The sequence below is a fragment of the Chiloscyllium punctatum genome, chromosome 4, assembly GCF_047496795.1.
Source record: "Chiloscyllium punctatum isolate Juve2018m chromosome 4, sChiPun1.3, whole genome shotgun sequence".
Lineage (NCBI taxonomy): Eukaryota > Metazoa > Chordata > Chondrichthyes > Orectolobiformes > Hemiscylliidae > Chiloscyllium > Chiloscyllium punctatum.
This window is the reverse complement of record NC_092742.1, coordinates 2,806,639-2,878,727: the sequence shown is the minus strand read 5'-3', so window position 1 is coordinate 2,878,727 and position 72,089 is coordinate 2,806,639. Positions and strand designations below refer to the sequence as shown.

At 47.6% G+C, this 72,089-nt stretch overlaps 2 protein-coding genes across 2 annotated transcripts in view; one reads left to right on the top strand and one right to left on the bottom strand.

Annotated features, from left to right (window-relative positions):
- Nucleotides 1-12,126: 12,126 nt before the first annotated feature.
- LOC140476035 (uncharacterized) lies at nucleotides 12,127-46,354 on the top strand. The gene is made up of 3 exons (XM_072567965.1): nucleotides 12,127-12,311; nucleotides 35,030-37,001; nucleotides 45,998-46,354. Exons 2-3 carry the CDS (start codon nucleotides 35,040-35,042, stop codon nucleotides 46,232-46,234), a joined length of 2,199 nt encoding a protein of 732 aa, XP_072424066.1. The 5' UTR covers nucleotides 12,127-12,311; nucleotides 35,030-35,039; the 3' UTR covers nucleotides 46,235-46,354.
- Nucleotides 46,355-55,602: 9,248 nt separating this feature from the next.
- The window catches only part of nek9 (NIMA related kinase 9), an 80,576-nt gene continuing 64,089 nt past the window's right edge, over nucleotides 55,603-72,089 (bottom strand). The window contains 7 exon segments of the mRNA XM_072567964.1: nucleotides 55,603-59,481; nucleotides 59,665-59,718; nucleotides 62,542-62,739; nucleotides 65,183-65,344; nucleotides 66,279-66,445; nucleotides 70,681-70,740; nucleotides 71,618-71,788. Of these exon segments, the coding sequence (XP_072424065.1) occupies nucleotides 59,233-59,481; nucleotides 59,665-59,718; nucleotides 62,542-62,739; nucleotides 65,183-65,344; nucleotides 66,279-66,445; nucleotides 70,681-70,740; nucleotides 71,618-71,788 (1,061 nt within the window). The 3' untranslated portion in view covers nucleotides 55,603-59,232.

The following is a 72,089-nucleotide window of genomic DNA, read 5'->3' as shown; positions in this document are numbered from 1 at the left end:
GGTTAGAGTGACAGTGAGTGGACATTGCCTGGTTGAGAGTGACAGAGAGTGGTCATGGCCTGGGTGAGAGTGACAGAGAGTGGACATTGCCTGAGTAGAGTGACCGACAGTGGACGATGCCCTGTGCTGGATATACAGAGGGTGGACATTGCCTGGGTTAGAGTGACAGAGAGTGGACATTCCCTGGGTGAGAGTGACAGTGAGTTGTCATTGCCAGGGTTAGAGTGACAGTAAGTGGACATTGCCAGGGTAGAGTGACCAAGAGTGGACATGGCCTGGGTGAAAGTGACAGAGAGTGGACATTGCCTGAGTAGAGTGACCGAGAGTGGACGTTGCCTGTGCTGGATATACAGAGGGTGGACATTGCCTGGGTTAGAGTGACAGTGAGTGGACATTGCCTGGGTTAGAGTGACAGAGAGTGGACATTGCCTGGGTTAGAGTGACAGTGAGTGGACATTGCCTGGGTTAGAGTAACAGAGACGGGATATTGTCTGGGTTGGAGTGACAGAGAGTGGACATGGCCTGGGTGAGAGTGACAGCGAGTGGACATTGCCTGGGTGAGAGTGACAGAGAGCGGACATTGCCTGGGGTAGAGTGACAGAATTTGGATATTGCCTGGGTTAGAGTGACAGAGAGTGGACATTGCCTGGGTGAGAGTGACAGTGAGTGGACATTGCCTGGGGTAGAGTGACAGAATCTGGATATTGCCTGGGTTAGAGTGACAGAGAGTGGACATTGCCTGGGTGAGAGTGACAGTGAGTGGACATTGCCTGGGTTAGAGTGACAGAGAGTGGACATTGCCTGGGTGAGAGTGACAGTGAGTGGACATTGCCTGGGTTATAACATAGAACATAGAAGAATACAGTGCAGTACAGGCCCTTTGGCGCTCGATGTTGCGCCGATCCAAGCCCACCAAACCTACACTCGCCCACTATCCTCCATATGCCTATCCAATGCCCGTTTAAATGCCCCGAAAGAGGGAGAGTCCACCATTGCTACTGGCAGGGCATTCCATGAACTTACGACTCGCTGAGTAAAGAATCTACCCCTAACATCAGTCCTATATCTACCACCCCTTAATTTAAAGCTATGTCCCCTCGTAATAGCTGACTCCATACGTGGAAATAGGTTCTCATGGTCAACCCTATCTAACCCCCTAATCATCTTGTACACCTCTATCAAGTCACCCCTAAACCTTCTTTTCTCCAATGAAAACAGTCCCAAGTGCCTCAGCCTTTCCTCATACGATCTCCCTACCATACCAGGCAACATCCTGGTAAACTTCCTCTGCACCCGTTCCAGTGCCTCCACATCCTTCCTATAGTATGGAGACCAAAACTGCACACAATACTCCAGATGCGGCCGCACCAGAGTCTTATACAACTGCAGCATGACCTCAGGACTCCGGAACTCAATTCCTCTACCAATAAAAGCCAGTACATCATATACCTTCTTCACTGCACTATTTACCTGGGTTAGAGTGACAGTGTGTGGACATGGCCTGGGTGAGAGTGACAGAGAGTGGACATTGCCAGAGTAGAGAGACCAAGAGTGGACGTTGCCTGTGCTGGATATAGAGTGGACATTGCCAGGGTGAGAGTGACAGAGAGTGGACATTGCCAGCGTTAGAGTGACAGAGAGTGGACATTGCCAGGGTAGAGTGACAGAGAGTGGACATTGTCTGGGTTAGAGTGCCAGAGAGTGGACATTACCAGGGTAGAGTGACTGAGAGTGAACATTGCCAGCATTAGAGTGACAGAGAGTGAACATTGCCAGGGTAGAGTGACAGAGAGTGGACATTGCCAGGGTCAGAGTGACAGAGAGTGAACATTGCCAGGGTAGAATGACAGTGAGTGGACATTGCCTGGGTAGAGTGACTGAGAGTGAACATTGCCAGCGTTAGAGTGACAGAGAGTGAACATTGCCAGGGTAGAATGACAGTGAGTGGACATTGCCTCGGTTAGAGTAACAGAGACTGGGCATTGCCTGGGTGAGAGTGACAGAGAATGGACATTGCGTGGGTAGAGTGACCAAGAGTGGACATTGCCTGGGTTAGAGTGACCGAGAGTGGACATTGCCAGGGTTAGAGTGACAGTGAGTGGACATTGCCTGGGTAGAGTGACCGAGAGTGGACATTGTCTGGGTTAGAGTGACAGTGAGTGGACATTGCCTGGGTGAGAGTGACAGAGAGTGGACATTACCAGAGTTAGAGTGACAGAGAGTGGACATTGCCAGGGTAGAGTGACTGAGAGTGGACATTGCCTGGGTTAGAGTGACCGAGAATGGGCATTGTCTGGGTTAGAGTGACCGAGAGTGGACATTGCCTCGGTTAGAGTGACAGTGAGTGGACATTGCCTGGGTAGAGTGACCGAGAGTGGACATTGTCTGGGTTAGAGTGACAGTGAGTGAACATTGCCAGTATATGGAGGTTGGTGGTGTGGTCCGTGTTGATTCTGTCGCCCGAGATAGAACCCTCCTTCGACTGACTGAACTGGTCCTCACCCTGAACAACTTCTCTTTCCAATCCTGCCACTTCCTCCAAACCAAAGGAGTAGCCATGGGCACCCGCATGGGCCCCAGCAATGCCTGCCTCTTCGTAGGATATGTGGAACAGCCCATCTTCCGCAGCTACACTGGCACCATCCCCACATCGATGACTGTATCGGCGTTGCCTCGTGTTCCCACGAGGAGATTGAACAGTTCATCCACTTTACCAACACCTTCCACCCCGACCTTAAATTCACCTGGACCGTCTCAGACTCCTCCCTCCCCTTCCTAGACCTTCCCATTTCTATCTCGGGCGACCGAATCAACACGGACATTTACTATAAACCGACAGACTCCCACAGCTACCTAGACTACACCTCCTCCCACCCTGCCCCCTGTAAAAACGCCATCCCATATTCCCAATTCCTTCGTCTCCACCGCATTTGCTCCCAGGAGGACCAGTTCCAATACCGAACAACCCAGATGGCTTCCTTCTTCAAAGACCGCAATTTTCCCCCAGACGTGATCGACGATGCCCTCCACCGCATCTCCTCTACTTCCCGTTCCTCCGCCCTTGAGCCCCGCCCCTCCAATTGCCACCAGGACAGAACCCCACAGGTCCTTACCTACCACCCCACCAACCTCCATATACATCGTATCATGCGCCACCTCCAAACGGACCCCACCACCAGGGATATATTTCCCTCCCTTCCCCTATCAGCGTTCCGAAAAGACCACTCCCTCTGTGACTCCCTCGTCAGGTCTACACCCCCCACCAACCCAACCTCCACTCGCAGCACCTTCCCCTGAAACTGCAAGAAATGCAAAACTTGCACCCACACCTCCCCCCCTTACTTCCCTCCAAGGCCCCAAGGGATCCTTCCATATCCACCACAAATTCACCTGCACCTCCACACACATCATTTACTGAATCCGCTGCACCCGATTTGGCCTCCTCTATATTGGGGAGACAGGCAGCCTACTTGCGGAACGTTTCAGAGAACACCTCTGGAACACCAGGACCAACCAAGCCAACCACCCCGTAGCCCAACACTTCAACTCCCCCTCCCACTCCACCAAGGACATGCAGGTCCTTGGACTCCTCCATCGCCAGACCATAGCAATACGACGGTTGGAGGATGAGCGCCTCATCTTCCGCCTAGGAACCCTCCAACCACAAGGGATGAACTCAGATTTCTCCAGTTTCCTCATTTCCCCTCCCCCCACCTTGTCTCAGTCAAATCCCTCAAACTCAGCACCGCCTTCCTAACCTGCAATCTTCTTCCTGACCTCTCCGCCCCAACCCCCACTCCGGCCTTTCACCCTCACCTTAACCTCCTTCCACCTATCGCATTTCCAACGCCCCTCCCCCACGTCCCTCCTCCCTACCTTTTATCTTAGCCTGTTTGGCACACCTTCCACATTCCTGAAGAAGGGCTCATGCCCGAAACGTTGATTCTCCTGCTTCTTGGATGCTGCCTGACTTGCTGCACTTTTCCAGCAACAGATTTTCAGCTCTATTCATATACCCATTCTTGTACCCATACATATACCCATCCATAGACCCATTCATATACTCATCCATATACCCATCCTAATACCTATCCATATTCCCATCCATATAGCTATCCATATACTCATCTATATACCTATCCATATACCCACCCATATACCCGTTCATATATCCATCCATATACCTATCCATACCCCAATCATATATCCATCCATACACCTATCCATACCCCAATCATATATCCATCCATACACCTATCCATACCCCAATCATATATCCATCCATACACCTAGCCACATTCCCATCCATATACCTATCCATATACCCATCCATATACCTATCCATATTCCCATCCATATACCTATCCATATACCCATCCATATACCCATCTATATACCTATCCATATACCCATCTATATACCTATCCATATACCCATCCATATACCTATCCATATACCCATCCATATACCTATCCATATACCCATCCATATACCCATCCATATACCTATCCATATACCTATCCATATTCCCATCCATTTACTTATCCATATACCCATCCATATACCTATCCATATACCCATCCATATACCTATCCATATACCCATCCATATACCCATCCATATACCTATCCATATACCCATCCATATACCTATCCATATACCCATCCATATACCCATCCATATACCCATCTATATACCTATCCATATACCCATCCATATACCTATCCATATTCCCATCCATATACTTATCCATATACCCATCCATATACCTATCCCTATACCCATCCATATACCTATCCATATACCCATCTATATAGCTATCCATATTCCCATCCATATACCTATCCATATTCCCATCCATATACCTATCCATATACCATCTATATAGCTATCCATATACCCATCCATATACCTATCCATATACCCATCTATATAGCTATCCATATTCCCATCCATATACCTATCCATATACTTATCCATATACCTATCCATATACCCATCCATATACCTATCCATATACCTATCCATATTCCCATCCATATTCCCATCCATATACTTATCCATACACCTATCCATATACCCATCCATATACCTATCCATATACCCATCCATATACCTATCCATATACCCATCTATATAGCTATCCATATTCCCATCCATATACCTATCCATATACCCATCCATATACCTATCCATATACCCATCCATATACCTATCCATATACCCATCTATATAGCTATCCATATTCCCATCCATATACCTATCCATATACCCATCCATATACCTATCCATATACCCATCCATATACCTATCCATATACCCATCCATATACCTATCCATATACCTATCCATATACTTATCACTGGGGTACAGGGTCTCCCTCCCTCTCCTGAAGGGGCTGACTCTCACTGGGGTACAGGGTCCCCCTCCCTCTCCTGAAGGGGCTGACTCTCTCTGGGGTACGGGGTCCCCCTCCCTCTCCTGAAGGGGCTGACCCTCACTGGGGTACGGGGTCTCCCTCCCTCTCCTGAAGGGGCTGACCCTCACTGGGGTACGGGGTCTCCCTCCCTCTCCTGAAGGGGCTGGCTCTCATTGGGGTACGGGGTCTCCCTCCCTCTCCTGAAGGGGCTGACCCTCACTGGGGTATGGGGTCTCCCTCCCTCTCCTGAAGGGGCTGCTCTCACTGGGGTACGGGGTCTCCCTCCCTCTCCTGAAGGGGCTGACTCTCTCTGGGGTATGGGGTCTCCCTCCCTCTCCTGAAGGGGCTGCTCTCTCTGGGGTACGGGGTCCCCCTCCCTCTCCTGAAGGGGCTGCTCTCACTGGGGTCCGGGGTCTCCCTCCCTCTCCTGAAGGGGCTGCTCTCACTGGGGTCCGGGGTCTCCCTCCCTCTCCTGAAGGGGCTGCTCTCTCTGGGGTCCGGGGTCTCCCTCCCTCTCCTGAAGGGGCTGCTCTCTCTGGGGTACGGGGTCTCCCTCCCTCTCCTGAAGGGGCTGCTCTCACTGGGGTACGGGGTCTCCCTCCCTCTCCTGAAGGGGCTGCTCTCACTGGGGTACGGGGTCTCCCTCCCTCTCCTGAAGGGGCTGCTCTCACTGGGGTCCGGGGTCTCCCTCCCTCTCCTGAAGGGACTGACTCTCACTGGGGTACGGGGTCTCCCTCCCTCTCCTGAAGGGGCTGACTCTCTCTGGGGTACGGGGTCTCCCTCCCTCTCCTGCAGGGGCTGCTCTCTCTGGGGTCCGGGGTCTCCCTCCCTCTCCTGAAGGGGCTGCTCTCTCTGGGGTCCGGGGTCTCCCTCCCTCTCCTGAAGGGGCTGCTCTCACTGGGGTACGGGGTCCCCCTCCCTCTCCTGAAGGGGCTGCTCTCTCTGGGGTACGGGGTCTCCCTCCCTCCCCTGAAGGGGCTGCTCTCTCTGGGGTCCGGGGTCCCCCTCCCTCTCCTGAAGGGGCTGCTCTCTCTGGGGTCCGGGGTCTCCCTCCCTCTCCTGAAGGGGCTGCTCTCACTGGGGTACGGGGTCCCCCTCCCTCTCCTGAAGGGGCTGACCCTCACTGGGGTATGGGGTCCCCCTCCCTCCCCTGAAGGGGCTGCTCTCACTGGGGTACAGGGTCTCCCTCCCCTTCTGAAGGGGCTGACTCTCACTGGGGTACGGGGTCCCCCTCCCTCCCCTGAAGGGGCTGCTCTCACTAGGGTACGGGGTCTCCCTCCCTCTCCTGAAGGGGCTGCTCTCACTGGGGTCCGGGGTCTCCCTCCCTCCCCTGAAGGGGCTGCTCTCTCTGGGGTACGGGGTCTCCCTCCCTCTCCTGAAGGGGCTGACTCTCACTGGGGTCCGGGGTCTCCCTCCCTCCCCTGAAGGGGCTGCTCTCACTGGGGTACGGGGTCTCCCTCCCTCTCCTGAAGGGGCTGCTCTCACTGGGGTCCGGGGTCTCCCTCCCTCTCCTGAAGGGGCTGCTCTCACTGGGGTCCGGGGTCCCCCTCCCTCTCCTGAAGGGGCTGACCCTCACTGGGGTACAGGGTCTCCCTCCCTCTCCTGAAGGGGCTGACTCTCTCTGGGGTACGGGGTCCCCCTCCCTCTCCTGAAGGGGCTGCTCTCTCTGGGGTACGGGGTCTCCCTCCCTCCCCTGAAGGGGCTGCTCTCACTGGGGTCCGGGGTCTCCCTCCCTCTCCTGAAGGGGCTGACCCTCACTGGGGTACGGGGTCCCCCTCCCTCTCCTGAAGGGGCTGACCTTCACTGGGGTACGGGGTCCCCCTCCCTCTCCTGAAGGGGCTGACCCTCACTGGGGTACGGGGTCCCCCTCCCTCTCCTGAAGGGGCTGCTCTCACTGGGGTACGGGGTCTCCCTCCCTCCCCTGAAGGGGCTGCTCTCACTGGGGTACGGGGTCACCCTCCCTCTCCTGAAGGGGCTGCTCTCACTGGGGTACGGGGTCTCCCTCCCTCCCCTGAAGGGGCTGCTCTCACTGGGGTACGGGGTCTCCCTCCCTCCCCTGAAGGGGCTGCTCTCACTGGGGTACGGGGTCTCCCTCCCTCTCCTGAAGGGGCTGACCCTCACTGGGGTACGGGGTCTCCCTCCCTCTCCTGAAGGGGCTGCTCTCTCTGGGGTCCGGGGTCTCCCTCCCTCCCCTGAAGGGGCTGCTCTCTCTGGGGTCTGGGGTCTCCCTCCCTCCCCTGAAGGGGCTGACTCTCACTGGGGTACGGGGTCTCCCTCCCTCTCCTGAAGGGGCTGCTCTCTCTGGGGTCCGGGGTCTCCCTCCCCCTCCTGAAGGGGCTGCTCTCTCTGGGGTCCGGGGTCTCCCTCCCTCTCCTGAAGGGGCTGCTCTCTCTGGGGTACGGGGTCTCCCTCCCTCTCCTGAAGGGGCTGACTCTCACTGGGGTACGGGGTCTCCCTCCCTCTCCTGAAGGGGCTGCTCTCTCTGGGGTCCGGGGTCTCCCTCCCCCTCCTGAAGGGGCTGCTCTCTCTGGGGTCCGGGGTCTCCCTCCCCCTCCTGAAGGGGCTGCTCTCTCTGGGGTCCGGGGTCTCCCTCCCCCTCCTGAAGGGGCTGACCCTCACTGGGGTACGGGGTCTCCCTCCCTCCCCTGAAGGGGCTGCTCTCTCTGGGGTCCGGGGTCTCCCTCCCTCTCCTGAAGGGGCTGCTCTCTCTGGGGTCCGGGGTCTCCCTCCCTCTCCTGAAGGGGCTGCTCTCTCTGGGGTCCGGGGTCTCCCTCCCTCTCCTGAAGGGGCTGCTCTCTCTGGGGTCCGGGGTCTCCCTCCCTCTCCTGAAGGGGCTGCTCTCTCTGGGGTACGGGGTCTCCCTCCCTCCCCTGAAGGGGCTGCTCTCTCTGGGGTACGGGGTCTCCCTCCCTCCCCTGAAGGGGCTGCTCTCTCTGGGGTCCGGGGTCTCCCTCCCCCTCCTGAAGGGGCTGCTCTCACTGGGGTACGGGGTCCCCCTCCCTCTCCTGAAGGGGCTGACCCTCACTGGGGTATGGGGTCCCCCTCCCTCCCCTGAAGGGGCTGCTCTCTCTGGGGTCCGGGGTCTCCCTCCCCCTCCTGAAGGGGCTGCTCTCACTGGGGTACGGGGTCCCCCTCCCTCTCCTGAAGGGGCTGACCCTCACTGGGGTATGGGGTCCCCCTCCCTCCCCTGAAGGGGCTGACCCTCACTGGGGTACGGGGTCTCCCTCCCTCTCCTGCAGGGGCTGACTCTCTCTGGGGTCCGGGGTCTCCCTCCCTCTCCTGCAGGGGCTGCTCTCTCTGGGGTACGGGGTCTCCCTCCCTCTCCTGCAGGGGCTGCTCTCTCTGGGGTCCGGGGTCTCCCTCCCTCTCCTGCAGGGGCTGCTCTCTCTGGGGTACGGGGTCTCCCTCCCTCTCCTGCAGGGGCTGCTCTCTCTGGGGTCCGGGGTCTCCCTCCCTCTCCTGCAGGGGCTGCTCTCTCTGGGGTACGGGGTCTCCCTCCCTCTCCTGCAGGGGCTGCTCTCTCTGGGGTACGGGGTCTCCCTCCCTCTCCTGAAGAGGCTGCTCTCTCTGGGGTACGGGGTCTCCCTCCCTCTCCTGCAGGGGCTGCTCTCTCTGGGGTACGGGGTCTCCCTCCCTCTCCTGCAGGGGCTGCTCTCTCTGGGGTCCGGGGTCTCCCTCCCTCTCCTGCAGGGGCTGCTCTCTCTGGGGTACGGGGTCTCCCTCCCTCTCCTGCAGGGGCTGCTCTCTCTGGGGTACGGGGTCTCCCTCCCTCTCCTGCAGGGGCTGCTCTCTCTGGGGTCCGGGGTCTCCCTCCCTCCCCTGAAGGGGCTGCTCTCTCTGGGGTATGGGGTCTCCCTCCCTCTCCTGCAGGGGCTGCTCTCTCTGGGGTACGGGGTCTCCCTCCCTCTCCTGAAGGGGCTGCTCTCACTGGGGTACGGGGTCTCCCTCCCTCTCCTGAAGGGGCTGGCTCTCACTGGGGTACGGGGTCTCCCTCCCTCCCCTGAAGGGGCTGACTCTCTCTGGGGTACGGGGTCTCCCTCCCTCTCCTGAAGGGGCTGCTCTCACTGGGGTCCGGGGTCTCCCTCCCTCTCCTGAAGGGGCTGCTCTCTCTGGGGTCCGGGGTCTCCCTCCCTCCCCTGAAGGGGCTGCTCTCTCTGGGGTCCGGGGTCTCCCTCCCTCTCCTGAAGGGGCTGCTCTCTCTGGGGTCCGGGGTCTCCCTCCCTCCCCTGAAGGGGCTGCTCTCTCTGGGGTCCGGGGTCTCCCTCCCTCTCCTGAAGGGGCTGCTCTCACTGGGGTCCGGGGTGTCTCTCGTTGGGACCTTTTCTGTTGTTTGAGAAATTGCAAACTTTTCTGTGACGTGGAAATGTCGCCTAGCAACAGAAATAAACAACAGAAACTGGACCGAAAAAGGAACAGCAACCGGCAAAGAAACCAGAGAGAGGGCAGGAGAGATTGAGGGAGAGAGAGATAGAGGGCAGGAGAGATTGAGAGATAGAGAGAGTGATAGAGAGGGCAGGAGGGATTGAGGGAGAGAGAGAGATAGAGAGGGCAGGAGAGATTGAGGGAGAGAGAGATAGAGAGGGCAGGAGGGATTGAGGGAGAGAGAGATAGAGAGGGCAGGAGGGATTGAGGGAGAGAGAGATAGAGAGGGCAGGAGGGATTGAGGGAGAGAGAGATAGAGAGGGCAGGAGGGATTGAGGGAGAGAGAGATAGAGAGGGCAGGAGAGATTGAGGGAGAGAGAGATAGAGAGGGCAGGAGAGATTGAGGGAGATAGAGATAGAGAGGGCAGGAGGGATTGAGGGAGATAGAGAGATAGAGAGGGCAGGAGGGATTGAGGGAGAGAGAGATAGAGAGGGCAGGAGGGATTGAGGGAGAGAGAGATAGAGAGGGCAGGAGGGATTGAGGGAGAGAGAGATAGAGAGGGCAGGAGGGATTGAGGGAGAGAGAGATAGAGAGGGCAGGAGGGATTGAGGGAGAGAGAGATAGAGAGGGCAGGAGGGATTGAGGGAGAGAGAGATAGAGAGGGCAGGAGGGATTGAGGGAGAGAGAGATAGAGAGGGCAGGAGAGATTGAGGGAGAGAGAGATAGAGAGGGCAGGAGAGATTGAGGGAGATAGAGATAGAGAGGGCAGGAGGGATTGAGGGAGATAGAGAGATAGAGAGGGCAGGAGGGATTGAGGGAGAGAGAGATAGAGAGGGCAGGAGGGATTGAGGGAGAGAGAGATAGAGAGGGCAGGAGAGATTGAGGGAGATAGAGATAGAGAGGGCAGGAGGGATTGAGGGAGAGAGAGAGATAGAGAGGGCAGGAGGGATTGAGGGAGAGAGAGATAGAGAAGGCAAGAGAGATTGAGGGAGAGAGAGATAGAGAGGGCAGGAGAGATTGAGGGAGATAGAGATAGAGAGGGCAGGAGGGATTGAGGGAGAGAGAGAGATAGAGAGGGCAGGAGGGATTGAGGGAGAGAGAGATAGAGAAGGCAAGAGAGATTGAGGGAGAGAGAGATAGAGAGGGCAGGAGAGATTGAGGGAGAGAGATATATAGAGGGCAGGAGAGATTGAGGTAGAGAGAGATAGAGAGGGCAGGTGGGATTGAGGGAGACAGAGATAGAGAGGGCAGGAGAGATTGAGGGAGATAGAGATAGAGAGGGCAGGAGGGATTGAGGGAGAGAGAGAGATAGAGAGGGCAGGAGGGATTGAGGGAGAGAGAGATAGAGAAGGCAAGAGAGATTGAGGGAGAGAGAGATAGAGAGGGCAGGAGGGATTGAGGGAGAGAGATATATAGAGGGCAGGAGGGATTGAGGGAGAGTGAGATAGAGAGGGCAGGAGGGATTGAGGGAGAGAGATATATAGAGGGCAGGAGAGATTGAGGGAGAGTGAGATAGAGAGGGCAGCAGAGATTGAGGGAGAGAGAGATATAGAGGGCAGGAGAGATTGAGGGAGAGAGAGATAGAGAGGGCAGGAGAGATTGAGGGAGAGAGATAGAGAGGGCAGGAGGGATTGAGGGAGAGAGAGATAGAGAGGGCAGGAGGGATTGAGGGAGAGAAAGAGGGCAGGAGGAATTGAGGGAGAGAGATAGAGAGGGCAGGAGAGATTGAGGGAGAGAGAGATAGAAGGGCAGGAGGGATTGAGGGAGAGAGAGATAGAGAGGGCAGGAGAGATTGAGAGAGAGAGAGGGCAGGAGGGATTGAGAGATAGAGAGAGTGATAGAGAGGGCAGGAGAGATTGAGGTAGAGAGAAAGGGCAGGAGGGATTGAGGGAGTGAGAAAGAGCAGGAGGGATTGAGGGAGTGAGAGAGATAGAGAGGGCAGGAGGGATTGAGAGATAGAGAGAGTGATAGAGAGGGCAGGAGGGATTGAGGGAGAGAGAGGGCAGGAGGGATTGAGGGAGAGAGAAAGGGCAGGAGGGATTGAGGGAGAGAGAAAGGGCAGGAGGGATTGAGGGAGTGAGAGAGATAGAGAGGGCATGAGGGATTGAGGGAAAGAGAGAATGATAGAGAGGGCAGGAGGGATTGAGAGAGAGAGAGAGGGCAGGAGGGATTGAGGGAGAGAGATAGAGAGAGGGCAGGAGTGATTGAGGGAGAGAGAGGGGGAGATAGAGTGAGTGAGGGAGTCAGAGAGGGATAAGTGGGAGGGAGAGAAGGAGACAGAGAGGGATAGAGGGAGACAGAGGGATAAAGAGAGAGATAGGGATAGAGACAGAGGGATAGAGAGAGTGGGTAAAGGACAGAGAGTGTGAAGGAGAGATCTGGAGGAGAGAGGGGAGTGAGTGAGGGGAGTGCAGGCAGGGAGAGGGGGAACGGGACAGAGTGAGATCGGAGCGGAGCTGCTGTTGGAGGAAAGGAGCCGGAGATCTGCGGGTCCGGATGAAGTGTCCGGAGCAGCCGCAGGTGCAGCCGGTAAGAGAGCTCTGCCAGGCGCTATCTAAATGCAGTCCTCTGCCGGGTGAACTGAGGATGGAGGAGGTGGTAATCATTGCCCATTGATTGGATCTCCTGCTGCCCCTCGGCCCAGGCCAATGAGCACACTGTAATCATTGATAGCCTGGCTCATCCTCCTGAGCACATTAACCGCAGTGTCACCCCTTTGTGAACTGATTCTGGAAAAACACATCAAAAGGGTTTACGTCGGACAGACCATGGCTGGGATTTTTAAAAAGTACTAGTCTATAACAGCAATGATGATTCTTCACTAACTCCTGAGATCATCAAATAAGTTAAATATTGAATAAACTTACTCAAAAGTTCCCCAATTCCACTGCTTAATGGACTCAGTTTAACAAGCAACACTAACTAGGTCTCTACACTTTACCAGAAACCACTATTTATTCCAAAGCTTCTAATCAGAGAGAAACAAAATAACCTTCTGCAAGTTTAAACCAACAGTGTCACCCACAGGCTGCCAGGCAGATACTAACAACTTCACATTGATACTGGGCACGGGGCATTGGAGGGGGGGGGAGGTGGTGGGGCGTAAGGAGAAACCCCCTTCAACACCAGTCGGTCAATGAATTCCTTCCTGCTTCTCAGAGTCTTCTCTCTCTCCCTCAATCCCTCCTGCCCTCTCTATCACTCTCTCTATCTCTCAATCCCTCCTGCCCTCTCTCTCTCTCCCTCAATCTCTCCTGCCCTCTCTATCTCTCTCTCCCTCAATCCCTCCTGCCCTCTCTCTCTCTCCCTCAATCTCTCCTGCCCTCTCTATCTCTCTCTCCCTCAATCCCTCCTGCCCATCTATCTCTCTCTCCCAATCCCTTCTGACCTTCAATTTTCTTATTTGCAGGCCCTTACACTACGTACACAGGACACCTTACAAACTACTAGGTCCAACTTTCAGCCACTGCTTGGGAATGTAGTAACAGGAGTAGCCCATTGCAGGCTCCCTACCATTCAACAGTCACGGCTGATCTAACACTTCAATATCATTTACTCTTCATTTCTTACTTGTAACCCTGTATGTCACAGGAAATCAGAAATCTATCAATCTCGACCTGCAACACACTCAGGCACTGAGTTCCCACAGTCTGCTGAGTAAAATAAACTCCCCTCATCTTACACCTACATTGTTTCCCCTTTAGTTTTAAATTGGAACACCTGATTCTAGACCTCCCAATGAAGGGGAAACATTTTACCTACATCTAACCCATCTGTCCATTTAAGCATTTTGTAAATTCAATGAGATCATTTATAGAGTCATAGAAACGTACAGCATGGAAACAGACCCTTCGGTCAAACCCGTCCATGCCGAACACATATCCCAACCCAATCCAGTCCCACCTGCCAGCACCCGGCCCATATCCCTCCAAACCCTTCCTATTCATATACCCATCCAAATGCCTTTTAAATGTTGCAATTGTACCAGCCTCCACCACATCCTCTGGCAGCTCATTCCACACACGTACCACCCTCTGCGTGAACAAGTTTCCCCTTAAGTCTTTTAGATCTTTCCCCCCTCACCTTAAACCCTCTTGTCTCCCCCACACCAGGGAAAAGACTTTGTCTATTTATCCTATACATGCCCCGCATGACTTTATAAACCTTTATAAGGTCACCCCTCAGCCTCCGACGCTCCAGGGAAAACAGCCCCAGCCTGTTCAGCCTCTCCCTGTTGCTCAAATCCTCCAACCCTGGCAACATCCTTGTAAATCTTTTCTGAACCCTTTCAAGTTTCACAACATCTTTCCGATAGGAAGGAGACCAGAATTGCACGCAATATTCCAACAGTGGCCTAACCAATGTCCTGTACAGCCGCAACATGACCTCCCAACTCCTGTACTCAATACTCTGACCAATAAAGGAAAGCATACCAAACGCCTTCTTCACTATCCTATCTAGCTGCCCGAAACGTCGACTGTCCTGCTCCTCAGATGCTGCCTGACCCTGCCATGCTTTTCCAGTGCTACCCAATTCATCTGTTCACTACTTTTTCCAAGGACATAAAGAATACCTCGCCATGCTTTTGCTGAAATGTAGGTAGGGTCTGTACAGAGTTAAACATTTCCTTCCCGGACTTTACATCATGGTTAGGTTTCTCCTCTGCAGTGTACATTAGTACATGGCTGTTCCTTCAAAAAGAATTGATGAGGATGGCTGCATCATTTCAGGGCAATTAATTTGATACTTATTGTGAACTGTTTTGGTGACTGTGGTTCCTGCAATGTACAGATGATCAGGAAGTTTTTATACCTGGATCTAATTGTTCTCAGAGAACTGAACAGGTTGGAACTGGAAACAAGTTACAAAGGCACAGAGAGAGAGAGAGAGAGGCCAGAGATTATGGTGTTGATCTCTCCAGCAGGAGCTGACCTTTCTATTAAGTAACAAAATCCTCAATTTAAACTTGAAGAACAAGTTCCCCTTCCTGCTGCAGTTGCTGTGATGATAAATCAGGGACATTCTCCAAGTGAGTCAGTCACTGTCTATGTCTTACAAACCACGGAAGCCTCCAGAGAAAGACAACTGAACAGCAAGGGCTTGATCAGCTGATGGAGGATTATCACAACATCAATATCACAAAGGAATACATGAGGACTGCAGATGCTGGAGATCAGAGTCGAGAGTGTGGTGCTGGAAAAGCTCAGCAGGTCAGGCAGCATCCTAATCCAAATTGTGACGGTCTGAATGTAGTCCAGAACTCATGCAGGATCAGTTGGATCTGTAGGAGGTACTGAGGAACGAGATGAGGCTGTGGTAGCGAGATTGCTTCAGGACATGGCTGAAGAGCTTCAGAGCAGAGGAGATGACCTGGGGGGGTGGGGGGTACAGTGAGAGAGGGACTCACTGAGATCCTTGTAGAGAGAGGAGAACGTCTTCAGGGTAGGCATCCTTGGAAGAGGATTCACAGTCGGGTTGAAATCAATTTGGAGAAAGTGAGGACTGCAGATGCTGGAGATCAGAGTCGAGAGTGTGATGCTGGAAAAGCACAGCAGGTCAGGCAGCATCCGAGGATCAATATCAGGAAACAAAGATCACAGATCTGACTTTCCAGTTTTTCTACTTCCACCAGTAATGTATTTTCCTTATTCGTCTGTCTAAGTCTGTGTGTGTGTGTGTGTGTGTGTGTGTGCGCAACGCGCATGTGTGTGTGTGCAGGTGTGTGCCTGGGGAAGTTTATCAGGAGGTTAGAGTTTTAGTTAGGAGTGTTATATGCCAATAGTTCATCTGTTCACCTATTGATATAGACTAATACTTGTAAGAAATAGTATTGCTTGGTTAGTAAAGAAACGTGGTTCGTGCTTTCTACCCACCAAGTTCTTTGAGTCAGGTAAATTAAGAAACTGTGGGTACCTTAACAAACTTCAAAATTTGGTAAGATTCTAGAACAGTGCGGTTTGATTTATGGTGGGTACTCCCAATGAGTCATAACATCTAGAAAAGTGCCAATGTAACACCTTTAGAACACAGAACATTACAGTGCAGTACAGGCCCTTCGGCCTTCGATGTTGCACCAACCTGTAGAACCAATCTGAAGTCCATCTAACCCACACTATTCCATTCTCCTCCATATGTTGATGCAATGACCATTTAAATGCCCTTCAAAGTTGGCGAATCTACTACTGTTGCATGCAGTGCATTCTGTACCCCGCTACTCTCTGAGTAAAGAAACTACCTCTGACATCTGTCCTATATCTATTACCCCTCAATCTAAAGCTATGCCCCTCGTGCTCACTGTCACCATACTTAGAAAAAAGCTCTCCCTGTCCACCCTATCTAACCCTCTGATTATTTTATATGTCTCCATTAAGTCACCTCTCAACCTTCTTCTCTCCAACGAAAACAGCCTCAAGTCCCTCAGCCTTTCCTTGTAAGACCTTCCTTCCATACCAGGCAACATCCTAGTAAATCTCCTCAAACCCCTTCCAAAGCTTCCACATCCTTCCTATAATGTGGTGACCAGAACCGTACACAATACTTCAAGTGTGGCTGCTTTATTCGAAAGGGGAGGAAGACAAAAAAAAGCTAACTATTAGCCAGTTAGCTTAACATCTGATTACTGTGGAAATGTTAGGAAATGTTAAAAGATTTAATAACAGGGCATTCATAAATACATAATATGATCAAGCAGAGTCAGCATGGCTTCATGGTGGGAGTTCATACCTGACACATTTAATACAGTTCTTTGAGGAGGATAGATAAAGGGGATCCAATAGATTTTATATATTTGGATTTGTGAAAGGCATTGGATAAGGTACCACACAATAGACTCCTTAATAAGAAACAAAGACATGGTGTCGGAAGGAGTACATTAGCATGGATAAAGAATTGGCTAGTAGAAAGGGAGTTGATGACCTCACAGTTTTATCGCTAGACTATTAATCCAGAGACCCAGGTGATATTCTAGGGACTTGAGTCCCCACCATGGCAGATGATGGAATTTGAATTCATTGAAAATCTGCATTAAGGGTCTAATGATGACCGTGAAATCATTGCTGATTGCCAGGAAAAAGCCACTAACATCCTTCAGGGAGGGACAGCGTCTTACTCAGTCTGGCCTACATGTGACCCCAGACTAATAGTAATGCTGTTGTTGCTTAAATGCCCTGGGCAGTAAATACTAGCTTCACCAGCAACATCCATGTCCCATGGATTCATGAAGGCTAGGTCATGCCTGACAAACCTCATAACTTTTTGGACAGAGGTAAGTTGTTGAATGTTGTTTATATTGACGTTTAGAAGGCTTTTGATAAAGTCCCATACAAGAGACTGTGAGCTAAGGTGAAGCCATGGACTTGAGGACAATTTACTGACATGGATAGGAAATTGGTTATGTAGTAGAAAACACAGACTTGGAATAATGGGAATGTATTCAAATTGGCAGCAAGTGATTAGTGGTATCCCACAGGGATCTGTGTTGGGGCCTCAATTATTCACAATATTCATTAAACGCTTGAATGATCGCATTAACAGTCAAATATCCAAATTTGTTGACAACACAAAATTGGGCAGTGTTGATGACAGCAGAAAATTTCACCAGGTTATTGATCAATTAGGTGAATGGGCAAAGCTGTGGCAGATGGATTGTAATAGAAGCCAGTGTGAGGTTATCAGTTTTGGAGTGAAAGGGTAGATATGGGCATTTTTTAATAGGCACAAAGTTAAATATAGTGGATGTTCAATGAGATTTGGGTATTTGGCGCATAGCTCTTTATAATGCCACAAACAGGTGCAGTAAACAGACTAGTGGAATGTTGGCTTTTGTATCTAAAGGGCTGGAGTATAAGGATGACGACTTCATCCTGCAGTTATACAAAACCCCAGTTAGACCCCAGTCCGAGTACTGTGAGCAGACCTGGGCACCACACCTCAGGAAGGGCGTTTTGACTCTGAGGGAAGTTCAATACAGGTTTACAGGAATAATACCTGGGGTCCATAATTATTTTCAACATATTAATGACTTGGATGAGGAAAGTGAAGGTACTGTCACCAGGTTTGTGGGTGACGTAAAAGTAGGTGGAAGGCAAGTGGTGAAGATGATAAAAAGAATTTTCAGAATAATATAGACAGGTTAAACCAGTCAGCGTGAACTTGTCAGAAGGAATAAAATGTGGGAATATGTGAGGGAGGGGAGATAACCAGAGCTGAAATCCCAGTGAGTCAGTAACAAGAGTCTGGAATTAAGAATCTAACCATGACCATTAAACTTTTCAATTGTTGCAAAATCCCAAGTGGTTCTCTAATGTCCTTCAGGGAGGGAATCTGCCATCCTTACCCAGTCTGACGTACACATGATTCTAGACCCACAGCAATATGGTTGCCCTCTGGGAAATAAATGAATTTTTTTTAAAAATCAAGGTTGGTGTAGACAGATTTTTAATCAGGAAGGGAGTCAGGAGTCTAGATGGGCTGAATAGGAGAAAGTGAGGAACACCCCAGATGCTGGATATCAGAGTCGAAGAGCGTGGCGCTGGAAAAGCACAGCCGGTCAAGCAGTGGGCTTATGCCTGAAACATCGATTCACCTGCTCCTTAGATGCTGCCTGTTGGACTGAATGACCTACTTCTGGTCTGATGTTGTATGGTCTTACTTACCCAGAGTATCAAGTTTCTCTTGTATTTCTACCAAACCCAAATACTGTACAAGTCCTTTAATAGTTTCTATTTTCTTAGCTTAGTTTATACTGGTTCAGTAGTTAGCACTGTTGCCTCACAGCGACAGGAACTCTCAGGCACCTACAGTACAGTTTGCACATTCTGCCCATGTCTGTGTGGGTTTCCTCTGGGTGTTCCAGTTTCCTCCCACAGCCCAACAATGTGTAGGGCAGATGGAGTAGCCATGGGAAATGTAGGGTTACGACGAGAGTCATAGAGATGTACAGCATGGAAACAGACCTTCAGTTCAATCCGACCAGACATCCTAAATTAATCTAGTCCCATTTATCAGCATTTGACCCATATCCCTCCAAACCCTTCCCATTCATATACCCATCCAGATGTCTTATAAATGCTTTAATTGTACCAGCCTCCACCACTTCCTCTGGCAGCTCATTCCATACATGTTCCACCCTCTGCGTGAAAAAGTTGCCCCTTAGGTCCCTTTTAAATCTTTCCCCTCTAACCCTCTAGTTCTGGACTCCCCCACCCCGGGGAAAAGACCTTGTCTATTTACCCTATCCATGCCCCTCCTGATTTTATAAACCTCTAAATGGTCACCCCTCAGCCTCCAACACTCCAGGGAACCTTCTAAACCTGGCAACATCTTTGCCAATATTTTCTGAATCCTTTTAAGTTTCACAACATCCTTCCTAAAGCAGGAAATCCAGAATTGCCAGGGTTAATGGTAGGGTTCTTAGTCAGGTGGAGGAACAGAGGGATCTTGGGGTCTATGTTCATAGATCTTTGAAAGTTGCCACTCAGGTGGATAGAGTTTGTAAGAAGGCCTATGGTGTATTATCGTTCATTAGCAGAGGGATTGAATTCAAGAGTCGCGAGGTGATGTTGCAGCTGTACAGGACTTTGGTTAGGCCACAGTTGGAGTACTGTGTGCAGTTCTGGTCGCCTCACTTTAGGAAAGATGTGGAAGCTTTGGAGAGGGTGCAGAGAAGATTTACCAGGATGTTGCCTGGAATGGAGAATAGGTCGTATGAGGACAGGTTGAGAGTTCTCGGCCTTTTCTCGTTGGAACGGCGAAGGATGAGGGGTGACTTGATAGAGGTTTATAAGATGATCAGAGGAATAGATAGAGTAGACAGTCAGAAACTTTTTCCCCAGGTACAACAGAGTATTACAAGGGGACATAAATTTAAGGTGAAGGGTGGAAGGTATAGGGGAGATGTCAGGGGTGGGTTCTTTACCCAGAGAGTGGTGGGGGCATGGAATGCGCTGCCCGTGGGAGTGGTAGAGTCAGAATCATTGGCGACCCTTAAGCGGCATTTGGATAGGTACATGGATGGGTGCTTAATCTAGGATAGAAGTTCAGCACAACATCGTGGGCCGAAGGGCCTGTTCTGTGCTGTATTGTTCTATGTTCTATTCCAGAATTGGCCTAACCAATACCCTGTACAGGCACAACATGACCTCCCAACTCCGATACTCAATGCACTGACCAATAAATACCAAATGCTTTCACTATTCTATCTACCTGCAACTCTATTTTAGACCATAGAACAATACAGCGCAGAACAGGCCCTTCGGCCATCGATGTTGCACTGACCTGTGAACTATTCTCAGCTCGTCCCCCTACACTATCCCAAAATCATCCATGTGCTTATCTAAGGATTGTTTAAATCTCCCTAATGTGGCTGAGTTAACTACATTAGCAGGTAGGGCATTCCACGCCCTTGCCACTCTCTGTATAAAGAGCCTGCCTCTGACATCTGCCTTAAATCTCTCACCCCTCAATTTGTAGTTATTTCCCCTCGTACACGCTGACATCATCATCCTAGGAATAAGTCTTTCACTGTCTACCCTATCTAATCCTCTGACCATCTTGTATGTCTCTATCAAATCCCCTCTTAGCTTTCTTCTTTCCAATGAGGACAGACCCAAGTCTCTCAGCCTTTCCTCATAAGACCTTCCCTCCAGACCAGGCAACATCCTGGTCAATCTTCTCTGCACCTTTTCTAATGCTTCCACATCCTTCCTGTAATGGGGCGACCAGAACTGTACACAATATTCCAAACGCAGCTGCACTAGTGTTTTGTATAGTTGCAGCACGATATTGCGGCTCCGGAACTCAATCCCTCTACCAATAAAACCTAACACACCGTATGCCTTCTTAACAGCACTATCCACCTGGGTGGGAACTTTCAGGGATCTATGTACATGGACTCCAAGATCCCTCTGTACATCCACACTACCAAGAATCTTTCCATTGACCCAGTACTTTGCCTGCCTGTTATTCTTCCCAAAGTGCATCACCTCACATTTAGCTGCATTTAACTCCATTTGCCAACCCTCAGCCCAAGTTCCCAGTTTATCAAAGTTCCCCTGCAACCTGTTATTTTCAAATAACTATGCACCTCCACTCCAAGGTCTCTTTGTTCAGCAACACTCCCCAGGTCCTCAGTGTATAAGCCCTTGAGATAAAAAGTCAGCCGTGATCATACTGAATGGCAGCAGATTTGTCGGGCTGAATGGCCTGGGTAGGATGGTTCTGGGTGGGGTGCTCTTCAGAGGGTTGGTGTGGACTCAGTGGGCTGAATGGCCTGTTTCCACACTGTAGGAATTCTATGAAAAACTCTGACTTTACTTGTCGATTTAAACAACTTGGCTTTTGTAATTTCTTGCAAGTTGATTGGTACAACTCTGCCACCTGCAGGTAATCTCTAGCAGTTACCACTGCCATTTCTCAGTTACAGTACAGAACTTTTAGTTTTTACTTTAATTAGAGTCCTGCAGTCATAGGGATGTACAGCATGAAACAGACCCTTCGGTCCAACTCATCTTTGCCAACCAGATATCCTAAATTAATCTAGTCCCATTTGCCAGGATTTAGATTTTTAAATTAGATTAGCTTCCCTACAGTGTGGAAACAGGCCCTTCGGCCCAACAAGTCCACACCGACCTTCCAAGGAGTAACCCACCCAAGTCTTGTTTCCTTTTGACTAATGCACCTAACACTATGGGCAAGTTAGCATGGCCAATTCACCCTCACCTGCACACCTTTAGATTGTGGGAGAAAGGCAGAGGAAACCCACTCAGACACGAGGAGAATGTGTAAACTCCACATAGACAGTCACCTGAGGGTGGAATTGAACCTGGGACCCTAGGGCTGTGAGGCAGCAGTGCTAACCACTGAGCCACCATGCCGCCCAGTTGGCCCATAGCCCTCTAAATGCTTCTTATTCATATCCCCATCCAGATGCCTTTTAAATGTTGTAATTGTATCAGCCTCCACCACTTCCACTGGCAGCTCATTCCATACACGTACCACCTCCTGCGTGAAAATGTTGTCCCTTGAGTCCCTTTTAAATCTTTCCCTTCTCACATTAAACCTATGCCCTGTAGACATAGACTCCCCCACCCCATGGTATTAGACCATAAGACAGGGGTGGGGAACCTGCAGCCGTAAGGTCTTTTGACTGAATCCAAATTTTGCAGAACAAATCTTTTATTTTTTATTAATATGCTTTTTTTTGTCCTTTATTATTTTTATTTTAATCTTAAAATGATTGTATTTAAAATACCAGTGAAAGAAAATTCAATGAAATAATCCTTGCAGACTGACCGCCACAATTAAAAAATTGGTAAGTAATAAGGGCTATTTTGGTACCTGCTATCCTCATGATTTAGTTATAATGAGACTCTAGAATGTACGTTATCTTCCCCCCCCGACTGGCGCCACTACCGCCCAAGGCTGGTTGGCGAGAGCCTGTGGGTCTCCAGTACGCCAGTGTTTATCAACTTATGACAACAGTGCACGTGGCTTTCCAATAGAATACACATGCCTTCGGCAACATGCACAAAAAATGCTTTCTTGCTTTTCAACCACTTATTGCTGCGAATCTACATCCTCCTACTTAACCAAAATCAAGACGTCCTTAAGGTCACAAATGACGGATACCCATCTAGAGGATCAGCTAAACCTGCAGACCTCCACGCGGCAACCAAATATTCAAATACTTTCCTACAAAAAACAGTCACAACAAAGTCATTAAAAGGTTAATTAATTTTAGAGTTAACTTTTTTTTTCTTTTTAGTTAGTACATAGTAGTTAGATTTTTTACAAAATAATGTGAATTTTGAAGAATATATAATTGAAATTTCTTGGATGTGGCCTTATTAGATTACAACTAACATAATGCGGCCTTCTGATATGAAAAGGTACCCCACCTCTGCCATTAGATATAGGAGCAGAAATTAGGCAATTCAGCCCATCAACTCTGCTCCGCCATTCAATCATGGCTGATACGTTTATCCACCCTATTCTCCCGCTTTCTCCCCATAATCCTTGAACCCCTTGACAATCAAAATCTATCTGTCTCAGTCTTAAAATTTACTCAATGACCTGCCCTCCACAGACTTCTGTGGCAATGAATTCCATGGATTCACTACTCTCTGGCTGAAGATATTTCTCCTTACCTCAATTCTACAAGGTCTTCCCTTTATTCTCAGCTGTGCCCTCAGGTCCTCGTCTCTCCTACCAATGGAAACATCTTCCCAATATCCAGTCTGTTCAGGCCATTCAGTGATCTGTATGTTTCAATGAGATCCCCCCAATCCTTCTAAATTCTATCGAGTGTAGATCCAGAGTCCTCAAATGTTTCTCATGTGTTAAGCTTTTCATTCCTGGGACCATTCTCGTGAACCTCCTCTGAACATGCTCGAGGGCCAGTACATCCTTCCTGAGATATGGGGCCCAAAACTCCACACAATACTTCAAATGTGGCCTGACCAGAGTCTTAAAGAGCCTCAGTAGTACATCTCTGCTTTATATTCAAGTCCTGTCAAAATAAATGCCATCATTGCATTTGCTTTCCTAACTACTGACTCAACCTGCAAGTCTACCTTGAGAGAATCCTGGACTAGAAGACCTTGTGTATTTACCTTATCTATGCCCCTCATGATTTTATAAACCTCTGTGAGGCCACCCATCAGCCTCTGATGCTCCCTGGAGCAGAGAAACTACACCATGTTCTTTGCAGCCTTCGACATGTCATCGATGACGATGAAGATCTCGCTAAGATCATACGTCTCCAATTCAAGCAGACCATCGTTCACTGCCTTCAGTACAGTATTGACCACAGCCCTACATAACCTTGCCATGCCAACCTCAGCAAGACATGTCAGATCATTGACATGGATACAACCATACACGTGGGCACACTACCCACCACAATCACTGTAGATACTCATGTGACTTGGCCAACGCTGTCTACCTCATACACTGCAGGCAAGGATGCCCCGAGGCATGGTATATTGGTGAGACTGAGCAGACGCCATGACAATAGTTGAATGGACACAGCACAACAATCACCAGACAGGAATGTTCCCTCCCAGTTCGGGAACATTTCAGTGATCAAGGATATTCAGCCTCTGATCTTCGGGTAAGCGTTCTCCAAGGCAGCCTTCGAGATACACAACAACACAGAAGGGCTGAGCAGAAACTGAGAGCCAAGTTCCATACCCCTGAATGTGGCCTTAACTGCGATCTTGGGTTCATGTCATGTATATGTGACCCCCACCCCCCGTACTGTACTGTATCTGTAACATCTTCCTCACTGTCCTGTTTTAACACCATCACCTTGATAAATTGTTATGATCTCTCTACCTTAACTAGTTGTACACTTTGGATTACTTGTTATTTTGGTTAGACTCTCGGCATGCGACCTTTATACCTAACATGTTATTCCAGCCCTTTGGTTTGTTTCCAGTACCACTTAATTGTTAATTTTTTTGTAATTATCTCTTTGCCTCAATCGGATTATAGATCATCCCTTCACTTGTTATTCAGCTGCTGACACTTTACTCACACCATCTGGCACTTTTGATCACCTGCGGAGACTTATTATTCGGCCTGTTGTCACCTCACTCATACCATTTGTACTATCTTTCGATCTCTCTGCCTATACATTCTGTGTCTGTGTGCTTCCCTTCACTTCTCCTGACAAAGGGGCAGCGCTCCGAAAGCTTGAGATTCCAAATAAACCTGGTGGACTATAACCTGGTGTTGTCTGACTTCTGACCTTGCCTATCCCAGTCCAACATCAGCACTTCCACATCCTGACTGCCAGAACAAGGTTAAAGAAACACTGACCGGGTTTTTACACTTAACAAAAAAACTACTAATTAGAGGTATATCAGTCCAAACCACAGAAAAATAAAATTTGAATCACCGGTTTTATATCTCTGCTAGTTTAAGCTCTATCCCCTTCCTAATCCCCTGCATATATACCTGTAGACAGCTATTATGTTATGGGAGACAAAATACAGGGAAAACAGTTCAGCCAGAGCAGTCTATAGGATTAAATCAAGTTCCCTTTTGCTTCTTCCAAGTTCTTCCGATCTCCTTATCATCAGATCCATTCAGTACCACCCGCTGACACAAGCGGACACACAGTCAGACACACACAGACACACTAACACAGACAGAAATGTAGATCCTTTTTCTCTCTCAAGGAAAATATAGTTTAAAATAGTGAACTTTTACAAACTTTTATAAAGACATGAACTGTTTTGAAGTCCTGTGACTGGCTGGTCTTGAACACTGATCGTGTAGATGTGACAAAGTGGGATGTTTCAGTGAGTGAAAACTGGGTGCAGGTTTGCTCGCTCAACTGGAAGGTTTGTTTTCAGACATTTCGTCACCATACTAAGTGACATCGTCAGTGAGCCTCCGAATGAAGCACGGTGGTGTGACCCGCTTTCTATTTATGTGTAGGTTTCCTTGGGACGGTGACATCATTTCCTGTGGTGGTGTCATTTCTTGTGGTGACATCATTTCCTGTTCTTTTTCTCGGGGGTGGTAAAGGGATCCAAGTCAATGTGTTTGTTGATAGAGTTCCGGTTGGAATGCCATGCTTCTAAGAATTATCATGCGTGTCTCTGTTTGGATTGTCCAAGGGTGGATTTGTTGTCCCAGTCGAAGTGGTGTCCTTCCTCATCTGTATGTGAGGATACTAGTGAGAGTGAATGAAAATGCTGCAGTTTTATAATGGAGTCTCCAAGAGAGGAACTGACTGCAGCTCGTGAAGTTAGTGATCTGTTATTGGGAGATTGCTGGGATTCTATTGTTCAGTTTGAAAAGGAACAGAGTTGGGCATCTTAGGATGGCAGTGTCTCTTGAACTTCGTGTTGAAATTCCCTGCTCTTTTTGTTGGTGTTGAGTTTCTTTGTAGACATCACTTTGAGAAAAGATAAGGAGACCAATATTCCACTTTACCCTGTGGTTTCTCAGAGACTCTTTTCTGAAGGTGGAATTGGGCAGAGAGTAATCTGGACAGGCATTCTCCCTGGGGGTTCAGACAATCTCCACCACTATTTCGGAATCACCCATTCAGGAATACAATTTGGATGGTCTCGGGATCTTGGTATTAACACTTCTTCATCTGGGATTATCTTTTTAAGACAGTGTCACAGTTTCTGTATACACAGTTCAACATCATTTTAAGAAGTCAGTTCTAGGAGATTCCACACTGGACACAGACCATGTTTCAATGTTCTGAATATGACATTTGCTGGATATAGCATCAAGTAACCTTCTAATCAATGCCCTCCAACCCTGAACCTTTACTAATGATACAAATTAAGTCCAGCACAGATCCTTCACTCATCACAGCTTGCCAATGAGAAAATGTCTTAGTTATCCCTACTCTTTGCTTCCTGTATGTTAACTAACCCTCTATCCATGTTAGTAAACCATCCCCAACTCCATCAATCTTTCTCTTGCCCATCAGTCTATTGTCTGGCACCTTCACAAATACCTTTTTGAAATCCAAGTATACCACATCTACTGGTTGCCTTTTATCCACCACAGTAATTACATCCTCATGAAACTAACAGATTTGGTGAATTTGATTTCACTTTGTCAAACGTACTTGACTTTTCTAAGCTCATTGTTATGACTTCCTTATCACAACCAAGCCACTTGGTAATACAGTATAGAACTTGCTGGAAAACAGACATATTTTTGTCAAAGCCCTTCATCTGACACATCAGGACATTTCACAGGAATACTAACTCAAGAACAAAGTCAACATGCATACTGTAAGACAGGAGGGTACTGATTGTTAGAGTCATCACCATGGAGAATTAATAGGGAAATTAATGAGAGTAGGGAAGCAGAGACAGTCAGAAGCTATTAAAGTTAAGCTTAAGAAAGATTACTGACCATTATCCAATTTGAATTGAAACAGTACATTTCTTACAATCTGTGTTTATTTCATTTTGCAAAATATTTCTGCCAAGAATGTACAGTGCTGCTCATACACAACACAGTCTTTTCATTTGAATATGCTGTTACAGGTGGCAGGACAAGTTGAGACAGTGCTTAATAAAACATGCAATATCTTGGGCTTCATTAATAGAAGCATAAAGTACAAAAGAAATAAGCTATGCTGACCTTGTATAAGTCACTTTTTAGAATTCAGCTGGGGCGTTGTGTGTAGTTCTGGCACCACATTTCTGAAAGGATGTTAAAGTAGTGGAGAGAGTGGAAAGGTGATTTACAAAAATGGTTCCGGGAATGAGAAATGTTACAAATATGTAATGATATTTATGGACTGTGTGGAAAACTTGGAAGATATGGAACAGTTTGGTGATTTCTGTTTTGGAAAGGGTTTCATTGAGGAGAGTTGTGTGCTGTCAGCCACCTCCTGTTTGCAGAAACATCATGTGACTTCGTAGAAAACAGCTCTGCAAAGCTTGCAAAGAGATGAGATAGGGTTTATTGCCTTTCATAATGGAAAACCTCACTTTAAAAAGATCAGAGAGGCCATTATGTGAACTTACCTAGTGACAACTTCTACATTTGGAATTTTGTTTTACAAATCCAGGTAGAGACAGTAGACACCTCAGAAGCTGGAAGTCTCTCTCCTAGCATTATTTACTCAGTAGAAGTTCATTGAGTCATGCAGGACAGGTTCTTTGGCCCACCATGTCTATGCTGACCTACAAACATCAACCCATTTACCTGTAACTACTCATCCAGATGCTTAAATGTTGCAAGGGTCCCTGCCATCCCTATGCCCTCCTACACCCTTTGGGTGATGAATACTTTCATGTTCACTAAAACATCTAATATCTCCTCATTAATCCGAACATGCTCTAGAATTGCACCACCCCAACTGAAATCTGCACTGACAATGTCCTTCTTCACTATGAAGACAGATGAGAAGTATTCATTTAAGACTCACCCATGTCCACAGGCTCCATGTGCACAAGTTACCCCTTTGGTCTCTAATAGGTCCCATTCTTTTCCTGGTAATCCTCTTGTGCTTAATATACTTAGAGAACGTCTTGGGTTTTTCCTTAATCCCATTGGCCAAATATATTTCACGGCCCTTTTATGCTCTCTTCATTTCCACTTTAAGTAACTTCCTACACTATCACATTAGAACATTATTTCAATGAGCCAAAACATACTGCAGCACAGAGGAAGTAGGCACAGCAGAGGAAAATCACCTATACCGTGTATTCAAAAAGAATGGGTACCCAATGAACACAGTCCACCGATTTCTCAGCAACAAACCCAAACAAGCAGACAAAACACGCCCAGAAACCCTAGCCACTCTCCCCTACATCAAAGACACCTCAGAAATGACTGCCAGACTACTCAGACCTCTTGGCATCATGGTAGACCACAAACCCACCAACACACTAAAACAGCTAATGCACTTAAAAGATCCGATACGGACAACGAGCAAACCTATATTGGACAAACAGAAAGAAAACTAGCCACCAGGATACATGAATACCAACGAGCCACAAGACATGACCCAATCTCACTAATACCCTTACATACGGATGAGGAAGGACACCACTTCGACTGGGACAACACATCCATCCTAGGACAAATCAAACTGAGACATGCACAAGAATGCCTCGAAGCATGGCATTCCAACCGGAACTCTATCAACAAATACACTGACTTAGATCCCATTTACCATCCCCTGAGGAAAGGAACAGGAAATGACATCACCACAGGAAATGACATTACCAACTCAAGGAAACCTAAACACATAAATAGAAAGCAGGCCATACCACCAGTGCTTCACTGGAGGCTCACTGATGATGTTACCCAGCGTAGTGACGTGTCTGAAAATGAACCTACCACTCAGTGAGCAAACTTACATCCAGAACCTTATCCTGAGCTACAAATCTTCTCAAAACTAAGTTCCTACACTCTCTGGATTTTTGAAGGCCTCCCTTGTTTTTAATGTGTTGAAACTAACACATGCTTCTTTCTTTTTCTTTATCTTGCTCTCAAATGTTTCATTTATCAAACTCTCAAAATTTACTCAAACTCTCTTCCTGGGAACCTTATAAAAATTTCCAAATACCATTATTTCTGAAGACATTGTAAAACGTTAAGAGATCAACTGTGACCAATTTCCAAAAACTTGAACCCAAAGGTTGCTTGCCATCAGAAGTGAAGTTCCACCATCAGTCTACAGCTGTCCAGACTTCAACATTGTTGACAGGAAATCCAGTGGATGTCAGAAGTCACCACCCTCTATCCTTTGTTCCCAGACCCTTGGTTCACAGGGGGCCTTTTCCTCTTTTTGCTTTTTGTTTTATAAAACTGAGGTAAAAACAAGGACTGCAGATGCTGGAAGTCAGAGTCTAGACCAGAGTGGTCAGGAAAATCAATGTTTCGGGCAAAAGCCCTTCATCAGGAATCTGATTCCTGATGAAAGGCTTTTGCCTGAAAGGTCGATTTTCCTGCTCCTCGGATGCTGCCTAACCTGCTGTGCTTTTCCAGCACCACTCTGATCTAGACACTTGTCTTTTTGAGCTGTGTGACTGTGTTTGTGTGTGAGATTGGGGGAATATATATAGCTCATGAGTTAACCAGAGAATGAAGTCTGGTCAAAATAAACAGATTATTTTGAGTTCATTAAAGAAGCCTCCTGGATATACCTTCTTAAAAATATTTCCTCATCAACCTGTTCAGAGAACTATTACAGAGATGTATTACAGATCTCTGGAGCAAGGGACCAACTTGAACCCAAGTGTTCTTGCTCAGAGGAAGGATACTACCACTGTACCACAGGAACCCTTTGTGTGACCAGTGAGGTAGTGGAGCTTGATTGCACCTCCTGTACCAGCTGGAACATCATTTGGAAGCTCAGCGTGGGATCTTAGATGCAAACAACACAAAATTGAACATGGAGTAATAGAAATTGGTAAAGGATAAAAAGAGAGGCACCAGATTTCTCAGCAAATCAAAACAATATTGGAAATGGCTAGAACATTCTGACAGGTGCAGGAACTACCTGTGACTGCTTTACAATATTTAATGAAAGCTGGGCTGGTGAAATTGACAAAGCTGTGAAAGGTAGAGTTGCCTGCAAAGGTTAAGTAAGCTGAGACAGCTGAGGGTAACAATCAGGAGTAATAGAAATGTAAGGGACCAGTTGTTTCAGGAACCAAGTTATTGCAGTTAGTTGTGTCTGAGTTATCATTAAAGCAGATTCAACATGAAAAACTGAAGCATTTTGAAACAGAAAAGGAATTAGAAATGAAGAAACTTGGAAGTGAAGAAAAGAAGCAAGAAAGAGCATTTATAAATATGGGAGTAGAATTGCAAAAGAGAGAAAAACTGAAACTACTTCTGACATCTGTCCTATATCTATCACCCCTCAATTTTATAGCTTTAAATTGAAAAGGGATAGATATAGGACAGATGTCAGAAGTAGTTTCCTTACTCAGAGGGTAATAGCAGTGTAGAACGGCCTGCCTGCAACAGCAGTAGATTCACCAACTTTAAGGGCATTTCAATGGTCATTGGGTAAACATATGGATGATAATGGAATAGTGTAGGTTAGATAGGCTTCAGATTGGTTTTCACAGGGCAGTGCAACATCGAAGGCCAAAGGGCCTGTACTGCGCTGTAATGTTCTATGTTTCTATGTTCTGTGTGCTATGTTTCTATGTATATATGTTCAATGTTTCTATGTTGTATGTCCTATGTTTCTATGTTCCTATTTTCTGTTTCTATGTTCCATGTTTATATGTTCTATGTTTCTATGCTCTATGTTTCTATGTTCTATGCTTCTACACTCTATGTGTCTATGTTGTATGTCCTATGTTTCTATGTTCCTATTTTCTGTTTCTGTGTTACATGTTTCTATGTTCCATGTTTATATGTTCTATGTTTCTATGTTCTATGCTTCTACACTCTATGTGTCTATGTTGTATGTCCTATGTTTCTATGTTCCTATTTTCTGTTTCTGTGTTACATGTTTCTATGTTCCATGTTTATATGTTCTATGTTTCTATGTTCTATGCTTCTACACTCTATGTTTCTATGTTGTATATCCTATGTTTCTATGTTCTATGCTTCTACACTCTATGTTTCTATGTTGTATATCCTATGTTTCTATGTTCTATGCTTCTACACTCTATGTTTCTATGTTGTATGTCCTATGTTTCTATGTTCTATGCTTCTACACTCTATGTGTCTATGTTGTATGTCCTATGTTTCTATGTTCCTATTTTCTGTTTCTGTGTTACATGTTTCTATGTTCCATGTTTATATGTTCTATGTTTCTATGTTCTATGCTTCTACACTCTATGTTTCTATGTTGTATGTCCTATGTTTCTATGTGCTATGCTTCTACACTCTATGTGTCTATGTTGTATGTCCTATGTTTCTATGTTCTATGCTTCTACACTCTATGTTTCTATGTTGTATGTCCTATGTTTCTATGTTCTATGCTTCTACACTCTATGTGTCTATGTTGTATGTCCTATGTTTCTATGTTCTATGCTTCTACACTCTATGTTTCTATGTTGTATGTCCTATGTTTCTATGTTCTATGCTTCTACACTCTATGTTTCTATGTTGTATGTCCTATGTTTCTATGTGCTATGCTTCTATGTTCTGTTTCTATGAAAAACATACCAGCTTGAATGAGATGCCAGGTGCAGACGAATGTTCTGATGATGAGAAACCAAGCCATAAGCAAAAGTCCAAAAGCCTTGCTCAGGGCTGTGGATTAGATTACTTACAGTGTGGAAACAGGCCCTTCAGCCCAACAAGTCCACACCGACCCGCCGAAGCGCAACCCACCCATACCCCTAACCTAACACTACGGGCAATTTAGCATGGCCAATTCACCTGACCTGCACATCTTTGGATGTGGGAGGAAACCGGAGCACCCGGAGGAAACCCACACAGACACGGGGAGAACGTGCAAACTCCACACAGTCAGTCGCCTGAGGCGGGAATTGAACCCAGGTCTCTGGCGCTGTGAGGCAGCAGTGCTAACCACTGTGCCACCGTGCCATTTGGTTTGATAATGTAGCAAAGTAAAAAGGGTCATAGAGGCACAGGGATGTTCAGCATGAAAGCAAACGGGGCGACACAGTAACTCAGTGGTTAGCACTGCTGCCCCACAGCACCAGGGACACGGGTTCAATTCCTGACTCAGGTGACTGACTGTGTGGAGTTTGCACATTCTCCCCGTGTCTGTGTGGGTTTCCTCCGGGTGCTCTGGTTTTCTCCCACAGTCCAAGGATGTGCAAGTTAGGTGAATTGGCCATGCTAAATTACCCATTGTGTTCAGGGATGTGCAGGTTAGGTGCTTAATCAGGGGTAAATGTAGAGTAATAGGGTAGGGGAATGGGTCAAGGTGGGATACTCTTCAGAGGGTCAATGCGGACTTGGGCTGAACAGCCTGTTTCTACCCCGCAAGGTTTCTATGATTCTTCTATGAGAACCTTTGTTCCAACTCGTCCATACCCACCAGATATCCTAACCTAATCTAGTCCCATTTGCTAGCACTTGGCCCATATCCCTCCAAACCCTTCCTATTCATATACCCATCCAGATGCCTGTTAAATGTTGCAATTGTACCAGCCTCCACCACTTCCTCTAGCAGCTCATTCCATACACGTACCACCCTCTGCGTGAAAAAGTTGCCCCTTAGGCCCCTTTTATATCTTTCCCCTCTCGCCCTAAACCCTATGTCCTCTAATTCTGGCTCCGCTACCCCAGGGAAAAGAATTTGTCTATTTACCCTATCCATGCCCCTCATGATTTTATAAACCTCTATAAGGTCACCCCTCAGCCTCCAACGCTCCAGGGAAAACAGCTCCAGCCTGTTCAGTCTCTCCCTGTAGCTCAAATCCTCCAACCCTGGCAACATCCTTGTAAATCTTTTCTAAGCCCTTTCAAATTTCACAACATCCTTCCTAAATGAAGTGATTGAAGGTACCAGCAAAGTAGGTTGACATGAAGAGCTTGTGATATTCATGCATCACAATCTGAGGTTTATATGGGTTATGTCACTATTTTAAAAAGGTTATTCTGTGAGTTAATTGCTGATGCACACAGGCAAACATTTTGAAGCATGAGGATATAGCCTGGACACAACCACATTGAATTGGAAATGATAACGCAAACACCTTTAACCATTGGATATGGGTTTTGAGAGTGCATACCATGGATGTATTTCATGGGAATATTTCTCTCTTGGAGGAATTAAAAACATCACTTCTTCTAGAAATTAAATTTCATATTGAAGACTGGAGTTGCTTTCCTCACAGCAGAGAAGATTGAGATGTATAAAAGGATGAGGGGCATAAAAAGGATAAACAGGAATCCTGCGATAGGGTTAGGGTTAAGGTTAGAAACCCAAGATGGAGGGATCAGTGATGAGGGAGCATAGATTTAAGGTAAGGGGCAGAAAATTTAGAGAAGTGAGGAAAAAAATATTTCACCCAGAGGGTAGTGGGAATCTGGAACTCACTGCCTGTAAGGGGGCTGGAGTATTTAGATGTACACTTGCAATGCCAAGACATACAAGGCCATGGGCCAAGTGCTGGCAAATGGGATTAGAATAGTTAGGCAGCTGGCACACACAGTAATAGCTGATGATGAGCTGATCCATGAAATTAAACATTTTCCCCATTACTCCCATAAATGTCAAGAAATATGCAAGATGGGAGAATGAAAGGAAAACGAGGAATCAGGGAGGATCTAGTGGGACCCTCTTTAGGTCAGAAATGAAGGGGGGTGCTGAGATTGGAGCTGAACATAAAGACCTCAGTGTCTCACAAGAACATGAGAACTAGGAGCAGGAGGAGGCCATTCAGTCTGCTTGTGTCTACTCTGCCATTTGATATGATCATAGCTGATCCCACCTTGGCCTAAACTCCACGTTCCTGCCCTGGTCTCCATAACTCCTCAACGCATTACTAATTAAAAATCGGAATCTCCTTAAATTTACTCAATGTGAAGACAGATGCAAAATTATTGTTCAATGTCTCTGTTATTTCCCCATGATCTATAATATCTCCATTTCGAAGGTTGAACATTTACTTTAGCTACTCTCCTCCTTTTATTCACTTGTGAAACATTTCACAACCAGTTTTGAAATGTTCTGGATAGAACTCTTCTAATCAACTTTTGGTTATCCTTTGCTGGTTTATAAAACACTCCCCAATCTCAATGTTGTGACTATACTTTGCACTGGGCTCTTATTTAATCTAATATTGTCCTCAACTTTCCTGAATGTGCCTTTCCTGATGAGGTTTTGCTTTCATTGCAATGTATTTTTTGTGAACATTTTGAACAATTTCTTTAACCATTTTCCCACGGCCTACTAGCTGTGATGCACTTCAGTGTTTTTACCCAATCTTTGCCGGTTATCCCCTCATACCTCAATCACTGGTTTTAAGATTCTTGAAGAAAGTGAGGACTGCAGATGCTGGAAATCAGAGTCTAGATCAGAGTGGTGCTGGAAAAGCACAACAGATCAGGCAGCATCCGAGGGGCAGGAAAATCGACGTTTCGGGCATAAGCATCGTATCCTGATGAAGGGCTTATGCCCGAAACGTCGATTCTCCTGCTCCTCGGATGCTGCCCGACCTGCTGTGTTCTTCCAGCCCTACACTCAATTTTGATCTCCAACATCTGCAGTCCTCACTTTCTCCCAAAATAGTGTGATTCTTGTTAGTTTTGTAGCATAGTTTTGTGGGCGGCACGGTGGCACAGTGGTTAGCACTGCTGCCTCACAGCGCCAGAGACCCAGGTTCAATTCCCGCCTCAGGCGACTGACTGTGTGGAGTTTGCACATTCTCCCCGTGTCTGCGTGGGTTTCCTCCGGGTGCTCCAGTTTCCTCCCACAGTCCAAAGATGTGCAGGTCAGGTGAATTGGCCATGCTAAATTGCCCGTAGTGTTAGGTAAGGGGTAGATGTAGGGGTATGGGTGGGTTACGCTTCAGCGGGTCGGTGTGGACTTGTTGGGCCGAAGGGCCTGTTTCCACACTGTAAGTAATCTAATCTAATATTGGATTCTGTTGCAAAAATATTCTATAAACCCATCTTTGAGACCACTTTGGCCAGGTTTATTCATCCAGTTGATAAGAATCATAAATCCCCACAGTTGTTTTATTGTCTTTGCTAGAAACTTCGATTATATCTTGTTTTGTGGTGAAGTAACGTCCTGATAATGGTTAAGTTCTAACTGTCTCCTGGTTAATTCTGATGTGCCGTTTAAATTGTTTTTACTGCAGGCTCCAGGGCATGTTAATGGCTTGTTGGGAAATGGGTCCTTATCTTCAGATTGATCCTTTGTCCCCTTATGGCAAAAATAAATCTTCAAGGAAGCTCCCGCCCATCAGTCAGGATGGCCATGATATTCCGTTTGCGACACCTCAAACTAAACTGGACTTATTGAAATGTCAGATCCAACAGAAGCTGGAGCGAGAGAAACAGGTGAAGCTCATGGCCATTTACAAACAGCAGTATCAGGAAGCTCTGTATCGCCTTCGAACGACCTACCTCGTGGAAGCTCACTCGGGATCCTACAGAAATCCCGGAATCTCTGAGCAACTTTCAGCTGATGGGTCACATGTGCAATCACCAATGTCAGAGGATCAGGATTTAGGATGGACCCAGGTTACTCTTGGTCCACAAGGCAAAAGGAGCGCTGGCATTGACAGAGCTCACCCTCTGAGGCCCATCGATCGGAGACACTCAGGACTCAGCAACGTCTTAAACTTTGAAGGAGAGACTCCTGATTGGAGGAGTTTAATACACTTGGATGCCCCCATGTGGCCAGCTGTTACATTCAGACCATCACCACCTAAAGCACCAAGAAGCAAATGTCAGTCCAACTGGTCACAGTTAAGGAGCAGGGAGCGGGGTATGGAGCTGAGAACATCAGAAGATTCAACATCTCCAGTCCAACCGCATCAAAGGAGCAGCCAATGTAATAACTCAACCTTCAGTAAAGGGCTGGAAACCAGAGAGCTCAAAAACAGTCAGCAAAATGACAGAATCAACATCGATGTTGAGATTTCTAAGAAAGAGAGTCTTATTCAAGGAAGACTGAGGAAAATAGAAGAGGAACTGAGACTAATTCAGATGCAAAGAGATGAAACAGACGAAGAGATGGAAGATCAAAATATGGAGGAATCAATGACAGCAGAAAGAGGGGTTATGGAAAGAGAGAGATCAGAGAGAGAGATGGAGGGGTCCGGGAGAGAGAGATCAGAAAGAGAAAGAGAGAACTCAGGGAGAGAGAGTTCAGGGAGAGAGAGGTTGGTGAGAGCAAGAGAGAGGCCAGGGAGAGAAAGTGAGAGCTCAGGGAGAGAGTGGTCAGAGAGAGAAAGAGAGTGGTCAGGGAGAGAGAGATCAGAGAGAAAAAGAGAGAGATCAGGGAGAGAGAGGTCAGAGAGAGGAAGAGAGTGGTTAGGGAGAGAAAGTGAGAGCTCAGGGAGAGAGTGGTCAGAGAGAGGAAGGGAGTGGTCAGGAAGAGAAAGTGAGAGCTTGGGAAGAGAGAGGTCAGAAAGAGGAAGAGAGGGGTTAGGAAGAGAGTGGTCAGAGAGAGAACGAGAGAGCTCAGGGAGAGCACGGTCTGAGAGAGAGAGGGAGAGTTCAGGGAGAGAGAGGGAGAGTTCGGGGAGAGAGAGGTCAGAGAGAGAGAGGGCAAAAAGAGAAAGGACAGATAGAGAAAGGGAAGACAAAGAGAAAATGTTGGAATTAGAAAGAGAAGCAAAACACAGACAGAGAGATATAACAGAGAATGTAAAAGATGTTGATCATAGAACAACAAAAAGCAGCAATGAAAATTCATACAAGGTGAAAATTAGCAACCAATATAAAGGGAAGGAACTAACTGAAGACAGCTTTGATGGTGGCTCCTCAGATGAATACAGTGATCATTCAAATCCATTCGCAAATTATAAAGAGATTGCAAATGAAGAAAAGAATGACACAAAGGATGATACTGATCATACAGCACAATACAGTAACTCAGTAGAGAATGAGAGGACAGAGTGGGACGGACATTATTCGCCAGAGGAGAAAGCTCACTGTCCTTTCTGTGGCCGAAGGTTTGTTCTAGACCGCCTCGACACACATACGGAAATCTGTAAGAAAGTTTACAAACGCAAACGGAAAGTCTACGATTCAGCACAGAAGAGAGCGAAAGGAACTGATTTGGAGAATTACCAGTGCTCCCACAAGGTCATCCCAGCACCGGTAAGACAAGGGAAACTACTGAACCACCAGCCTGGATGTGGTTCATGGGTAATAGGCTCCTCTATCCAATCTTCACTCCAATTTCACTTCTAGGCAACTAGGATTCATTTGCAGGGGAGTTGGGAATCTGAACAAGCACCTTAACACTAATAGTGTCACAGGAAGGTGTCTCAGTGCTGTGGGGTTGGCACAGTTAAAGCAAGGATTAGCTGAAAAATGGATACAAAGGTATAGAAAGGCAAGGTAACGCTGGAAATAGGGAACAAAATATGAACTGAGTACATAAAGTCAAGAAAATAAGGGTTAGAAAATAGACAAGATGGAAGCTGCTAAGTGAAACAAAAACAAGAGTTAATATTTTTGAGTCTAGTGATCCTTCTTCAGAACTGGTCACTGGACCTGAAACGTTAGCTCTGTTTCTCTCCACAAATGCTGCTAGACTTGCTGAATTTCTCCAGCAATCTCTGGTTTTATTGCAGATCTTTAGCATCTGCAGTTCTTTGTTTCACCTTAGCTGTTCAGTGAATACTGTTAGACAATACCAGTACAAGGTCCATTGGGAATACGGAAGGGCTGAGTACACAAACAGCTGTCATAACTTAACTGGGAGGTAAAGGAGGACAGGACAAACCACAATATTCCAGATGGAATGGGTGGGGGGAGGAATAAGGAATGGAGGGCAGATTCAATCTGAGGTAAACAATTACAGTTGTAAGGATGGTTGATCTATTACAGGGTTCATCAAATGAGGAATCTGGGTTGAACTGGGGAGTATTAAAGGGGCAATCACTGCTGGGAATGTACTACTGACCCCCTCAACAGTCACAGGATACTAGCAAACCTGGAGGGAAATCTCTGAGAAGGACATGGTAACAAGGACAGCAATAGGAGGGACTTTGACCAGCCGAATATTAACAGGAATAAGGTCAGTATAAAAGGTGAGAGGGTACAGAATTCATGAGATGATCAGGAGAACATTTTGTAGTTAATCCCTCTCAAAACCAGCAAGAGGTGGTTTGTGACTTTGCTTTAGGGAATGAAGCTGGGTATCAATGGGAGAGCATTTCGGTAACAGTGAACATAATAACAACAATACCTTAGAAATTACAATAAATACTTGCCTAGCCATCCCACACAACGTTAAAAATTGGAAAAGGCAAATTTTACTAAAGTTGAGATGTAATTTTACAGAAGTGGGTTGGAAAAATCTATCCAAAAGTCAATCAAACCAGAGCAGTGGAACACATTGAGGAAGAAGCATTACCACAGAAATCATGGCAACATAATGGGTGCAAAGATTCCAATGGTGCCAATTCACCTCAGGACCTTTACACAAACCTTGATGAGAATTGTGTACAGGCCTCTAAGCAGTACTCAGGATGTGGGGAAGAAAATAAATCAGGAGATAGAAAAGGTATGGAAGAAAGACACTAGTGGGGACTGCAGTCTGCAGGTGGACTGAGAAAATCAGGTTGATAGCCTATCTGAAGAAAGAAAATTGTGGAATGTCTATATCATAGCTTTTTGGAGCAGCTTGTGGTAGAGTTCACTAAGAAACAGGCAGTTCTGGATTTGGTGCTGTTTAATGGGACAAACTTGATAAGGCAGCTTAAGGTGAAAGAATCCCGAGGGGGCAGAGACCATAATATTAAAGAACTCACCCTGCAGTTTGAGAGGGTGAACCTGGAATCGGATGTAACATATTACAATTGAGTAAAGGAACTACAAAGACATGAGAGAGGAGCTGGCCAGGGTTGATTGGAAGGGGAGCCAAGGAGGGAAGATGGTAGAACACCAATGGCAGGAGTTTCCGGGGGTAATTCAGTAGAAACAGCAGAGATTCATCCCAAGGAAGAAGAAACATATGAAGGGGAGGATGCGACAATCGTGGCCGACAAGGAAAGTCAGGGACAGCATTAAAACAAAAGAATAGGCATACAGTGTGGGGAAGATTAGTGGGAAGCCAGAGGAATTAGGAAGCCTTTAAATACCAGCAGAGGACCACTAAAAAAGCAGCAAGGGGGAGAAGATGAAATATGAGGGTTCAGAAAGATTTACAAAGATGTTGCCAGGGTTGGAGGGGTTGAGCTGTAGGGAGAGGTTGAATAGGGTGCGGCTGTTTTCCCTGGAGTGTTGGAGCCTGAGGGGTGACCTTATAGAAGTTTATAAAATCATGGGGGGCATCCAAAACTAGAAGGGATAGGGTTAAGGTAAGAGGGAAAGATTTAAAATGGACAACTTTTTTCACCCAGAGGGTGGTACGTGTATGGAATGAGCTGCCAGAGGAAGTGGTGGAGGCTGGTACAATTGCAACATTTAAAAGGCATTTGGATGGGTATATGAATAGGAAGGGTTTGGAGGGATATGGGCCCAAGTGCTGGCAAATGGGACAAGATTAACTTAGGATATCTTGTCAGCATGTATGAGTTGGACCAAAGAGTCTGTTTCTGTGCTGTACATCTCTATGACTCTCTGAAAACCCAAAGATGTTGTGTAAATATATAAACAGCAGCAGTAAGAGGCTTTGAAGGAGCTTAAAGGTAAAATATGTAAAAGACAGTCTTAGAGACATACAGCATAGAAAAGGCCTTTCAGTCCACTGTCTGCACTAACCTGCTGATACTCGTCACTCTGCCGCACATTGGGCTCATCGCCTTGAACTTCAAGAGCTCATCCAAGTATTGTTTAAAGGTTGTGAAGTTTCCCCTCCAAGGTGGGGCATTCAGGTTCCTATCATCCTGAAGGCTTTTCCCCAAAGCCTCTCTAAACCTCCTGCCTTTCACCTTAAAATTATGCCCCTTCTTACTTACTCTTCAACTAAGGGGAGCAGCTGCTTTCTATCCACTCTACCCATGCCCCTCATAATCTTATACACCTCTAATATATCATCTTTGAATCCTCTCCACTCTTAACAAAAACAACCTGAGCTGATCCACTCTCCCTTTATCGCTAAACTGCTCCATTCCCGGCAACATCCTGGAGAATCTCCTCTGCCCCCCCTCCTCCAGTGTAATCCCATCCTTCCTATAGTGTGGGGACCAGAACTGCCCACAGTACTCCAGCTGTGGCCTCACCAAAGTCCAGTACATCTCCAGCATCACCTCCCTGCTCTTACCATCTATACCTCAGCTGATAAAGGCAAGTATCCCATACACCTTCTTAACTACCCCATGAACCTATCTTGCTGCCTTCAGGGATCTGTGGACAAACTCCCCAAGATCTCCATGTTCCTCTGAGCTTCCTAGTGTCCAGTCATTCTCCTTTGTTTTGTTATTTCTTCCAAAGTGCAGCACCTCATATTTATCAGGGTTAAACTCCATCTGCAACTGATCTGCCTGTGTGACCAATCATTTTTATCCTCCTGTAACCAAAGATCATCTTCACTATCAATTATTTCGCCAATCTTCATTACATTCGCAAACGTGGTTATCATCTCCTCCCCAAACCATATCACAAATGGTAAGGGACCCTGCACTGATACCTATGGTGTGCCCCTGCTCCAGTCACACAAACAACCTTCTATCACCAACCACTGGCTCCAGTTTGGATCTAACTTGCCAAGTTACTGCGAATCCTATGGGGTTTTACCTTCTTTATCAGATATCCGTGTGGCAGCCTGTCAAAGGCCTTGCTGAAATCCACACAAACCACATCAACTGCACGACTTACATCCACACACCTGTCACCTCCTAGAAAAAGTCAAATTTATGAAATAGTAAAGAAGAAATTTATACACTGTGGGAAAGTGTTTCCATGGTGGCACAGTGGTTAGCATTGCTGCCTCACAGCGCCAGAGACCCAGGTTCAATTCCCACCTCAGGTGACTGACTGTGTGGAGTTTGCACATTCTCCCCGTGTCTGCGTGGGTTTCCTCCGGATGCTCCAGTTTCCTCCCACAGTTCGAATAAAAATGTGCAGGTTAGGGTGAATTGGTCATGCTATATTGCCTGTAGTGTTAGATGCAGGGATAAATGTAGGGGAATGCCCTTCGGCGGGTCAGTGTGGACTTGTTGGGCCGCAGGGCTGTTTCCACACTGTAAGTAATCTAATCTAATCTAAACAGAACAGTACCCTTGTGTAATCTACTGTCAAGCACATACCCAGTCACACAGTACCCCAGTGTTATACAGTGAGTGATATCCACCGTACCCCAGTGTTATACAGTGAGAGTGATATCCACCGTACTCCAGTGTTATACAGTGAGGTCTATATCCCCCATACCCCAGTGTTATACAGTGAGGTCTGTATCCACCATACCCCAGTGTTATACAGTGAGGTCTATATCCACCGTACTCCAGTGTTATACAGTGAGGTCTATATCCCCCATACCCCAGTGTTATACAGTGAGGTCTATATCCCCCATACCCCAGTGTTATACAGTGAAGTCTATATCCCCCATACCCCAGTGTTATACAGTGAGGGTGATATCCCCCGTACCCCAGTGTTAAACAGTGAGGTCTATATCCACCATACCCCAGTGTTATACAGTGAGGTCTATATCCCCCATACCCCAGTGTTATACAGTGAGGTCTATATCCACTGTACCCCAGTGTTATACAGTGAGGTCTATATCCCCCATACCCCAGTGTTATACAGTGAGGTCTATATCCACCATACCCCAGTGTTATACAGTGAGGTCTATATCCACCGTACTCCAGTGTTATACAGTGAGGTCTATATCACCCGTACACCAGTGTTATACAGTGAAGTCTATATCCCCCATACCCCAGTATTATACAGTGAGGTCTATATCCACTGTACCCCAGTGTTATACAGTGAGGTCTATATCCACTGTACCCCAGTGTTATACAGTGAGGTCTATATCCACCATACCCCAGTGTTATACAGTGAGGTCTATATCCCCCATAACCCAGTGTTACACAGTGAGGTCTATATCCACTGTACCCCAGTGTTATACAGTGAGGTCTATATCCACCATACCCCAGTGTTATACAGTGAGGTCTATATCCCCCATACCCCAGTGTTACACAGTGAGGTCTATATCCACTGTACCCCAATGTTATACAGTGAGGTCTATATCCCCCATACCCCAGTGTTATACAGTGAAGTCTATATCCCCCATACCCCAGTGTTATACAGTGAGGGTGATATCCCCCGTACCCCAGTGTTAAACAGTGAGGTCTATATCCACCATACCCCAGTGTTATACAGTGAGGTCTATATCCCCCATACCCCAGTGTTATACAGTGAGGTCTATATTCACCATACCCAAGTGTTATACAGTGAGGTCTATATCCCCCATACCCCAGTGTTATACAGTGAGGTCTATATCCACCATACCCCAGTGTTATACAGTGAGGTCTATATCCACCGTACTCCAGTGTTATACAGTGAGGTCTATATCACCCGTACACCAGTGTTATACAGTGAAGTCTATATCCCCCATACCCCAGTATTATACAGTGAGGTCTATATCCACTGTACCCCAGTGTTATACAGTGAGGTCTATATCCACTGTACCCCAGTGTTATACAGTGAGGTCTATATCCACCATACCCCAGTGTTATACAGTGTGGTCTATATCCCCCATAACCCAGTGTTACACAGTGAGGTCTATATCCACTGTACCCCAGTGTTATACAGTGAGGTCTTTATCCACCATACCCCAGTGTTATACAGTGAGGTCTATATCCCCCATACCCCAGTGTTACACAGTGAGGTCTATATCCACTGTACCCCAATGTTATACAGTGAGGTCTATATCCACCGTACCCCAGTGTTATACAGTGAGGCCTATATCCACCGTACCCCAGTGTTATACAGTGAGGGTGATATCCCCCGTACCCCAGTGTTAAACAGTGAGGTCTATATCCACCATACCCCAGTGTTATACAGTGAGGTCTATATCCCACATACCCCAGTGTTATACAGTGAGGTCTATATCCACCGTACCCCAGTGTTATACAGTGAGGTCTATATCCACCATACCCCAGTGTTATACAGTGAGGTCTATATCCACCGTACTCCAGTGTTATACAGTGAGGTCTATATCCCCCGTACCCCAGTGTTATACAGTGAGGTCTATATCCACCATACCCCAGTGTTACACAGTGAGGTCTATATCCACCGTACCCCAGTGTTATACAGTGAGGTCTATATCCACCATACCCCAGTGTTATACAGTGAGGTCTATATCCACTGTACCCCAGTGTTATACAGTGAGGTCTATATCCACTGTACCCCAGTGTTATACAGTGAGGTCTATATCCACTGTACCCCAGTGTTATACAGTGAGGTCTATATCCACCATACCCCAGTGTTATACAGTGAGGTCTATATCCCCATACCCCAGTGTTACACAGTGAGGTCTATATCCACTGTACCCCAATGTTATACAGTGAGGTCTATATCCACCGTACCCCAGTGTTATACAGTGAGGGTGATATCCCCCGTACCCCAGTGTTAAACAGTGAGGTCTATATCCACCATACCCCAGTGTTATACAGTGATGTCTATATCCCCCATACCCCAGTGTTATACAGTGAGGTCTATATCCACCATACCCCAGTGTTATACAGTGAGGTCCATATCCCCCTACCCCAGTGTTATACAGTGAGGTCTATATCCACCGTACTCCAGTGTTATACAGTGAGGTCTATATCCTCTGTACCCCAGTGTTATACAGTGATGTCTATATCCCCCATACCCCAGTATTATACATGAGGTCTATATCCACTGTACCCCAGTGTTATACAGTGGGGTCTATATCCACTGTACCCCAGTGTTATACAGTGAGGTCTATATCCACCATACCCCAGTGTTATACAGCGAGGGTTATATCCCCCATACCCCAGTGTTACACAGTGAGGTCTAAATCCACTGTACCCCAATGTTATACAGTGAGGTCTATATCCCCCGTACCCCAGTGTTATACAGTGAGGGTGATATCCCCCGTACCCCAGTGTTAAACAGTGAGGTCTATATCCACCATACCCCAGTGTTATACAGTGAGGTCTATATCCACCATACCCCAGTGTTATACAGTGAGGTCTATATCCACCGTACCCCAGTGTTATACAGTGAGGTCTATATCCACCATACCCCAGTGTTATACAGTGAGGTCTATATCCACTGTACCCGTGTTATACAGTGAGGTCTATATCCACTGTACCCCAGTGTTATACAGTGAGGTCTATATCCACTGTACCCCAGTGTTATACAGTGAGGTCTATATCCCCCATACCCCAGTGTTACACAGTGAGGTCTATATCCACCGTACCCCAGTGTTATACAGTGAGGTCTATATCCACCGTACCCCAGTGTTATACAGTGAGGGTGATATCCCCTATACCCCAGTGTTAAACAGTGAGGTCTATATCCACCATAACCCAGTGTTATAAAGTGAGGTCTATATCCACCGTTCCCCAGTGTTATACAGCGAGGTCTATATACACCATACCCCCAGTGTTATACAGTGAGGGTGATATCCACCATACCCCAACGTTATACAGTGAGGGTTATATGCCCCGTACCCCAGTGTTATATAGTGAGGGTTATATCCACCATTCCCCAGTGTTATATAGTGAGGGTGATATCCACAATACCCCAATGTTATACAGTGAGGGTTATATCCACCGTATCCCAGTGTTATACAGTGAGGGTTATATCCACCGTATCCCAGTGTTATACAGTGAGGGTGATATCCACCATACCCCACTGTTATACAGTGAGGGTGATATCCACCATACCCCAGTGTTATACAGCGAGGGTTATATGCCCCATACCTCAGTGTTATACAGCGAGGGTTATATCTACCATACCCCAGTGTTATACAGTGAGGGTTATATCCATCATACCTCAGTGTTATACAGCGAGGGTTATATGCCCTGTACCCCAGTGTTATACAATGAGGGTTATATGCCCCGTACCCCAGTGTTATACAGCGAGGGTTATATGCCCCATACCCCAGTGTTATACAATGAGGGTTATATGCCCCGTACCCCAGTGTTATACAGCGAGGGTTATATGCCCCGTACCCCAGTGTTATACAATGAGGGTTATATGCCCCGTACCCCAGTGTTATACAGCGAGGGTTATATGCCCCGTACCCCAGTGTTATACAGTGAGGGTTATATGCCCCGTACCCCAGTGTTATACAGCGAGGGTTATATGCCCCGTACCCCAGTGTTATACAGTGAGGGTTATATCCATCATACCCCAGTGTTATACAGCGAGGGTTATATCCACCATACCCCAGTGTTATACAGTGAGGGTTATATCCATCATACCCCAGTGTTATACAGCGAGGGTTATATCCACCATACCCCAGTGTTATACAGTGAGGGTTATATCCATCATACCCCAGTGTTATACAGTGAGGGTTATATCCATCATACCCCAGTGTTATACAGCGAGGGTTATATCCATCATACCTCAGTGTTATACAGCGAGGGTTATATCCATCATACCCCAGTGTTATACAATGAGGGTTATATCCATCATACCCCAGTGTTATACAGCGAGGGTTATATCCACCATACCCCAGTGTTATACAGTGAGGGTTATATCCATCATACCCCAGTGTTATACAGTGAGGGTTATATCCATCATACCCCAGTGTTATACAGCGAGGGTTATATCCACCATACCCCAGTGTTATACAGCGAGGGTTATATCCACCATACCCCAGTGTTATACAGCGAGGGTTATATCCACCATACCCCAGTGTTATACAGTGAGGGTTATATCCATCATACCTCAGTGTTATACAGCGAGGGTTATATCCATCATACCCCAGTGTTATACAGCGAGGGTTATATCCACCATACCCCAGTGTTATACAGTGAGGGTTATATCCATCATACCCCAGTGTTATACAGCGAGGGTTATATCCATCATACCTCAGTGTTATACAGAGCATCCATTCCTCCCTCCAATGGCAATGGTTTAGGGTGGTGGGTTTTGCCTGAAATGTTGTTTGTGACTCTCACTGTTGCTTTTTCCCCTCCACATTGCTCGTGTGTCTAACTGCAAAGAGAGTGAACTGGAAGGTGAGGCATGATGCTTTCATCCGCATGCTGCATGCGGCCCAGCAAGCTGAACTGGAAATATATCGTGGGAAGAAGCAAGCAATTGCAGCAGCCTCCCCTTCTGTCAACTCCGACTACGTCCAGTGTCCACACTGCAGCCGTCGCTTTGAACCCAACGTGGCCCAGAGTCACATCCCCAAGTGTAAAACACTGAGGAGCCGACCAACTCCACCCAAGAGGTAACTCAGCTGATCCACTGCTGGAGGCTGCAACATCTGAAGAGAGCAGAGAGTGAGGGGTTGAACTGGACTGTGGGCGCGAGATCAAGGGGAGAGGGTGTAGGGCAGAGTTTATCATATTCTATCTGGCTCATTTCTTTACATAAATAAAATAAGAATTATCATGTGAAAAATGCATCAGGAAGTGAATAGTCTTTTCAAACTGAAACCTCTTTTCAGAAAACACTCACACATGGATAATTAATCGGTCGTATTGATCAGAGGTGATCAAAGCTCTGAGACCTGGCAGAGGTTAATGTAACGCTCTGAATTCAGACACTAAAACACAAGGCAGAAGGTGGCCCCTGGTCACCATACCACAGACCAATCACTCCTTGTTACCCACTAAATCTTCATACACAGCCCCCCGGCTCCAGCTTATCTGCAGCTCAGTTTTCCCACGGCCAGAACACACGACTGTGTAAATGACACTTACAGTGAGGGTCAGTTTACTTGCTTTGCAAAACAGCAGCAATCCTTCAACAACATTGTTTTAAAAAAAGTCCTTTTCATATTTCAATCCACAATCAAAAGTAGAGATATTTGAAAAAACAGCCTTTACAGTGTCCCCATTAAACATTCCCAGGACAGAAACAGCATCGGCTTAGAGATAAAGTAAAGCTCCCTCTACACTTTTGAACTGAAAGTAAAGTTCACTCCACACTGTCCGCACCATGGCAGAGAAACAACGTGGGCTTAGATAGAAACATTGAAACACACAGAAAGTAGCTGCAGGAATAGGCCATTCGGCCCTTCGAGCATGCACCACCATTCAATATGATCATGGCTGATCATGCAATCTCAGTGTCACGTTCTCACTTTCTCTCCATACCCCTTGATCCATTCAATTCCTGTGACACCCAATTAGTTACAGGTTGCCATCCTGAAAATGCCTCCCTTATCCCAACTCTGCCTTCTGTCAGCTCACCAATCCTCTGCCAGTGATTACTTGCTATGTGCACCATCATCGGTACTCATTAAATAACCAAATGTATGTTACATTACTAAACACCTTTCCAAAATCCACTACAGACCCTTCACTTATCCTGCTTGTTACCTCCTCAAAGAATTTTAGTAAAATTGTCAATCATGATGTCAACTTTATGAAGCTATGCTGACTTTAACTTGAGAAACAAACTTGCAAGGAGATCTCAGCTATCTGTAATAATAATAGGGTAGTTATGGTAGGGGATTTTAACTTTCCAAACATCGACTGGGACTGCCATAGTGTTAAATGTTTAGATGGAGAAGAATTTGTTAAGTGTGTACAAGACAATTTTCTGATTCAACATGTGGATGTACCTATGAGAGAAGGTGCAAAACTTGACCTACTCTTGGGAAATAAGGCAGGGCAGGTGACTGAGGTGTCAGTGGGGGAGCACTTTGGGGCCAGCGACCATAATTCTATTTGTTTTAAAATTGTGATGGAAAAGGATAGACCAGATCTAAAAGTTGAAGTTCTAAATTGGAGAAAGGCCAATTTTGACGGTATTAGGCAAGAACTTTCAAAAGCTGATTGGAGGCAGATGTTCGCAGGTAAGGGACGGCTGGAAAATAGGAAACCTTCAGAAATGAGATAACAAGAATCCAGAGAAAGTATATTCCTGTCAGGGTGAAAAGGAAGGCTGGTAGTTATAGGGAATGCTGGATGACTAAAGAAATTGAGGGTTTGGTCAAGAAAAAGGAAGCACATGTCAGGTACAGACAGGATAGATCGAGTGAATCCTTAGCAGAGTATAAAGGCAGTAGGAGTATACTTAAGAGGGAAATCAGGAGGGAATAAAGGGGACATGAGATAGCTTTGGCAAATAGAATTAAGGAGAATCAAAAGGGTAACTAGGGAGAGAATAGGGCCCCTCAAAGGTCAGCAAGGCAGCCTTTGTGTGGATCCACAGAAAATGGGGGAGATACTAAATGAATATTTTGCATCAGTATTTACTGTGGAAAAGGATATGGGAGATATAGACTGTAAGGAAATAGATGGTGACATCTTGCAAAATGTCCAGATTACAGAGGAGGAAATGCTGGATGTCTTGAAATGGTTAAAGGTGGATAAAGCCCCAGGACCTGATCAGGTGAACCCTAGAACTCTGTGGGAAGCTAGAGAAGTGATTGCTGGGCCTCTTGCTGAAATATTTGTATCATCGATTGTCACAGGTGAGGTGGCGGAAGACTGGGGTTGGCAAACGTGGTGCCACTGTTTAAGAAGGGCGGTAAAGACAAGCCAGGGAACTATAGACCGGTGAGCCTGACCTCGGTGGTGGGCAAGTTGTTGGAGGGAATCCTGAGGGACAGGATGTACATGTATTTGGAAAGGCAAGGACTGATTTGGGATAGTCAACATGGCTTTGTGCGTGGGAAATCATGTCTCACAAACTTGATTGAGTTTTTTAAAGAAGATTGATGAGGGCAGAGCAGTAGATGTGATCTATATGGACATCACCAAGGCATTCGACAAGGTTCCCCAAGAGAGACAGATTAGCAAGGTTAGATCTCATGGAATACAGGGAGATCTAGCCATTTGGATATAGAACTGGCTCAAAGGTAGAAGACAAAGTGTTGTTTTTCAGAGTGGAGGCCTGTGACCAGTGGAGTGCCACAAGGATCGGTGCTGGGCCCTCTACTTTTTGTCATTTATATAAATGATTTGGATGCGAGCATAAGAGGTACAGTTAGTAAGTTTGCAGATGACACCAAAATTGGACAGCGAAGAGAGTTACCTCAGATTACAACAGGATCTGGACCAGATGGGCCAATGGGCTGAGAAGTGGCAGATGGAGTTTAATTCAGATAAATGCGAGGTGCTGCATTTTGGGAAAGCAAATCTTAGCAGGACTTATACACTTAATGGTAAGGTCCTAGGGAGTGTTGCTGAACAAAGAGACCTTGGAGTGCAGGTTCATAGCTCCTTGAAAGTGGAGTCGCAGGTAGATAGGATAGTGAAGAAGGCGTTTGGTATGCTTTCCTTTATTGGTCAGAATATTGAGTACGGGAATTGGGAGATCATGTTGTGGCTGTACAGGACATTGGTTAGGCCACTGTTGGAATATTGCGTGCAATTCTGATCTCCTTCCTATTGAAAAGATGTTGTGAAACTTGAAAGGGTTCAGAAAAGATTTACAAGGATGTTGCCAGGGTTGGAGGATTTGAGCTATAGAGAGAGGCTGAACAGGCTGGGGCTGTTTTCCCTGGAGCGTCGGAGGCTGAGGGGTGACCTTATAGAGGTTTACAAAATTATGAGGGGCATGGATAGGATAAATAGACAAAGTCTTTTCCCTAGGGTCGGGGAGTCCAGAACTAGAGGGCATAGGTTTAGGGTGAGAGGGGAAAGATATAAAAGAGACCGAAGGGACAACTTTTTCACGCAGAGGGTGGTACGTGTATGGAATGAGCTGCCAGAGGAAGTGGTGGAGGCTGGTACAATGACAACATTTAACAGGCATTTGGATGGGTATATGAATAGGAAGGGTTTGGAGGGATATGGGCCGGGTGCTGGCAGGTGGGACTAGATTGAGTTGGGATATCTGGTCGGCATGGACGGGTTGGACCGAAGGGTCTGTTTCCATGCTGTACATCTCTATGCTTCTATGACTTTGCAGGGATTGTTGGATGTTACAGGGAGTGGAAATCTCATGCAGATCATTGTTCCACTGCTTTTCTAGCTTCAAAGCACTCTGTGTTTCTGACAGCAAGACCTGTGTGTTTCTGACAGCAGACCTGTGTATTTCTGAAAGCAGACCTGTGTTTCTGACAGCAGACCTGTGTGTTTCTGACAGCAGACCTGTGTGTTTCTGACAGCAGACCTGTGTGTTTCTGACATCAGACCTGTGTGTTTCTGAAAGCAGACCTGTGTTTCTGACATCAGACCTGTGTTTCTGACATCAGACCTGTGTATTTCTGAAAGCAGACCTGTGTTTCTGACAGCAGACCTGTGTGTTTCTGACAGCAGACCTGTGTGTTTCTGACATCAGACCTGTGTGTTTCTGAAAGCAGACCTGTGTTTCTGACATCAGACCTGTGTTTCTGACATCAGACCTGTGTATTTCTGAAAGCAGACCTGTGTTTCTGACAGCAGACCTGTGTTTCTGACAGCAGACCTGTGTATTTCTGAAAGCAGACCTGTGTTTCTGACAGCAGACCTGTGTATTTCTGAAAGCAAACCTGTGTGTTTCTGAAAGCAGAACCTGTGTTTCTGACATCCCACCTGTGTATTTCTGAAAGCAGACCTGTATGTTTCTGACAGCAGACCTGTGTGTTTCTGAAAGCAGAACCTGTGTGTTTCTGAAAGCAGAACCTGTGTGTTTCTGACATCAGACCTGTGTATTTCTGAAAGCAGACCTGTATGTTTCTGACAGCAGACCTGTGTGTTTCTGAAAGCAGAACCTGTGTGTTTCTGACATCAGACCTGTGTATTTCTGAAAGCAGACCTGCGTGTTTCTGACAGCAGACCTGTGTGTTTCTGAAAGCAGACCTGTGTGTTTCTGACAGCAGACCTGTGTGTTTCTGACAGCAGACCTGTGTGTTTCTGACAGCAGACATGTGTGTTTCTGACAGCAGAGCTGTGTATATCTGACAGCAGAGCTGTGTATATCTGACAGCAGACCTGTGTATATCTGACAGCAGACCTGTGTGTTTCTGACAGCAGACCTGTGTGTTTCTGACAGCAGACATGTGTGTTTCTGACAGCAGACATGTGTGTTTCTGACAGCAGACATGTGTGTTTCTGACAGCAGACATGTGTGTTTCTGACAGCAGACGTGTGTGTTTCTGACAGCAGACCTATGTGTTTCTGACATCAGACCTATGTGTTTCTGAAGCAGACCTGCGTATTTCGGACAGCAGACATGTCTATTTCTGACAGCAGACCTGTGTATATCTGACAGCAGACCTGTGTATATCTGACAGCAGACATGTATATTTCTGATTGCAGACCTGTGTATTTCTGACAGCACAGCTCTGTATTGACAGTCATAGAGTCATAGAAATGTACAGAATGGAAACAGACCCTTCAGTCCAACTCATCCAAGCTGACCAGATATCCCAACCTAATCTAGTCCCACCTGCCAGCACCCGGCCCATACCCCTCCAAACCCTTCCTATTCATATACCCATCCAGATGCCTTTTAAATGTTGTAATTGTACCAGCCTCCACCACTTCCTCTGGCAGCTCATTCCATACACGTACCACCCTCTGAGTGAACAAGTTGCCCCTTAAGTCTCTTTTATATCTTTCCCCTCTCACCCTAAAACCTATGCCCTCTAGTTCTGAACTCCCCGACCCCAGGGAAAAGACTTTTATCTATTTAACCTATCCATGCCCCTCATAATTTTGTAAACCTCTATAAGGTCACCCCTCAGCCTCCGATGCTCCAGGGAAAACAGCCCCGGCCTGTGCAGCCTCTCCCTGTAGCTCAGATCCTCCAACCCTGGCAACATCCTTGTAAATCTTTTCTGAACCCTTTCAAGTTTCACAACATCTTTCCGATAGGAAGGAGACCAGAACTGCACGCAATATTCCAACAGTGGCCTAACCAGTGTCCTGTACAGGCGCAACATGACCTCCCAGCTCCTGTACTCAATACTCTGACCAATAAAGGAAAGCATACCAAACGCCTTCTTCACTATCCTATCTACCTGCGACTCCACTTTCAAGGAGCTATGAACCTGCACTCCAAGGTCTCTCTGTTCAGCAACACTCCCTAGGACCTTACCATGATGTATATAAATCCTGCTAAGATTTGCTTTCCCAAAATGCAATACCTCGCATTTATCTAAATTAAACTCCATCTGCCACTTTTCAGCCCATTGGCCCATCTGGTCCAGATCCTGTTGTAATCTAAGGTAACCCTCTTTGCTGTCCACGACACCTCCAATTCTGGTGTCATCTGCAAACTTACTAACTGTACCTCTTATGCTCACATCCAAATCATTTATATAAATGACAAAAAGTAATGGACCCAGCACCGATCCTTGTGGCACTGGAGGTCACAGGCCTCCAGTCTGAAAAACAACCCTCCACCACCACCCACTGTCTTCTACCTTTGAGTCAGTTCTATATCCAAATGGCTAGTTCTCCCTGTATTCCATGAGATCTAACCTTGCTAACCAGTCTCCCATGGGGAACCTTGTCGAACGCCTTACTGAAGTGGTAGATCACATCTACCACTCTGCCCTCATCAATCTTCTTCAAAAAAGTCAAGTTTGTGAGACATGATTTCCCACGCACAAAGCCATGTTGACTATCCCTAATCAGTCCTTGCCTTTCCAAATACATGTACATCCTGTCCCTCAGGATTCCCTCCAACAACTTGCCCACCACTGAGGTCAGGCTCACTGGTCTACAGTTCCCTGGCTTGTCCTTACCACCTGACTTAAACAGTGGCACCACATTAGCAAACATCCAGTCTTCTGTGACCTCACCTGTGACTATCAGTGATACAAATATCTCAGCAAGGGGCCCAGTAATCACTTCCCTAGCTTCCCACAGAGTTCTAGGTTCTGACAGCAGGCCTGTGTATTTCTGACAGCAGATTCCATTCCAGGTTGTGGTGAAGGTAAAACTTGCCCCATCCTTCACAGTCATCTTCTGAAATGTAAAGATCCAGAAACACAGACAACTCTGGCAGCCGCTGTCACAAAGTAGGTAAGGCAAGTGTGAGACTCAGGTACTGGGAGGTTTCAGCTGTCCAGTGAGTCAGCTGTCACGTAGGTTAGGGCTGCAACATCCAGACTCAAGATGACAACAGGGCCTGGTACATGGTGGAATGGTTAGGATCGGTCATGGTGGGTGAGAGATATTGGGTCCTGAGGGGCAGAGCAGGGGCAGCTGTGGGCTAATGAATCAGGTTAGGTCCCAGAGAGGCAGGTGGTGTGCCAGTTCTGGACCAGTAGAATGGGGTTCATGTTTGGTTTTCAGGTCCTGAGCATAGGGAGGTCCAGAAGCAGATGGTGGGGGTGGAGGATTTTGGGGGTGCCCACAGCGGAGATGGGATTCAGGTCCTGGAGGCAGTGGGGGCAGTAGCTGGAATTAGGGGTGTGTGGTGAAGGTGTAGTTGTGGGTGTGTTAGCTAAGTTGGGTGTCAGTTCAAGATTTAGTCAGAGGTTAGTCTCGATATAGTCTAGCTGTACTCTAGCAACTTCATTTAACTTCAACAAAAAGACTCCAAATTCTCTGATTTAAATGGCTCATTTTTTAAGGCTACAGGGATTGGGGGATTGCATAGAATGCTCAATTTCCCAACTAGACTTTTATATTCAGTTGTGGGGCGTGGGTGTCACTGGCTGGGACAGCATTACTCAGCCCTAATTGCCCTTCAGAATGAGGTGGTGAGCTGCCTTCTTGAACTACTCCAGTCCATGAGAGGAATGGTGAGGGATTTGCAAGGGAACTTAGAGGGTGGTGCTCCAATGTATCTGCTGTCCTTGTCCTTCCAGATGGAAGAGGTTCTCAGTTTGGAAAGTACTCTCTGAGGATCTTTGGTGAATTCCAGCAGTGCATTTTATAAATGGTACACACTGCTGCTACTGAGCATTGGTGATGGAGAATGCTTCTGGATGTGGAGCCAATCAATCGGGCTGCTTGGTCCTGGATTCTGTCAAACTTCCTGAGAGTTGTTTGAGCTACACCCATCCAGGCAAATGGGGAGTATATCCCATAGATGATGATTAGGCTTTGGGGAGTCAGGAGGTGAGTTACTTGCTACAGTATTCCTAGCTGCTGACTGGTTCTTGTCGTCACTATGTTTTTGTGGTGAGTTCAATTGCATTTCTGATCAATAGTAACCCTAAGGATGTTGACAATGGGGGTATTAATTGATGGCAACTCCATACAATGTCAAAGGATGGTGATTAGATTGTCTCTTATTGGAAATGGTCAATGCCTGGCAGTTGTGTGGCACAAATATTACTTGCCATTTGTCAGCCCAAGCCTGGATATTGTCCAGATCTTGTTGCATTTGAACATGAACAGCTTCAGTATCTGAGGAGTCACAAATGGTACTGAACATTGCTCAATCAGCAAAGAACATTCATACTTCTGACCTTATGGTGGAGGGAAGGTCATTGCTGAAGCAGCTGAAAATGGTTGGGCCTAGGACACTACCCTGAGGAACTCCTGCAGAGATGTCCTGGAGGTTAGGTGACTGACCGCCAACAACCATGACCAGCTTCCTGTGTGTCAGGTCTGACTCCAACCAGCGAAGAGCTTGCCCCCTGATTCCCATTGATTCCAGTTTTACCAGGGCTCCTTGATGCCACACTCTGTTGAATACACCTTTGATGTCAAGGGCTGTCCCTCTCCCCTCCCCTCCCCTCTGAAATTCAGCTCTTTTGTCCATGTTTCACCCAAGGCTGTAATAAGGTCAGGAACTGAGTGACCCTGGGAAACCCAAACTGGCCATCACTGAGCAGGTTATTGCTGAGCAGGTGCTGGTTGATACACCTTCCATCGCTTTACTGATGATTGAGAGTAGGCTGGGGGAACGGTAATTGGCTGAGTTGAATTTGTCCTGCTTTTTGTGTATGTGACATACCTGAACAATTTTCCACATTGTCAGGAAATGCCAGTGTTGTAACTAAGTAACAGCTTGGCTAGGGGAGGGGCAGGTTTTGCAGCACAAGTCTCCAGTACTGTTGCTGGAATGATGTCAGGGCCCATAGCCTTTACAGTATCCAGTGCCTCCAGCTGTTTCTTTGATGCTTCTCTCCTGAAAGATTATCTAAAACTTGCTGTAAACTCATTCTCTAAGGGGGTGGTGTTCACTTTGGTGTCTCTCTTCGTTTTTATATGTTCAAAGAAGTTCTTACTTTCTGTTTTGATATTACTTCAGAGTTTATTCTCAATGTTGATTGTCTTCCTCCATTATTTTGTGACCATAATTTGATAATTTTAAAAACTTGTCCAATCCTCTTGTTTACCATTAATCTTTGTCACACTGTATGTTGTTTCTTTCAATCTGATGCTCACCTTAACCTCCCTGGTTAATCACATATGGCTTATCCCCTTCCCAGAATCCTCCTTCCTCACTGGAATGTCTTCCTTGTGAGTCATGAACTATTTTCTTACAACTCAACCATCTTTCCTGCTAATCTCGTTTTCCAGTCCAATGTTGTCTTCATTCCTTTGTAATTACCCTTGCTTACGTTTAGCACACATGATTCTGACCCAGGTTTTTCATTCTCAAACTGAATGCTCAATTCTGCCATCTTAAATGGCCTGCTGCTGGCTCTGCTTGTCCCTCCATTCCGTCCACCCTGCCCTGCACTCACTCCAAATAGGCATTCAGCTTCGACTTGCAACATTGTGCCTGCAGCAATATGGTACACAAGACAGAGCAAGATCCAAAGTACTTTATTGTGATTACACCTTTATTCTAAATGATTTTAAACATATAAAATTAGTGTTTTCAGACATGATTTAGCGTTTAAGAGACTTTGTAAACCAGATCTGTTGTGGTCAGAAGCGATAAACAGAAGCAGAGAGGAGCTGAGCTAATGTAAAACACAGGGGGAAAGTGTAAGCAACTTCATAAACATTTCAATTCAAATAATAAGCCACACCCAGGATGCTTTTTGTAGGGAATCCTGTGGGAAGCACTATTGCAGAGCTGAAAAATGCATAAAGAGCTGAGTTACAAAAATTTAAACTGATTGCCTGAGAGAATTCAGGGCTCAGGTATTTTGAGGGTCAAAGACAATTCATAACCAAGGGTTGTGACCAAAACCCCTCAGAAACAGAAATCAGGTTTCAAAAACATATAAATATACTCCGGATCAGCCCTAAACCACCCCCAAACTCCACTCTCAAAAATGATCCTCCCTCATTAACCCTCAATAACTCCCTCATGGTCCCCAAAACACCCACTGCGCAGTCAATACCTCTAACTTGTAAAATCCCTGAACACTTCCCCATTCCAACTCATGCCTATCCTCCCCTAACATTACCCCCATTCCTGCTGTTCCAGCATCGCTTGCAGAGCCCTCACACTTCCTGCTCAGCTTTCCCTCAATCTTGCAGTCCTGACAACATATTCATTCATCAGGGAAAATATAAACTCTTGAACACAGTATGCTCATACTCAATCCCTGGGATCAGAGTGAACAGGGAGATGATCTGGAATAAAGCTCTGAAATCTCGCAATTAATCTGGATTATAGATTACACCACAGACCAACTAATAACCGATACACATTGCCCATTAGAAATCACTGAATGCAAACCTCATTCAAATAATAGAATCCCCATGAACCAAATCTCTTCCCATTCACTCCCCATGAACCCTCTTCCCATTCACTCCCTATGAACCAAATCTATTCCCACTCACTCCCCATGAACCCTCTTCCCACTCACTCCCATGAACCAAATCTATTCCCACTCACTCCCCATGAACCAAACCTCTGCCCACTCACTCCCCATGAACCAAACCTCTGCCCACTCACTCCCCATGAACCAAACCTCTTCCCACTCACTCCCCATGAACCAAACCTCTTTCCACTCACTCCCCATGAACCAAACCTCTTCCCACTCACTCCCCATGAACCAAACCTCTTTCCACTCACTCCCCATGAACCAAACCTCTTTCCACTCACTCCCCATGAACCAAACCTCTTTCCACTCACTCCCCATGAACCAAACCTCTTTCCACTCACTCCCCATGAACCAAACCTCTTTCCACTCACTCCCCATGAACCAAACCTCTTCCCACTCACTCCCCATGAACCAAACCTCTTCCCACTCACTCCCCATGAACCAAACCTCTTCCCACTCACTCCCCATGAACCAAACCTCTTCCCACTCACTCCCCATGAACCAAACCTCTTTCCACTCACTCCCCATGAACCAAACCTCTTCCCACTCACTCCCCATGAACCAAACCTCTTCCCACTCACTCCCCATGAACCAAACCTCTTCCCACTCACTCCCCATGAACCAAACCTCTTCCCACTCACTCCCCATGAACCAAACCTCTTCCCACTCACTCCCCATGAACCAAACCTCTTCCCACTCACTCCCCATGAACCAAACCTCTTCCCACTCACTCCCCATGAACCAAACCTCTTCCCACTCACTCCCCATGAACCAAACCTCTTCCCACTCACTCCCCATGAACCAAACCTCTTCCCACTCACTCCCCATGAACCAAACCTCTTCCCACTCACTCCCCATGAACCAAACCTCTTCCCACTCACTCCCCATGAACCAAACCTCTTCCCACTCACTCCCCATGAACCAAACCTCTGCCCACTCACTCCCCATGAACCAAACCTCTGCCCACTCACTCCCCATGAACCAAACCTCTTCCCATTCACTCCAACTACATGAAACTGCCTCTCATTCACTCCCAATGCAGCAAACATCCTCCCACTCACTGCCAACATACAGAATTCCAATATATCAAACCTTTTCTATATGTTCTTCTTACAGACTCATCAATATCTAACTTGTAATTGGCTGCTGAACCTAAGAATCCATAACTGTGTTTCTAACTCAGCATACCCACCAATGTCTGTTCAGGCATGTGTATACAGCTGGAGGTTATATAAGAATATGGCTCTATTAGAATCCTACAATTTGACTCAAACCCTGGATCATGGCACCAGGAAGCTCCAAAACACAGCAACTTCAAATCCCAGATTAAAATAAAGAATCATGGATGCTGGAGATCTGAAACTAACCAACAAAACCAGAAATTGCTAGGGAAACTCAGCAAGACTGGCAGTATCTCTGAAAACAAAAAGCAGAGTTAATCTTTCAAGTCCAATATGGTACAGGGTCACATTGGACATGAAATGATAACTCTGCTCCATGGATACTGCCGGCCTCTGAGTTAGTATCAAATCCGAGAAATTCACTTTGACTGTTTTCTAGATCCTTCATCTTCCTGATAAAGGGCTCCTGCCCGAAACGTTGACTTTCCTGCTCCTCAGATGCTGCCTGACCTGCTGTGCATTTACAACAACACTCTCATCTTGACTGTTTTCTAGATCCCATGAGTCTACATATTCAGGAGTGAAATCAACCTTGTGTGTGCAAGATCCATGGAGAGAGGATTTCTACTTGATACATTTCAGGTAGTGGTGCTCTGCCAGTATTCCCTCTCCACTCGGGAAACCCCCTCTGCACTGGGAAAACCAACGCAGTAACACGGATCGAGGTGGGATGCCAGTCAGTGCCTGGCACAAACCCAGCAGACCTTAAACATCGACCCTTCCATTCCACAATCCAACTGCATTGCGGCAACTCTCCAGAAGCTTCTCTTTATATTAGGCCTTATGCTTTGTTCTTTCTCCTTGCAACTCAGTTCCAGCTCAGTAAGTACAACTCGTGCCTCAGAACCTGCAGCTGAGACACACTACCTTTTCCTACCTCTGCCCTGCAGTTAATGAAGAGATCCGGAGAGTTCACAGAGTGATTACTGTGAGGCATTCACCCTCATCACTGTTACACCCAAAGGCTCTGTAGACATGACTTCTGTGCAAAATGTTCATAAACACTGGATATAAGGCACTAAATTGTACCATGGACTGGGCTAAATTCTACTACTTTAAGGCACTGGAAGTTACAAACTGATCCATTCCCAGCATCTAAAATCAAATGGGCATGGACCATTTTTTAGAAAGATATACATTTAAGCAAACTCACCTTGTACGCAACTTGGAGTAAACAGGCAAATGTGTTTCAACAGCCCTGCTGGTTTCTCTCAATACCAACGTATATAATCACACTGTCAAACTGCTTCAACCAATGGGTGTTAAATACTTCAATACTCAGAGCACTGTTACCTTGAAGTAACACCATTCCTATAATTTACCCAATGCTTTCTGTAGTTTCTGCGTGGGGCAGGAACACAGCACAAGTTCCCTGACACTGGCAGGTGCAAAAGGCTCATGCCAGTTTTCCAGTTGAGTGGAGCCCAGAGGAAGTGGATGAAAGCTGTAAGTGCTCAATGGCACAGCCATTCAAACTCTACTCAATCTGACAGAAAGAACCGGAAGGAGAGGTGGCTACAGGACTAGCGTCCAAACTGGAATCTGCTCCCAGCTTTGAGTCCATGTCTGAACTTGCAGATTGCAGACAAGATGCAGAAATAACTGTGGGATTCACCCTCAGAATGGCTGAGTCTGACATCTCTTTCCCATCACTGTCCAATCTTCGGGTTTTCAACTCTTCAATGGCAGACCACAGCCTGTGATTCTCCTCCAGCTGAAGTTGCAACTGTGGACCAAACATGACACGGTTTTATCAGGAGATCAGAAAGCTCAGCAGCAGGGGAATGGAAATGGGTACGTGCAGAAAATTATCCAGGGCAGGTGCAAATAGAGAGTGCTCCACCAACACACAGGTGTAATGACCCTGATACCACAGCCACATTAACACTTTCACCACGGTAACACTGACCTGCTTTTCCAGATGGTCAATAGTTTTCTGTTTCTTTGTTAGGTTTTCTTGTAACTGTTCGGAAAAGCACAAGGAAGAGATTTCAATGAGGAACACAGAACAGGTTAACATTCTGACCCCTCTCGCTGCCTGAGGAACATTCCCTCTCACAACTGGCCCCTTGTGAATTCCTCTAGCAATAGGGAATCCTTCCACATCCCAGTAAACACCCCCCTCAGGGCCCTTTGAGATTCAGGGAGACACCTTAGTCACCTGATAGTTCAGAAATTTACTTCCAGTTAAGTCTGATTTAAGATGCTGCATATGAGGATAGCTGTGTTTAGCAACAGCTAGTCTCTTCAGCATGAAGATTCATGTTTAATAATTGTTGTGGAGCTGAGTTTGAGCATTATGCAGACACCTGGATTGCGTTTTATTAAAAGGGTAATGAAAATACACATTGGACCTTTTATTTTAAAAGAGGGAATTTCTTGGAAACCACAAAGTTCCAGACAAAGGCTAGTGTCAGTTGCTGAAACTCACTTCAGGGAAAACACATGACTTTTTTATGACTGGGTTTTTTTTGGCTGTTAGGTTTGAACATTTGCAGGATTAGAGTTAGAGTTTGCGTTTGCATTTGTGGGGTGGCACGGTGGCTCAGTGGTTAGCACTGCTGCCTCACAGCACCAAGGTTTCAGGTTCAATTCCCGCCTCAGGCGACTGTCTGTGTGGAGTTTGCACGTTCTCCCCGTGTCTGAGTGGGTTTCCTCCGGGTGCTCCGGTTTCCTCCCACTGTCCAAAGATGTGCAGGTTAGGGTGAATTGGCCATGCTGAATTGCCCGTAGTGTTAGGTCCATCAGTCAAAGGGAAATGGGTATGGGTGGGTTACTCTTCAGAGGGTCGGTGTGGACTGGTTGGGCCGAAAGGCCTGTTTCCACACTGTAGGGAATCTAAACTAATCTAATCTCACCTCTCAGTTGAGGAAAGCCTGCTACAGAACAAGATGCTCAGTTCATGTCTCTGGCTTCTGAAACCTTGGTTGTGAGATCAGGATGAAATCTTATTTTCCTCCTCGGGCAGAGAGAATGAAAGAACTTCTCAACAGCCTCTCTATTTCCTGAGCAAGCTGTGACTGCTAAGATTCCAGACATAACCATGCAAGATTAGTGACCTGACCACATTTGCAAGAGCACCAGACTGAGACTTCACGACATTCTACGCCTGATACTATTTGTCTTCAAGAATAATTAACCTTATCCAGAGAGTATTTTCTTAAAGCTAATCTTTAAAAGTACAAGGAAAAATCATTTCTTAAAAATTCGTTCAAAGGATAGGGGTGTTACTGGCTAGGCCAGCATTTATGGCCCATTCTAGAGTCAACCACATTGCTAAGAGTCTGGAGCCCATGTGGTCCCGATCAGATGAAGATAGCAGTTTTCTTCTCTAAAGGACATGAGTGAATCAGATGGATTTTTCTGACATTGACGTTGGATCCATGGTCTCTTTGCCTGGAGGGTGTGCACCTGTCTCCTGTGTATTTGTTTTTATTCATTCATGGAATGTTGGCATCACTGACGGGACCAGTATTTGTTGGATTCCCTTGAATACAGAGAATATAGAACAGTATAGCACAGGAACAGGCCCTTCAGCCCACCAAGTCTGTGCCAAACATGATGCAATTCTAAACTAACCCTATCTGCCTGCACATAGTCCCTATCTCTCTATTCCCTACCTGTATATGTGTCTGTCTAAATGCTTCTTAAACACAGCTACCATGTCTGCTTCTACCACCTCCCCTGGCAGTGTGTTCCAGGTAACCATCATTCTCTTTGTAAAATATCTTCCTCATACATCTCCTTTAAACTTTCCCCCTCTCACCTTAAACCTATGTTTCCTAGTATTTGACATTTCTCACCCTGGGAAAGAGACTCCAATGATTCATGCCTCTCATCATTTTATAAACTTCTATCAGGTTGCCCCTCAGCCTCCAACAGTCTGACAAAAACAATCCAAGTCTGTCCAACCTCTCCTGAGAGCTAATACACTCCAAACCAGGCAACATCCTGGTAAACCCCTTCCGCACTCTCTCCAAACCTCTACATCCTTCCTATAGTGTAGAGACCAGAACTGCATACAATACTCCAAATGTGGTCTAACTAAAGCCTAATACAGCTGCAAGATGATTGCTAACATTTACAGTCAATGCCCTGACCAATGAAGGTAGGCAATGCCACATGCCTTCTTTACCACCTTATCCAAGGACATTTCATAGCCCCTTTTAGCTCTTGTAATTCCTTGTTGTTTTCTGTTCTCTTTACATTCCTCAAAGGCCTTGTCTGATTTTAGCTTTCTAATTCTTACACGCTTTCTTTTAGTTTTTGACTAAATTTTCAATATCTCTTGTCATCCAGCGTTCTCAAATCTTACCATCCTTATTTTTCATCCCCACAGGAACATGCTAGTGCTAAACTCTGATCAACTGGCCTTTAAAAAACTCCCACATTTCAGATGTAGATTTACCCTCAAACAGCCACCCAATTGAATTTCTCCAGTTCCTGCCTAATAGTGCTGTAATTAGCCTTCCCCCAAATTAGCACTTTCACCAGAGGACCAGTCATATCCTTATCCATTAATATCTTAGAAACAGACAATGTTGAGCTGCCTTCTTGAACCACTTCAGTTCCTGTACTACAAGGAAACCCACAATGCTCTTAGGAAGAGAGTTCCAGGATTTTAAGCCAGCGACAGTGAAGCAATAGCAATTTATTTCCAAGTCGGGATGGTGGCAGACTTGAAGCTTTAGCTTACTGAGAGGGGTGAACATCTTTAGTTTCATACTTGCTACAATTATTTTCAAATTGTCAAGATGAATCGATTCTGCACTTACAAGCTCCTTACCTGAAACACTGCTTGAACTTCCTTGCTCAGTCTCTGGATCTCAGCACCAAGTTTCTCCCGCTCCTGCTGTTCACTTTGTTGTTGAGTGAAACACTGCTTCAGCATCTGTTGCACAGTCCCCAACTCACCGTGCATACCCTTACACAGGCAGGGGGACGGCACAAAGTGGGAACAATCCTCGGAAACAGGACTTATTGCCTAAAGAGGGATGGCAAGAGAGAGTGAGGCAGACCAGAGGGGCCAGTGGAGGTGGGGGGGGGGGGGGGGGGGAGTAGGGGGGGGAGAGAGTGGGACAAAGACAAAGAAAGAGATGGAGGCAGAGAGGGACAGTGATACAGACAGCGAGCGGGCAGAGAAAGAGAGATCGGAGCAGAAACAGGAGAGAGGAGAAAGAGGGGCAGCGAGGAGGGGAGCGCGCGGGGCAGCGAGGAGGGGAGCGCGCGGGGCAGCGAGGAGGGGAGCGCGCGGGGCAGCGAGGTGGGGAGCGCGCGGGGCAGCGAGGAGGGGAGCGCGCGGGGCAGCGAGGAGGGGAGCGCGCGGGGCAGCGAGGAGGGGAGCGCGCGGGGCAGCGAGGAGGGGAGCGCGCGGGGCAGCGAGGAGGGGAGCGCGCGGGGCAGCGAGGAGGGGAGCGCGCGGGGCAGCGAGGAGGGGAGCGCGCGGGGCAGCGAGGAGGGGAGCGCGCGGGGCAGCGAGGAGGGGAGCGCGCGGGGCAGCGAGGAGGAGAGAGAGCGGGGCAGAGAGGAGGAGAGAGAGCGGGGCAGAGAGGAGGAGAGAGAGCGGGGCGGGGGGGGGGGGGGGGGGGGGACTCAGCCGGGGGCCGACAGAGAGCAGGGGGCAGACCGAGAGCAGGGGGCAAAGAGAGAACGGGGACCAGGAGAGCAAAGGGGGCAGAGAGAGAGGCAGGGGGGCAGAGTAGTAGCAGGACAGTGTGACGAAGAAAGGGACAGAGTTGGGGAGGTGCCAGTGGTGTCAGGCAGAGCAGGGCAGTGTTCAAGTGAAGCGAAGCCAGGGGGTTGTTTAACAGCAGGGGGAGGACAAGAGGGGGTTGGGACAGGGAGAGGGGGGTGGGACAGGGAGAGGGGGGTGGGACAGGGAGAGGGGGGTGGGACAGGGAGAGGGGGGTGGGACAGGGAGAGGGGGGTGGGACAGGGAGAGGACAAGTTTAATGTTAATCAGCACACAGGGATAAACGATCCTGCTAAGCTCAGTGACAAACAGAAAACCAAAGTGCTGGAGGTCACAGCGGGTCAGACAGCATCCTTGGAGGGTGGGCACGGTAACATTTGGAGCCTAGATGACTTCATCAGCTTCTCTGATGCAGAGTCATTTATACTTGAAACATTAGCCTGCTCTCTCTCCATAGATGCTGCCTGACCCACTGTGATCTCCAGCATTTTTGGTTCTCTACAGATTCCAGCATCTGCAGTAATGTGCTCCTGCTTCATTCAGGAGAAAGTGAGAACTGTGGATGATGGAGATCAGAGTTGAAAAGTATGGTGCTGGAAAAGCACAACTAGTCAGGCAGCGTCCGAGGAGCAGGAGAATCAACATTTCCTGATGAAGAGTTTATGCCCGAAACATCAATTCTCCTGCTCCTCGAATGCTGCCTGACCGGATGTGCTTTTCCAGCACCACACTCTTCGATCCTGCTTCTTTCAGTGTTTTTATTGGCTGCAACTTTAAGACAACACTGTAAATTCACTTATGGCACTGGTGTGGTGGGTGTCTTCCCAAGCAGTTGTCAGAGTTTCCACTGCATGAAACCTGAGATAATCCTTGAAAATATTCTGCCTTCCCTCAGACTGAGGATGACACACTTCCAGCCCAGTTTGATGGAATCAACAAAGCTGATAAAGTAACTGCACAGTCTGTAGATTTAACCATAAGCCAGGCAGGACCTGTTTGAACGGGTGTGTACACTCCATCCAGTGCCACACTTCATCTCTTCACATTCTCAATGAAGTTTCTCAATGTATTCCCGAATAAACCTTCTGCCCTTAGTGGGCGGCACGGTGGCACAGTGGTTAGCACTGCTGCCTCACAGCGCTGGAGACCCAGGTTCAATTCCTGCCTCAGGCGACTGACTGTGTGGAGTTTGCACGTTCTCCCCGTGTCTGCGTGGGTTTCCTCCCACAGTCCAAAGATGTGCAGATCAGGTGAATTGGCCATGCTAAATTGCCCGTAGTGTTAGGTAAGGGGTAGATGTAGATGTAGGGGTATGGGTGGGTTACGCTTCGGCGGGGCAGTGTGGACTTGTTGGGCCGAAGGGCCTGTTTCCACACTGTAAGTAATCTAATCTAATCTAATATACAACTGCTCGTTTCAGAAGTGGCTGGCAGGAGGCCTGTGGATATCAATATCCTCACAGCTTCCCCGAACAGGTCAAACAATTCCCCATTAAATCATGGGAGACCTTTGCAGTGATGTACTGCAAGTGGAGAAAAATGCTGGCTAATATTTCAGCCTCAGCCAATTGCGTAGAAGCTGTGCCTTAATATTCCAAATACTTGAGATGTAGAAGATGCTTGGTTTCATGAACACTCACTGATCAATGAAACTCAGGCACACAGCAAGCTGTTTACTGTGTGTGAACTGAACAGACTCTGGGAGGACAGAGTCGGGTTAATGATTGGTTACTTACCACAGGAAGCTTGCTTTTGTCCGATTCACCTGGCAGATTTACTGCAGTCGGCATTTCTTTCAGTTTCTCATATGGAAGAGTTTCTTGACAGGAATATGTTAGCAGCTTGGCCGTGTCTCTAGGACTTTCTGGAATTGGGATAAACTCAGCATTTTCTAACTCCTGGAAAACCAAAAGGACATAGCCATTAATTCAGCTGGAAGAGTTCAGGAAGCATCTGGGTGCCGACTCACTCACTCTCTGACACCTCATTCACTGCAGTAACACATATACACCCCGCTAACACACACGCACACACAAACAGTCAATACACACAGAGTCAGCAACAGGGGTTTTGGTACAACACCCTCTGCCCTACTACTCACTGAGGGGAGGGCATATTTAAAGGGACCTGCCAGGGTAGATGGTGGAATGTGGATTCAATAGAAATCTGGAATTAAGAGTCCACTGATGACCATGAATTTATTGTTGATTGTTGATTATCGGGAAAACCCATCTGGTTCTCTAATGCCCTTTAAGGAAGGAAACTGCCAACCTTACTTGGTCTGGTCTATATGTGACTCCAGACCCACAGCAACGTGGTTGACTCAACCATCCTCTGGGTAATTAGGGATGGGCAATACATTCTGGCCCAGTGACGACCAAATCCCATGAATGAACAATTTTAAAAAAGGTATCACCCACACAGACTAACACTGTCCCCACAGCACCCAGTTAGATTGGCCCTGGAATTGAAGAGTGAGAGTCTGTGAGAGCTACGACAATAATACAAACCCCCTTCCCATTTCTTTCTGATAGGACTCATGGGTTTGTTGCAAGAGTGACCTTTCCTCTGTCTATAATTGCTCTGATTAATTGTTGTTCAGCTGTAAGCAGCTTGCTGAGATTATTCAACCAGTGGTGCATTTCCCTACAATTCCCCACAACAGGAAAGTGTTCAGTGTAACAACATGGGCTTCTTTTCCTGAGTATAACCCAAAACCCTAAGGGGCTTACCTGCTGCTCAGCTGAACTGGTTCAGCACAGAGCCAGCATTAAGCCTGCTCTCCCTTCCCCATGCCCAGACTTTGAACCCTACCTTGCTGTCACCACTCACCTGTAAGAGCCACTCAGGACAGGAGCTCTCAGTCAGATTACTTGTAGACTTGAGTGGGTTGAACATTCCAATTCCTCGCCTGTCCTCTGCTGTTCTTTTCATCCCGTTTTGCCCATCATCCTCCTGTTCATTCCTGAAGTCATCCTCGAGTGTTGAGCCCTGTGGAACTGGATGATATCAGCAGGGTCAGATACAAGGATTTGGTGTGCTTTGTAGAGAACAGCAAACAGCCAGAAGCAAATACACTGGTATTAATAACAACATCAGCCGTGAAATCCCAAACACGCATAGACATAGACAGGCAAACACAGACACACACACACACAACCAGATCTGGGTGGAGGGACTCAGCTTTATGACTCTCACCCACAGCCAGGGCTTTCAACAACAGATTTCCTCACACTGTGAGACCCATCCAATCCCTCAGATTCTCTGCAAACAAACATCTTCCCACCTCAGGATAAGCACCTATACAAACATGTGAACACTGAAACTAACACACATCCGCTCAGGAACACACATATCCTGACTTACATACCCACACTCTCACTGTGACACTAGCTCACAGTGACAGCCATACACAACCACAACATGCGCACACACCCATGAGCTCATCAATGGCATGCCACACACACACGAGCTCACAGCCTGATCAGTGCAGCAGCTTGACACCGAGATATATGCAAGCAATACACTATCACGCACACACCACACATGAACACCTGGGCACACAAGGACACACGGATGGGCATCAACCTGACACACACATGGACACAGGGGGTACACGCCCACAGACACGGGGAGGGGGGGGTACACCCAACACACAGACACAGGGGGGTACACACCCACACACACACAGACATAGGGGGGCACACCCCCCCCCCCCCACACACACACAAGGGGTACGCCCCCCAACACACAGACACCGAGGGGGCGGTATGCCCCCCCACACACAGACACAGGGGGGTATGCCGACACACACAGACACAGGGGGGGTACACTCCCACACACACAGACACAGGTGGGTACAGCCCCACACACACACAGACAGACACAGGGGGGCACACACCCCCACACACAGACACGGGGGGTATGCCCCCCACACACAGACACATGGGGGGTACACTCCCACACACACAGGGGGGTACACTCCCACACACACAGGGGGGTACACTCCCACACACACAGGGGGGTACACTCCCACACACACAGACACACGGGGGTACGCTCCCACACACACAGGGGGGTACACTCCCACACACACAGGTGGGTACAGCCCCACACACACACAGACAGACACAGGGGTCCACACACAGACACAGAGGGGTACACTCCCACACACACACAGACACAGGGGGGTACACTCCCACACACACAGGGGGGTACACTCCCACACACACAGGGGGGTACACTCCCACACACACACAGACACAGGGGGGTACACTCCCACACACACAGACACAGGGGGGTACACTCCCACACACACAGACACAGGGGGGTACACTCCCACACACACAGACACAGGGAGGTATGCCCCTACACAAACAGACACGGGGCCGGGGCGGGGGGGGGACACCCCACACACACAGACACAGGAGGGGACACCCCACACACTGGGGGGGGGGGGGGGGGGGGGGTACACCCCCGCACACACGGGGTGGGGGGTGTACACACCACACACACACAGACACACGAGGGGGTACATCCCCACACACACAGACACAGGGGTGTACACCCCCACACACACAGGGGTGTACACCCCCACACACACAGGGGTGTACACCCCCACACACACAGGGGTGTACACCCCCACACACGCAGACACGGAGGGTGGGGGTACACCCTGACACAAACAGACATTGGGGGGGGGGGGGGGGGGGGGGGGGGGGTGTACACCCAACACACAGACACGGGGGGGTATACCCCCACACACACAGAGACAGGGGTTACACCCTCACACACATAGACACCGAGGGGGGGGGTATGCCCCCCCCCACACAGACACAGGGGGGTACACTCCCACACAGACAGACACAGGTGGGTACAGCCCCACACATACACAGACAGACACAGGGGGGCACACCCCCCCACACACAGACACGGGGGGGGGGGGGGGGGGGGGGACACCCCCCCCCCCCCCCCACACACACACACAAGGGGTACGCCCCCCCACACACAGACACATGGGGGGTACACTCCCACACACACAGGGGGGCACACACCCCCACACACAGACACAGGGGGGTACACTCCCACACACAGACACAGGGGGGTACACTCCCACACACACAGGGGGGTACACTCCCACACACACAGGGGGGTACACTCCCACACACACAGGGGGGTACACTCCCACACACACAGGGGGGTACACTCCCACACACACAGGGGGGTACACTCCCACACACACAGGGGGGTACACTCCCACACACACAGGGGGGTACACTCCCACAGACACAGGGGGATACGCTCCCACACACACAGGGGGGTACGCTCCCACACACACAGACACAGGGGGGTACACTCCCACACACACAGACACAGGGGGGTACACTCCCACACACACACAGACACAGGGGGGTACACTCCCACACACACAGACACATGGGGGGTACACTCCCACACACACAGGGGGGTACACTCCCACACACACAGACACAGGGGGGTACACTCCCACACACACAGACACAGGGGGGTACACTCCCACACACACAGACACAGGGGGGTACACTCCCACACACACACAGACACAGGGGGGTACACTCCCACGCACACAGACACAGGGGGGTACACTCCCACACACACAGACACATGGGGGGTACACTCCCACACACACAGGGGGGTACACTCCCACACACACACAGACACAGGGGGGTACACTCCCACACACACACAGACACAGGGGGGTACACTCCCACACACACAGACACAGGGGGGTACACTCCCACACACACACAGACACAGGGGGGTACACTCCCACACACACACAGACACAGGGGGGTACACTCCCACACACACAGACACAGGGGGGTACACTCCCACACACACACAGACACAGGGGGGTACACTCCCACACACACACAGACACAGGGGGGTACACTCCCACACACACAGACACAGGGAGGTATGCCCCTACACAAACACACACGGGGCCGGGGCGGGGGGGAACACCCCACATACACAGACACAGGAGGGGACACCCCACACACGGGGTGGGGGGTGTACACACCACACGCACACAGACACGGGAGGGGGTACATCCCCACACACACAGACACAGGGGTGTACACCCCCACACACACAGACACAGGGGTGTACACCCCCACACACACAGGGGTGTACACCCCCACACACACAGGGGTGTACACCCCCACACACACAGGGGTGTACACCCCCACACACACAGACAGGGGGGGGGGGGGGGGGGGGTGGTACAACCCCACACGCACAGACACAGGGATGTACACCCCACCCCACACACACACACGGGGGAGGGGGGGTACACCTCGACACACACAGACACGGGGGGCGGGTGGTGCACGTACACCCCTACACACACAGGCACAGGGGAGTACACCCCGACACAGACACAGACACGGGGGGTGGTGGAGGGGGGTATACCCCCACACACACAGACACGGGGAGTTACACCCCAACACACACAAGCATGGGGTGGGGGGGGTACCCACACACACAGAGATACATGGGGGGGATACACCCCCACATACAGACACGCGGGGTACACCCCACACACACAGACCCAGGGGGGTACACCCCCAACACACACAGCCACCAGGGGGGGGGGGGGGGGGGGTTCACCCCCTCCCCCCACCACACACACACACACACACACCGTCAGACATGGGGGTGTACACCCCCACACACAGACAGACATGGGGGGGTACACCCCGACACACACACAGACACGGGGGCGCGGGGGGGTACACCCCGACACACACAGGCAGGTAAACTGTGACATACCCTGGCACACAGACCCAAGTGGGTACTCCCTTACTCAAGCCAACATGCATTACCATCTGTGACACACAAATGGGATACACTGACATTGCACCTTAACCCATGCACTCACACAGTGTGGCACAGGCATCTGCTCAAGGCCATTCGCACCAGGAGACCTACAGCGAGACACACAATTCAGACCCCTACTGCCTCTCCAGTCAATCCCATTGCTCCATGCTATTGCTGTATCGATCCAATTTCTTTTAATAAAACTGCCTGCCTCTGCTTCCACAGCCCTCAGGATTAGTGAGCTCCAGATCATTTGCTGTTCCTCACACCTCCTTTGACCACGACTTGAAGTCTGTGACCAAGACCTTATACCATGACCCAACAGGATTATCGATGTCTCCATGATTGATGATTATAATTCAGTCACACTCACCAGCTCCAATAGACAGGCCACTGCTGTTCGATCGAATGGTTTTCGATGCACCCACAATTTCTGGAATAACAAAGGCACAGTGTATATTTCTGAAGCTTGAATAGGACAGGAACAAGCAAAGGGTCTAGAGTCACCATGAAGAAACTAGAGAACAGTGAGCAGCCGCTACTAGATATTAAACTGAAAACCAAGATCTTTTCGGTAACAGCTTGCATGTGCTACGAGTTCATTTAAGCAGCATCACAGTAGCATTTGTGCCTCAGGCAATAGCATAGCACCCTCTCAACGAAATGTGTAGATTCAAATCCTATTTCAGGCTGGTTTCCTTCCAGATATGACGTTTCAGTACAGGAACTCTAGAGTCATAGAGATGTACAGCATGGAAACAGACCCTTTGGTCCAACCCGTCCATGCCAACTAGGTACCCCAACCCAATCTAGTCCCACCTGCCAGCACCCGGCCCATATCCCTCCAAACCCTTCCTATTCATATACCCATCCAGATGCCTCTTAAATGTTGCAACTGTACCAGCCTCCACCACTTCCTCTGGCAGCTCATTCCATACACATACCACCCTTTGCGTGAAAGCGTTGCCCCTTAGGTCTCTTTTATATCTTTGCCCTCTCACCCTAAACCTATGCCCTCTAGTTCTGGACTCCCCCACCCCAGGGAAAAGACTTTGTCTATTTATCCTATCCACGCCCTTCATAATTTTACAAACCTCTATAAGGTCACCCCTCAGCCTCTGCTGCTCCAGGGAAAACAGCTTCAGCCTCTCCCTATAGCTCAAATCCTCCAACCCTGGCAACATCCTTGTAAATCTTTTCTGAACCTTTCAAGTTCCACAACATCTTTCCGATAGGAAAGAGACCAGAAGTGCATGCAGGTATCAGTGGTTAACAGCAAGAGGAGCCGGTAGGTGGCATGTGTTACTGACCAGCAATGAGGATGGTGTGCCAACCGTGGCAGGACAGATCCGAGACTTTGTGAAGGGAGCCAAAAATAGGCCGAGGCCAAGAACTGCAAATTTCAGAACCAAAGCCTTTCTCTGTAGCAGTCATTCCAAGGCGGCCATTCCCACCATTTCCCCAGGCAAAGATCTGGTTATCTAGCAAACACAATGGACAGTGGTGTTATTTCTCACTTAATCCAAAGCAACATAACTGTCCTAAAACTCTTCAGAGTGTGAAAGTCAGAAGCTTTATAATGAGCACACAGGACATTGAAAACCATTCCATTTGAATACATAAAGGCTGAAAACTGCTGGAGTGAGAACTCATTCCCCAAGGGCAGCACTGGTGCATTGGAACCACAATCTAACACTCATTAAGGACATGATTACATTTGTACAGGCCCCAACTAAATTTAACAAAAAGGATGCCTTTGTGTCATTTGAAAAGTAACTGAAA

Excerpts from the sequence above, each read along its gene's own strand:
- LOC140476035 (XM_072567965.1), top strand. The coding sequence starts at position 35,040 with ATGTTAATGGCTTGTTGGGAAATGGGTCCTTATCTTCAGATTGATCCT. Across the intron at positions 37,002-45,997 it reads ACAAGGTCATCCCAGCACCG|AGAGTGAACTGGAAGGTGAG; the intron begins GTAAGACAAGGG and ends CTAACTGCAAAG.